At 40.5% G+C, this 72,089-nt stretch overlaps 2 protein-coding genes and 1 long non-coding RNA gene across 4 annotated transcripts; 2 read left to right on the top strand and 1 right to left on the bottom strand.

The window, feature by feature from the left end:
* The first annotated feature begins 1,643 nt into the window (after positions 1–1,643).
* On the top strand, positions 1,644–5,936 carry LOC116060739. Of its 2 annotated transcripts, none has more exons than XR_004107567.2 (3): positions 1,644–1,765; positions 2,830–2,943; positions 4,721–5,936. It is a non-coding gene; the product is annotated as an uncharacterized LOC116060739 (long non-coding RNA). The 2 variants fall into 2 exon arrangements; XR_004107569.2 differs by having other exon boundaries at positions 1,653–1,903.
* An 18,825-nt stretch (positions 5,937–24,761) lies between these two features.
* LOC116059904 (uncharacterized protein C1orf232) lies at positions 24,762–29,944 on the top strand. Its single transcript, XM_031313175.2, has 4 exons — positions 24,762–25,155; positions 26,920–26,997; positions 27,258–27,364; positions 28,140–29,944. Exons 1-4 carry the CDS (start codon positions 25,075–25,077, stop codon positions 28,498–28,500), a joined length of 627 nt encoding a protein of 208 aa, XP_031169035.1. The 5' UTR covers positions 24,762–25,074; the 3' UTR covers positions 28,501–29,944.
* A 20,377-nt stretch (positions 29,945–50,321) lies between these two features.
* si:ch211-107n13.1 (uncharacterized protein LOC798535 homolog) lies at positions 50,322–68,060 on the bottom strand. Its single transcript, XM_031314494.2, has 2 exons — positions 67,840–68,060; positions 50,322–54,284 (listed from the first exon to the last, which is right to left on the bottom strand). Exon 2 carries the CDS (start codon positions 53,593–53,595, stop codon positions 52,228–52,230), a length of 1,368 nt encoding a protein of 455 aa, XP_031170354.1. The 5' UTR covers positions 53,596–54,284; positions 67,840–68,060; the 3' UTR covers positions 50,322–52,227.
* Between the last annotated feature and the right edge of the window lie 4,029 nt (positions 68,061–72,089).

Consider the following 72,089-nt stretch of genomic DNA (forward strand, 5'->3'; position numbering starts at 1 on the left):
CGATACCAGTAAAATACCACGATCCTCGATACCACGGTAAAAAACCTTGTTCCCATGTACTTAAACATACACTTGTTTTTTCAGTGTCAGTTTATTTTAATGACGCAACAGACATCATGAAGCCTACATGAGAGAGACGTGCAGCTGACATTATCATATGCCAATTCTGTAGACATCACCCAACCCTACTATATGCTGACTGTCTATTCGTATATATATATATATATATATATATATATATATATATATATATATATATATTATATATATATATATATATATATATATATATATATATATATATATATATATATATATATATATATATATATATATATATATATATTATAATAACTTGTCAACACTAACGGAGAAATTCAGGTGAAATATTTGACTCAGTCTTCTTTACTTAAAGGTGCTGTAGGTAGGATTGTGAAGATCCAGGACTTAGCAAAAAAATTTTAACATCGACAACTTCTCAGTCCCTCCCCCCTTTCCGTTAAAGCCCAAAACAGTCTCCTAAGCCCCTCCCCCCCCACAAGGGAGAATGAATGCGTGTGCATGAGCAGTGATTCACATGTAGTTAGACACGGCCCTGATTGGTGCATCTGAACAGGGAGCTGTGGATTTTTGCAAATCGCACTACAGGCTGTAGGTGGTGCCAGAGAAGCTGGATTTCTTTTTTTTAAATTGCCTGCTTCATGTAGTTCTACTCAAACATAGGGTCAGTTTCAGCAAATATGACAGAAAGTTAGTTTTATAAGTCTGACATACTGCACCTTAAGTTTACTAAGTATAAAAGCTATTTATATCAGCTTATAGTAGACTTGCTTATGTCATATTCCAAGCTTCGACTTAATCTCTTAATCATGTAAAGACCTTACCTCGTTATGTTTTTTTGATTACTAAACAATAAAATTATAATCTCTAGATATCTCCCCGTTGATGATCAGATGTCAATTTTGGAGCTAATGTTTTGACTTTGAGCCAAATTATTGTATTTGTTCAAGGTGTGAGCGCTTCCCTGTAAGATTCCCAAATATCCTGCTAACACCTATCAGCAGCACCTAAACAAAGAACCAAATCGATGTTATTCAAAACTCTGGAAACTCAAATTGCGTGATTGTAAACATTGGCTTGTCTTAGTCTTTTAAAGATCCATGGAGAGTAACTGCAACTATTTGTTCAGTGAAATGGAAACAGATAATATGACACACAGTCATTGGAGCATAATGAATTAAAACACAAATAAAATGATTCTAAAAGAGGAACTTTATTGTCCCATGTTTCTAAGCTGTTGTCAGGTTCATAGTGGGCAGTCCTGAGGTCTGTGGCATTTAATTTCTGTTCCAGTTTGAGATTAAATGACCCATCAGGCTGGTTATGTAACCCTACACTTTGACATGCATGCTGCTGTAAGAACACACTGTCATGCTGTATGTTGTTTGCATTATTCCTATTTAGCTTGAGTTGACTATATGAGCAAATCATATCTGACAGTTCACAAAGGGGTATTCTAGTTTTGGAAGGAGGCAGGAAGGGGTGTGTTGGTAAAGCAACCCGCTGAGAGTAATGCTTTTCGACAACGTGTATGTGTTTGAAAGTGGGCGTGTGCTAAAGGGGAGCCCGCAGATCTGGTTGGGTGAGAGCGGGGCTGTATAAAAAGGTGGAGCACAGCGGAGAAGCTCTCAGTAGTTCAAGTTCATCACTTTGAATGGCATCTGTTAGGATTTTTAGCTCGGCTGGAAAGTAGAAGGTCCTGCTGGTCAGTTTCTGGCTTCTTTTTTTGCCATCAGAGGGTCTCTGCAAGGTGAGGAATACCAGCCTGTTTGGTTTTACGAATAAGACCCAACTTTTCTCATAAGGAGCCACTTTGAAAGCTTGGATTACTTCTCTTTTTCTGGTAAGGGTTGTAACTCCAACCAGGTTGGCACATTAATCCTTCACGTTTTACCTGATCCTCAATCCTCCTCCTCACGTTCCCCTTAAACCTTGATCACAAATGCGGTTATGAATCCCAGCTGAAAGTGACTTCCCTGGTTGTTAATGAACCTAAAACCTAGGAGGTTGTCTTTTTATAATGCACCTCATCTGCTTCATGTGGTCTTTCTGGGATGCCTTTTTTGAGATGACCCTTATCCCCATCCTTGCACCAGTGAAGGCGATCCAGTTTGTACAGCTTGAAAATGTTAAATCTTGGCTTCTTTTTCCATACGCTTTTTCCTTAACATCTGATGTCCAGCAATACTAAAACACCACTTTCTTCACTGATTATGTACATGGGATTGTCCATGTGTGAATGACTGAAATTGTCCTTTTCATTGCTGTGTCTGTTTATGGCGCAGCATGAATAGAGGCTCTGTTGCTTTTGTTCCAACATGATAATTTAATAGCTGAGGGGTTTAAGGGGCATTCCTGGTGGAAATAATGCCAAGTAGGTCAGATCTAAGATAATTATATAAGCACTTATATATTGGGTTTCGCTGCATGCCGATCATATTGTGTTTGTGCCATGGCTGCAGGCGAGAGACGTTCCTTCCTCATGCATGGATCAGATGGTTTCCTATATTTGCACGTCAATGGCAATGTTCTCTTCCTCATTTGGCCGCAATACTCAAACTCCATTCAAAGTTTGGCAAAGAAAATTGATTGTATCTGATGCTTCTATAGAAGTTAGTAACGCCTGAATACTAGATTTACATTTTTACATTTTGGAGACGCAACTCCCAGTCACTTCTGGTGGATATTTTAATTTTCCAGCTGTGTGGTTAGCATTTTTCTGTCAGATTGCTGCGCAGTTACTTCATGAATTCTCCGTTTTCTTTGCAGGTCTTTAGAGGCCACCCCAGCCCTTCCCTCCATTTCGACCCACCTCACACCACATTAACAGACATGATCATCAGACTGGGCAGGCTGACACCTGGATACTTCCGCCTCCTCCAGGTATGGGCAGCTTCAGCACCGTATGATGAAGGATGAGATATACTGTATGTAGTACTATTTGATGTGTTTCTGATGAGTAAAATTAATTGACAGCTTCATACTGGCACATTATCTCTAATCTCCACCAAGCCATCTGTAGGAGTAATGTGGGGTTTAAAGTCTCGCTCAAGAGTTTCACTGGCCTCAGTTTCACGTTTTTGCAAATTGTACTTTAGCTGTCAACGTGTCAGTCTGTCTTTATCTTTTTGCCTGTATATTGTAGGCATTAACACTGGTTCTAATCTGAGCTGCGTTCATACAAGGGGCCCACTGCTGTTTTGTGACCCACAATTCGCTTTCATCGCCAGTATAATTAGGGGTGACACTAATCATTGTGATATCATTTCCTCTCCATTTCTTTTGTTCCCTTCTGCTGTCATCGTAATCAGTGTCATCAGTAGACCCTCCATATGTCACGAGTCCATTGTGAAAAGCCTTTGTTCACTTATTAACAGTAATTCACAGACAAAGGCTGTCCACTCATATGGCTTTACAGTGACTCAAAAGCTTAACAGACCGGAAAATAGTGACTTGCTCTTACATAAGATTTGACACATTGGCAGGACAGTACATTTTTTCTTTGATATTGCTGAGTAGTTATAGTGAGGATTCTAATACTTGACAGTGGATTCAAATTTCACACAGAGACGAATGGCTCTTTGCTTTGACAAAAATTTTAACATATGCTTCGACTTTGTATACCCTTATAAATTTGCGCTTCACTGCAACATTTCCTCAGACAATCAAATTTACACAATTGCTAACTGAGCAAAGACTGACACATTGGCGCAACAATACTGTAGCTTTTTGCAGTTGATTTTTAAAATTTTGTATACAAGGAAAGGTAGCCGTTCACCCAATATTTCCACATCCAGTTCCACTTTGTATGTTGTACATTTGCGTTACACATAGTGCTCTTCACGGTCATACCTCCGGACAAAATCAGATCTAGACTTAGGTGATAATAATTTGCTAAACTTCTGCAAAATAGTGTTCAAAAAAGTATGAATAAGTTTGCTGGAAATGTTTCCTTATTGATGGCAATATCTATAAAATAAACCCATATTCATTAACTCATCAAAGTGCTCAAAACGTTTTTTTGTTTTTTTTTGTTTTTTTTTTGTAATGGTCTACAAACTTGCCATTGGCTCTGAAAACATTAACACTAGAGTTTTTGCTAATGCTAAATGCTGTGTGTGTTATGTCTTTAAGTAAAGGGGGTATTTTGGAGTGTAGGCAGCTGTCTCAGATGGTCGAGCTTTTGAAATGCTGACATTCCTATCTCTCTGCTCCTGGCCCTACACGGGTCATAGGGGCCAAGGAGGAGCTGTACATTTAAACACACACAGTAGGGCATGATCCATGTAGGCATTCTATACAATACAAGCTGTTTGACCTGGGTGCATGATTTGCTCCTTGTACTCATATGTACATTGTGCACAGAACATTGTGTTCCCTCTGTGCTAAAGTCTAGCCCCTCCTTAAATGTTTAATAACTCTACTTGCCAAAGGTTTGGTCACATGGCAGAGGGCTGTGGAAGTAAAGTTGCAGATGTTTGGCATTTTAAGGGAGACGCCTCTCAGGGCACCAAATATTGGAATGTTTGCTCTTTTTTTACAGGTTTGGCTGATCAGACTTTAGCATCTTTGTTGACAAGGAACCCATTTTTCAAGGCTCATTGTTTCCACTGTTGGCTGACCTCTGACCTTTTTGTCCTGTTTGTTTTTGTCTCTGCAGAGGCAAGTAGCCGGTGAGGTGCAGACGCAGCCACAAGACCGTGCCGTCAACCAGATAGCCATGATGCTGGCCATCATGGGCCTGAGTTTGTCCTACTACAGTGCCAAACAGATGACTGAGAAGGTCCAGTCCCAGCCTGCACCCTGAAGGGACTTGACTACTCCGATCGTGGAGCTAATGGATGAACCAATGAGAAGTGAAGGAGGTGGAGGACGGTGGGGGGGGGGGGGGATATATGCAGAGACACAGCAGTGTCTTCCAAGACCGCACTTTTTTTCACCTCAGTCATATTCACACTTGGACACTGAATTTCTGGGATCCCTCACTCACTATGCGCACAGACCTCAGGGCTGCTGCTAAGTGTTTTCTATACTTTCTGTTGTCGGGACCTTGAGGGGGTTATGGGGATGGCTCACATGGGGTCGTGGAAAAGACCAAAACCAGAACCAGCTGACCGCCAACTGGGTCTGACCATTAGTCGTTACAAAGGTACATGCTTACAGGATGCTGTCAGTACTGTTCTGAGCTACAAAAAACGGGGGGGGGGGCGGCGACTTTATACTGTGAATTTTGCCAGTGCTCAAAGCCTGTCCATGTAGGGTTAACAAATATGAACAGTAATGCCTCTAAGGGAAAGGCTGACTGTAATTGAGATGTATCTTGTAACAAAGTGATGGCAGTCCCAGAACATGGTTAAAGGGGATGAAAAGTTAGCAAAACTCTTAGGTTTTCTGTATTTTTTTTTTTTTCCTTCACAAGAGAACCTTGCAGAGGCTTGTGAACAGATTAGCAGCTGTATAAACAAACTGTCAATATACTTGTGAAATGTATCTGTCAGTTCAGAGATTCAGTGAATATTTGCGCTAAAGTGCAGAAACCTTTTTAAATGCTATAGATCTGCAAAGGAACTTCTGACTACCTTTTTTGTTTTATGGTGTTTTTTTTCCCCCCCCCCCCTATGATTTCACTGTTTTAACATAAATACATGAAGTCCTGTTAATAAGATGTGTGATGACCTTAATAAGCACCCTGGTTAATAAACCTTCCTGCCCTGCAATATCTACTACATGTTAATGCAAACATTTACCTTTACTGAACATTGCATGGGTGTGCAGACTTTTAATCGAAGCAAAATTAATGAGTGTCTTGTTTTTATTGATGAATGAATGTATTACTTTGTAATGATTTAATAAAACTGTGAATATTTTGAACGAGATGGACAGTGGATTTAGTGATATTGAACGCTAACCATTAATCAAAGTTGCTTGAGTTTAAATGGTTCCTTGGTTGGCACCAGAGGCTGCAGAGCTACAGTATTTCCTGTGTCTGAGAATCTGTGGTGTGATCTGCACGCAACAGGAAGTTAAGATTTTTCTTTTTTTAAATCACCTGCTAGTGTGCCTTCTCTGTACACGCAAGCCCAAATGTAGTGACTTTGCGAAACTGTGGTTGTGTAGAGATGGCTTTGTTTGAGTGCCGAAGTAGGAAGCTCATGCAATAATGGCATGTGAGGAATGAAGATCAAGAAGGTGTAAGGAAAACATACTTATGTAATCTAAGATATCTGTGAGTATGTTGTCTTCTATACTAGAGCTTGGAGGAAAACTTATAATTTAGGTAAAAGGTCTGTTCAAAGGGACAATTGACTGTTTATTGGTGCAATCAAAATGCTCCACATAATATAGACCGTTTTAAGCAAGTAATGAGATGATAAAGTTCTAAAACTCAAGCAAATGGGATGTTGGAATCACGGATCATTTCAGTTGGTTAGCTTGTGACTATGCCTTAATGTGATGTCTCTGTATGGGAAATTATGTATTTCTGGCGAGATCTGTCCTCCACATTAAGAGTTGATTAAGTGGCAGCGATTGTTGTCACCTTTTTAAAGAGTATTTATGCAACATTCTTCAATTTTTATACATGTATATTTTCTCAGTAACATAGGGTACATTAGTAAGTGTGAGTAACAAGAAGAAAAGACAGGTTTTAGAGAGATTGGTAACTGCTTTTCTGCACGTCCTCCCTTTCTTTTGCAGGGCATGGAGTTTACAAAGTGCGCATGTCGGTTTCCTGTCTGATGTGATGCCCTGTGACAGGCTCAGACCTCGTTGGGCGCCACGTGCCCCACTGCTCACGCCATTAGCTCCTCCCCTCCCCATCGCACATCACTGGGCAAAAATCTCACTTTGCCGTCTCAGTGATGCTAGGCTCAGAACACAACCCTTAACGAAAGGCGCCCATTGGCTAACCAGTGATGCGTCACCAAAATCAGCCTGGTTTTGAGCCACACAGACAAAAGGATGGAGATAAGGTCATTTGTGGGTGAGGAGGATTTTTCTTTTGGGATGGAAGTGGGGGCTCCATTCCCTTTTTGTTTTATTTAGTTTTAACATTTATCCAATTCTCACAAAGAGGCTTACGATTGCACTCACAGGTGGCCTTAACAGTCAAAAAAAAACCAAGTGAAGTTCTGTAAATGAGATGGTTTGGTAGATGTTTGTGAAGGCCTTTAGGAAGATTTGTAAAAACAATTATTCAGTGGAATTTGGAGCAGCAGGTGTGAACAAGAGACAGAAACACGACTGACGCTCATTCTCAGATGCCTGTCGCCTTAATTTTCACAATCTCTCAGAAGAACAAATATAAGATGCTCAGCTTGTGTGTACTGTACATAATAAATCTATGTATATGAGTGTGTTTCTCCTGTATGTATATTAAGTTAGATAAGACTTATTTTTGACATGCTGTATAATAAAGAACTATTGTAAACTCCATTAGAAGCATTTTGGCACTTTAGCTTTATTTTCTGTCAGAATACTGTATGTACCCCTTTTCATTGGGGATGAAGTGTTTGAGCCTCACAAGGCATTCCCTCCCACCTGTGAACATATTTCATTTTATTTTGTTCAATAAAGACATTAAGATGTAATATTTGCTCTGCGTATCACTATGAACTATTGTCTTGTCATAAGATACTCATGAAAAGTCACACAAATTAGTTCATAGTCACCTTATTCATATATTCAGGGCCGGGTTAAGAAATCTTGTGGCTATGAGCATTTGAGGCCCCTTTTTGGTCAGTTTAAAACTGGAATGTTTTATCACTATGTGTTTGCAACCACATAAGGACAAGTTAGATTATGACCATTTGACAAGAACAAGGGCATTAGAGAAGCAAATGGAAACACCAGAAAGGTTATTTTGATGCTAGCTGACAGACCAACCCACCCAGTCTCAACCACAACTGTGGCATTAGCGAGGGAGCTAATTTTGCTAGTTGCACCTCAGGGCTCTCCACAGGCTGCTTCATTGTTGTTTTCATTAGCACGTGGAAGTTGGCCTTTAGGGATTTCTTGATCTTAATGGCAAGTATCAATTGTGAGACCCCAAAAACAGAATCGCAGGAAATGCTCACAGGATGCGTCTAAGGAAGGGTTAGAAGAACTAGTTTGTATGACGTGTTGCCGTTTATATATGGGGATAATGGGGCGCATTTTCAGATAGTCTCTCGGGATGAGATTCATAGTGTTGCACCTTGTTGTTCACACGAAAAGTGACAGAAATAGTTGTGTTTAAAGTTTAAACCCTGGCTGTTTTCTCAACTCAAGACAGCTGACCAATTACAGAATGAAGTGTGTGTGAATTGCAGTTAACGGTTGTGGAAAGTTACAAAATTGGTCAGACGCAATCCTTCCCAACTTTGACATTAGAAAGGGGGAGAAGGTTTCTGAAGCAGCTCAGATGAAGGATACTGGCAGCTTCACACAGCCCTGTATAGCCTGTATAGCCTACTGTATATTGAATGTGTATCTTGGTGGAGCTCGTGCAGAGACAAATTGTTTATGCACGTAAAATAGAGTATAAATATATATATATATATATATAAATTAATCTGACAATTGTAAAGTTGTAGTTTATAGGTTTGCTATAGCTGTTGGTGCTTCTTTATCTGGCAAGGTCAGTGATGTAGGAGGCCATGTTCTGTCTCCTAATCTCACTTAGTTTTTTTTTTTTTTATATCTCCCTATGGCTCCCTTTTCGTTAGGATTTGCTGAAAAGCAGCTTATCTCTGGATTCGAAAGGCTGTTTGTTTCTCTATTTATGGACTCAAAGGTCTTTTCCCACTGGGTTTATGATCATTTTTGCTTTATGACTGTTGCTAATGGATGTCATCCATTTAGAGCAAACAGAAAAAGGAAAGTGTGCAGCGATATATATCCAACAAAACTGTAGAATTATATTTCAATACGTAGATTTCCCACTGTGACTACTTGCCTTAATACCGTGCAACACACTGGCAACATGCTAAACTAAAATGATGATAAACATTGTTAGCATTGTCATTGTGAGCATGTTAGCATACTGTTCAAATAAGGTAAAGTCCGCACAACAGATAAATGCTCCGAAAAAATATTTAATAGTGCAGAATCAGGCACACAACGTTTCGGCCCAAAATGTGGCCTTCCTCAGGTGGGCCGAAACGTTGTGTGCCTGATTCTGCACTATTAAATATTTATTCGGAGCATTAAACTGTTGTGCGGACTTTACCTTATTTGAACATTTACTTTTTTGTCCTGCCCCAGCAACTACATGGATGTGCACAACATTGTCTTTTTTTTTTAACTTGTTAGCATACTGGCATTAGCATTTAGCTCAACCTCATAGAGTGGCTAACATGGCTGTAGACTTCAAGTCTGGTGTTTTTTCAAATCTTACAACCATTCATGTTCTGTCACACAATCTCAACCTACCATCTGTTCATATTACCCGATGCCACCAGGAAACACATGGAGGGAATCATTTGCAGAACATGTTGCAAAACTTAAATGGAAATCTCTGGAGGAAGAAGTTGTCACTTAGTAAACCACAAAAAAATTGTCTTGCAAGTAAGTGCCTGCTGCACTGGAATGAAAAAAATATACAACAATGTAGTTTATATATATCGATACCACATTTCATTTCAGAGCAAACGTTTTACGTGTTGGATGTCATCCTTCCGCCTCGCCGGTATAAGGGATGAAAAATTGGAAGCAGTAGCTTACTAGATCAGAACAAAAAAATAATAACTACACACAATAAATAAAAAAAGATGATGGTTTTATTATTAATAAAGTCTGCTTCCGGTATGTAAAAGCAAGCATCTGAGCAACTCTGTCATGAACCAAGTTTCGAAATGTAAATTGTCCTACAATACGTTTCAGAAGTGAGACAGTTTCAGTATTTTTAATGTAATTCAGAGTATTTTAGGAATTCTGCTCTTTTTTGAGTAAAATAGTTACCTCCAACAAGTGGTTTAGTGGTGGAAAAACTGTCCCGCTGTAGCCTATTGTATGAGTCAAAACTGTCTCAGTATTTTCTGCATTCATTATCCCTTTTTAAAATCCTTCACTCAGTTTAGACCACTTTTTTTGACAATGAAAGCCTGAGAATGTTGTTTCAACACCCCACATGTTTTGATGGGCACATTTTTTTGCTGAGCCGCCGTATGAGAGGAGCAGGGACAGTGAGCTGCTGATTTCCTGTCTATATTGTTGGGGAATGCTTGTGTGAATACCAGCGGCTATAAAAGCCAGAGCTGGGAATAGACTGGGGTTTTGGGGGAATTATAGACTGAGTCGCTCAGTGTCTTATTTCTGTCATGAGCGGATAGAGATAGTGTTCTGAAATGGTCTCCCTGGACAAACCGATTTTCAGTCATCAGGATCCATGCCATGGTCTGTTTGAGAGCTTTAACGTGTTGCATTTAATGTATTTATGTGAACAAAAGTGTGTGGGGGAGTTGTCGTTCCTCTTATATACTCCTTTTTTAAAACCTCTATTCAGTTTAGTCTTTTTTCCCTTTCCATTTTACCTCTCCAGTATAACAGTGCACCTGCACTCTGACCCTAATATTTGTCACTCTGTAGGTGTTGTTGAGGGCCTTGTTTAGGAATAGATCACCTTTACCAGCTATATATCATCATCAGACCTTGACATATATCAAGTGACGTATACATTCAGGCTATGTGGCCTACTTTTCAGCTGTGAACATGATCCTATATATGTTGTGACATGACACAGTACTCACTTGCGCTCATCTGCACAGGCACTTTCAATTGTGTACCATTTGACTTTAATCAATCTTTAGAAAATGAAATAAGTTTGTTACAGATGTGACCAGTTCATGTTTCTTGGGTCAAAACTAGAACTAACTAAAATATATTAGTTATATATGTTATATATATATATATATATATATATATATATATTTCTTATCACTATAGCACACTTAATGAAGTAGCACCTTATCTGGGAATCACTCTGTGGCTAAGGTACACTAAGATACTAAAGGGCTCCTGCAAGCTGTCTACTTAATCACTGAGATAATTATCCTGATATTTAATTATAGGAGTAATTACCTGCTTATGTAGCATTGGATGTGTATCACAAGCTGTCAGAAACATGCAAGAAACCTTGTCTGTTTGACAGCCATGCATTCAGGGTGGAGCCATGCATTCAGGGTGGGAGCTGCTCAGTGCAGCTACAGTGTTGCACTATTGGTCATGAAGTTGCCTTATTGGAGAAATTATGGGTTCAGAATCAGCTATAATAGCCAAGTAAGTGTGAACACATACAGGGAATTTGACTCTGGCTTTTTGTTGCTCTCAATGTACATACGCAGAAATAGAAATGTGGCTAAAAACAAGGACAACTAAGCTTAAAAAGGTAAACTCAACATTTGACTTGTATGTATGTATGGTAGAAGTTTGTATATAAAATAATGCATATATACATATAAACATACATATGCATACACATACATATATACAAACACACACATGTAAACAAAAAGCTCTATGAGGATTGTAAACAGTAATACAATATGGCAATACAACAAATGGTGCTGGAATAAAGTAAGAATTATTGTTGTGACATGATATTTACACAATGTCTAAATGTAAGACATGGTTAAATGCCTTGCTCAATGGCATGGGGAAGTTATTTCTCACTAATTCTCACTCTGCCCAGATCTTTCCCAGTAGGTTGAGGAATTTGAACCAGTGATCATGTACACATATGTAATACAGTAAACATTGTTACTTATTGTAATCTTTAATAAGTTTTGGGGCTCCAGACTCCATGTAAATGTTCACTGATTTCCTAGAGTCACATATTGCTGGGCTTGTAACTTCAGAGTGAGGGTAAACAAAGATTTAAGCTCTGCATTAAATACACAACACTACTAATTTATTTTGTCCTTGTCTGCATGTTGACCTGCTTATACCTGCATCTTTATAGGCTTTTATACTGTATATTTGTTTGCATGCTAGAGTGTTCATTTAGTGTTCATAGCAAATTCAAAAACAAGCTGTAACTTGGCATACATTAAACAAATTAGTATTGTTTGCTGCTCGCACATGTTCCTCGAGTCCGAATGAAACACCCACTGCTCTGTTTACTACCCTCTCTATCTACAACCCTTTCCCTATTTCCTTTTCTGTCACTGCTGTATCCATAACTCGTCTGGCACCTGATACAGTTGCCCTTACATCAGTAGCTGTTCCAGAGCTTCACACCAATGACAGCTATAAAGAGAATTCAGAGTTAAATGATAGCTATAACCTTCTGATTCTCTCATTTCATCCCTCTGTCCCCACAAATTCCCTCATCTAATCTTCCCCTGGCAGCAGCCGCTTTTTCCCTCTTTGCTGATACAAATGAGTTACGCGCAGGTTAATTTTGGAGGGAACATTTGAAAACAGGTGTGCATGGATATTTGAGACTCGCGGCACATGGTGCACCACATGGATGCTGATCGCAAACTGTGAGACTGCATCCAGTTGGAACCGCCAGGACTCTCAGCACCAGGAAATTTACAGCCACCGCACTCTTGTAACATTTGTTTTGGACCAAAGTGGCTGTTTAGTGGTCAAAAGAAATGTCTGTTGATTGCTCTATTAAGATCAAAGCTTGAGGATTGGTGAGGATGAGAGGAGGCAGTTATAGCCTCTATGCTCTATCATGGCAGCATCAGTTGGTGCTATAAAGTTGGATGCGAGGTTGTGATTGAACGTTGCTTAGGTCATTTGGCTTTGGTTGCATAACGTGGTTCACAGTCATGCCCACTCGTACACTAAGATGCATATATGACATTGAGCGTGCTCATGTCTGTATTAACACACACACACACACACACACACACACACACACACACACATGCATGTACAGTAGATTACAGTAAGTTCTCTGGTTCTCCGATATTCTGGGTCTTTGATTTGTGCTGTCACTGATCATGCTCAGTGTGGGTTTCTTATGTAACGCTGCTCTGACGATCAACTGTCAGAGAGTCAAATTCAACATCACAAGGCCTGTATTGATTATAAAAGATAATTTCTTTCTATGATTTTATACATGTTTATTTTTTATGATCTCTAAAAGCAGCCGATCTGTGGCAATATGTTTTGCTTTGATCAAAACCAAAAACCTTCCTTTGGTAACTTTTTAGTGCGTGACCAATGAAATGTACCTGTATGTGTTGACTGTACATGTGTAGACGTGTACATCTGTGTATATAAAGCCATGTGAATGTCTGGGTCTATCACATCTGTACCACATTTCTCTGTGAGCCTGCATGTGTGTTTTCTTCTTGGTCATTGGCTTTAAAATTCCTGTTGAGTGAAACAGTGGGCCTGCTGTTGGGGAACTGCCTCCAGCATTGTGATAAAAACCTGCTTGTAACAGCTTCACAGCCGGTTTGAACAGGTTCAATCCTGAAAAGAAAAAATCAGTGCAAGTGCACAGAGGAGCACACAACCACATATACAGTTTAAAGAAAGTGTTGGGATTTGAAGGGGCAACTCCTTAAAGATCCTAAAGTGTCCTCAGGGTACCTTGGGACTGTGTACACAAACACATGCAACCACACAAAAGCACCTAAACACACATGTGAATGCAAAAACGCCCATTTACCCACCCAGATGCAAGAACTGCATCGCAACAGCAGAACTATCGTAGCATGCAGACATTGACACCACACCTGTGCTGCTTTCTGTTCTCGGCTATAGTTGGGTTTACAATCCTGGAAAGCAAGACGGCAGTCCTTTTCTAATTATTATTTACAGTCATAACTGAGAGCTTTTGTATCACAACAAGATTACGAGTCTAGAGCACAGTAGTGCTTTGAGCTAAATGTTACTGTCAGCAGGCTAACATACTTACAATGACAATGCTAACATGCTTATATTTAGCAGGTATAATGTTTACCACGTTCACCATCTTAGCATGTTAGCATACTATCTTTTGCACTAAACACAAAGCATAGCTGAGGTTGATGGGAATGTCATTAGTTTAGCAAGTATTTGGTCATCACCAAAATATTGGACACATTTTGAGCTGATAATAGTGCCACAGGAAAAGTCATCAGTAAAGTTATTACACATAATCTTGTGGGGAACATGAACTTGTCAACCAAATTGCATGGCAATCCATCAATAGCTGTAGACATTTCAGAACCAGAAAAGTGAACCTCAGAGGAAAAGTCATGGGGTCACCCAAGGATAACAAAAACTTGATTAATGCTGATGAATAGACTGTGTTGATCTAGATAGATAGATAAATACTTCTATGTTCATCCCAAGGGAAAATTTAGACATCCAGTAGCTTAGACAACCATAACACAACAAACACACATACATACATATATCTCACATACATAAAAATCACTCACAGAAATGTAAAGAGTTAACAATTTGTGAAGTGATTACAAAGGTCTGGTATGGACTGACCATGTGATGCAATGACCATGATAAGGTGCTATGGAGTGTGTGCAATGGTGGTAGTGCAGGGATTGAACAGTGCAATGGCTTATTATTAAATATTAACTATGACTATGAAAAGACAAGAATGTAAGCATAATAGAATTGCTTGACAAACAAGAAAATAAATAATATACTTTAAGAACAATATATAGCTATGTTATAAGATGTAGATGTTATGACCACAGTCCAGATTGTGTAGGAGGGCTAATATAGCCTATAAGACAGTCAGGTGTACAGCAGACAAAGTGATATAATGGTAGGGGCTGAGAGAGACAGGCTCATGCTAAAAAGTCAATTTCTCCCCTCCCCCTTTGTGTGGTATTGAAGAGTCGGATGGCCCTGGGGACAAAGGACCTCCTCAACCTCTCTGTTGAGCATGACAGTGACAGAAGTCTGCCACTGAACAGCTCCTCTGTTTAATGAACGTGCTGTGTAGTGGGTGGCAGTCATTGTCCATGATCGCCAGCATCCTACTCATGGTCCGTTTCTCTGCAGTTGCTGTGAGTGACTCCAGCTCAATGCCAACAACAGAGCAAGCTTTCCTTACAGCCTGTTCAGTAGCCCAGCGTCTCTCTTCTTAATGCTGCCTCCCCAGCACACCACAGCATAAAACAGGACACACTTGCCACAGCCTGACGAACTGTGGTCTCTCAGTCAGGTAGTCTGTTATCCAGGATACCAGGTGAGCATCAACCCCCATCTGCACAAGCTTGTCTCTCAGTCTGACAAGCTGAATGGTGTTAAAGGAACACACCGACTTATTGGGACTTTAGCTTATTCACCGTAACCCCCAGAGTTAGACAAGTCGATACATACCCTTCTCATCTCCGTGTGTGTTGTAACTCTGTCTGACGCCCCCAGCGCTAGCTTAGCCTAGCACAGATCCTGGAGATAACCGGTTCCAACTAGCCTACTGCTCCGAATAAGTGACAAAATAACGCCAACATGTTCCTATTTACATGTTGTGATTTGTATAGTCACAGCGTGTACAAATAACAAGGTCATATGAGACACAGCCATCTTCTAACCGTATACATACTGGGAACTATATTCTCAGAAAGGCGAAGCACTGCTACTTCTGCTACTTGGGCGGAGTGATTTGCTAGCAGCACCTGAAGCCCTGTGGTGAGGAGCAGAGAGTTCGCCTGGAGTTCACTCAGAGTTGGAGTAATAGAGTCAACAATTACTAGATAGTAAAAGCATAGTGACCTTGTTATTTTTACACCCTGTGACTATACAAATCACAACATGTAAATAGGAACATGTTGGCGTTATTTTGTCACTTTCGGAGCAGTAGGCTAGTTGGAGCCCGTTACCTCCAGGATCTGTGCTAGGCTTAGCTAGCGCTGGGGGCGTCAGACAGAGTTACAACACGCACGGAGATGAGAAGGGTATGTATCGACTTGTCTACCTGGGGGTTACGGTGAATAAGCTAAAGTCCCAATAAGTCGGTGTGTTCCTTTAAAGGCGCTAGAGAAATCAAAGAACATGATTCTCACAGCACTTTTCCCCTTGTCCAGATGACATTGCACTCTGTGCAGTAGGTATATGATGGCATCCTCCACTCCCACCTTCTCCTGGTATGCAAACTGGAGCCGGTCGAGTGAGTGGCTGACTTGGGGTCTGAGGATGTGAAGCAGCAGTCGCTCCATTGTCTTCATCATGTGTTATGTTAAAGCGACTGGCCTTAAGTAATTTAGCTCACTGGGATGTGGCTTCTTAGGAACTGGGATGAGACATGATGTCTTCCACAGTGCTGGTACCTTCCCCAGTCGGAGGCTCAGGTTGAAGACATGCTGCAGAGGCTCCCCCAGTTCCACAGCACAGGCTTTGAGCAGTCTGGGACACACTCGGTCTGGGCCGGCTGCTTTCCTTGGGCAAAGTCTACTCAGCTCTCCTCTAACCTGATATGCCGTGATGATGGGAGGAAGGGGGGTCCCTTTGTTGAGTATTGGGGGGAGGGGTGCATCTCTGAATGTTGGCTGTAGGCTGAAGTGCATGGAACCCCACTGTCTGTGGTAGCAGCATGGGGGAGGGGTACATCAGCAATTGATTGTGGAGGTGAGCATGAGGGTAGGGGGGCATGCGGTGAACAGATCGGAGTAGGTGGGGGGGTGCGGTGTGGGGGTCAGGCAGGCCATTGCAGTAGGAGCAATGCAATCAAACCTGTTGTAGAACTGGTTGAGCTGGGTTGCCCTCACCACATCCCCCTGCTACTCTTCTTCTTGCAGCTTGTGATAGTTTTCATGCCCTCCTAGACCTCCTTCATGCTGTTCTCCTGCAGCTTCTGCTCTACCTTCCTTCTGTATTCCTCCTCTGCCTCTTTCAGCTTGACCTCCAGTTCCCCTGTACGCGCCTCAGCTTCGTCTGGTCCCCCTCTTTAAACGCCCTTTTTTTTGTTGAGGAGGTCCTTGACATCGCTGGTGATCCAAGGCTTATTATTTGGAAAGCAGCGTACAGTTCTTGTGGGAACTTCAATGTCCATACAGAAATTCAGGTAGTCAGTAGTGCAGTGTGTGCTTCACAGTTCCTGGTGTAATGCTGGCATGTACATACTGTACGTACACAAAATGGCAGCTTGGTTGATGTTGAGTTTGGATTGCCATGGATAATAATAAAATGAGCAGTTTTCCATTAAAACAATCATGTTGTCATAGCGTTCTTAGGAAAATCCTACAAAAGATGCACTGGTACCTCAGATCCTGCAGATGTGTTAAAAAAAAAAGAGTACAAACAGTACTGTCCCCGGATGTAGGTGTACGGGAAAGTTGTGACTAATAACCTTTAGAGTTCTTACGTAAAGCCAGAGTCTGAAGCCAAGTTTCTGATGGAAACATAACAACAGCAAAATCCTGTTTTGAGAAGTAAAAGGAATCGTGTATGGGCATTTTAGTGTGCGTTACGCAACAGTTGGCACAATAAGAAGCAACGGTGCCAAAACTCACATGTCTGAAACATGAGTAGAACAGAGGGATGGGCGATGTGTTTGTGCAACCTGCACGGCCTTGCATGACATAAGAGTTTGCTTTTAAACATGCATTTGTGTACACAAAGAGACAAATAAACACAGTCACATGCATGTGCACGTGTGTTCGCACACACATGCATATACACTAATACAGATGTAGGGTAAGCGACATTTTTCTAGAAGTCATGTGTTTATTATTTCTTTCACAGGTGACTGACTTATTTATATTTATTTTCCATCACAATTAAGGTGATTTACACACAATGAGTCAAATATGGTTTTACACAAATCCACATATGATGTTATTATGGGGGCAGCGGTAGCTCAGTCCGTAGGGACTTGGCTTGGGAACCGGAGGGTCACAGGTTCCCCGTACAGATCAAGTAGGGACTGTGGACTGGTAGCTGGAGAGGTGCCAGTTCACCCTCTTGGGCACTGCTGAAGTGCCTTTGAGCAAGGCGCTGAACCCCCAGCTGTTCAGGGTGCCTGTAATGGGACATCTCTTCATTTGGGCCAGTGTGAAATTATATCTTTACATGTATTCCCCCCCCCGCCCCCCCTGGTATCTCTTCTTCTTCTGGATTAGTTTATGGAGAAAAAAATGTGACTCCAGATGAGAAGTGTTTTAGCACATCTGTGTTGATTTATCCAGTGTACATTTTTGAGTTGGAGTATTATTTGTTGTTTAAAATTGATGCAGATCACCACACCTTAACAACAAACCATGTGACATCCCATTTACATTGTAGGACTTGTTTTTATTTGCATAAACAAACAAATGGTCCAACTTTCACTTGAATCCTCATAACATTTTTACAAATAAATAAAATGTGTTGTTTATAAAGGGACATTTTGAGGATAAATATTGGTGGTTTCACTTGGGTTGACACAGATTATGATCCTGGTCCTAATCCCACAGAGGGGAATATTTCCCCAATACGTCACCTCTTTGTGAACATTCACTGGATCAGATAAATGCTTAATACTGAAAGTAAACAACAGTAACCTGGGAAAGAAAACTAAGTCTTAGAGATCAAAACATGATAAATAGGTCACACAAGAAGAATTATTTTTACCTATTATTGTTATGATATCTAAATTTAGATTTTTTTCTTTACTTTACTACTTACTTTTACTTTTGTCTAATCCCTGTTTATTTATTGTGAATTATTTGAAAGTTTTATCTCTTCAGATTTATAAACAGTTGAAAATGATGAAACAATCTGACAGGATTAAAGGAGAAAATCAATTTGTAATTTAGCAGCTCATAGATGTATTCAAACTGTAAAGAAGGGTCGCAGGCAGGCTCTCTCGTGTCTGTCCATTAAATATGAAGCTACAGCCAGCATTCAATTTAAGTAGCTTAGCATAAATGCTAGAAATAGTACAAGTTCACTAATTAACAAATCCTATTTAGTTTGTTTAAATCAGACAAAAACAGACAAGTTGTTTTACTGGGGGTTAAGTGAATGTCTTGGCCAGGAGCCAAGTTACCTTTTTATATATATATATATATATATATCAATTTTTTATTATTTTTATATTTTTAAACATACAGAACGGCTAGTGTGGTTCAGCCAGCTAGCCAAACTTTCTTCTGTCTCCCAAGCAGAGTCGTCATTAAGTAACAAAACAATCGGGTCAGTAGGAAGTCGACATCCTATCACATCAGATATTATTGATGTTGTTTTATTCCAGAACTCATGCACCTGTTCACACTCCCAGACCATGTGCAGGAAAGTTCCAGTTTGTTCAGGTTGACAGAACGTGCAATAGGGAGTGGGAATGACTTTAGAGATGTATCTCTTCTGAGGAGTCCAATATGTCCTATGAAATATGTTGAAGTGGATCTGGTGGTGATTTGGATTCTTGAAACAATGGAAAATGTTGTCCCAAACCGTCTCCCAATTAATTGCGTTCCCTTCAGGGATCAGCTCTCGCTCCCATTTTGAGCCAAGTTACCTTTGAAAAAAGTAAGGCTAACTGACAAAACAGGTATAGAGTTAGCTAAGAAACAGGTAGCCTGGCTCTGTCCAAAGGTAACAAAATGTGCCTGGCCAAGAATCACAACTTGTCAACAAAGTTCAGCAGGCCTTTTACTTAATCAACACTCACTGGGTTTGAAGAGCAACCAGTTTTCATATTCCCATGTCTTAACATTCAGGTCTATTTTGGATTGGCAACATTTTGTTGGTGAGCATTTACACATGTATCAGCTTCGTAAAGTGCATGCACGCACGCATGCAGCTAACATTTCTTCGTCCAATCCAAGTCGCCACAGGAGTTCGAACAACATGCTTTTAAATGGAAGGGCCTTATGAGGACACCAGTGGACGTGAGTGGTTGGTTGGGTGGGTGCATGGGGTTACAAAGGACAAGCACAGATGTGAGTTGATCCTCGACTGCAAATTAGCAATGAGTGTGATGTGTGATGTGTCTACACTGAGTAAATGTTTTTTAACTACTTGTATCTGCATTTTATACTTATACTTTATACTTTGTACTCCTCTACATTGCAGAGGCAAATATTGAACTTACTTACTTCTTTACTTACTTGAAATGCAGTATTTGTTCCACAGTGTATTGCTACTTTTAGGTAAGCTAAGGATCTTAGTGCCATTAACAGGTTTCCTTTAAGAATGTACTTCCAAGTTTTTATGTAGGATTTAGCATAGTCTATATCCTTGACGTTACAATTCCGAGATTGCTCCGGTAACGTGTCTGTTTAACACTTACTGTAACTGAAAATGGGTTTATCTAATGATATTCCTCTGTTTACATTCCTGACCGGTCTATATTGATTGGAAAACCAGCCTGCCAGGTGAGAGGTCAGCAAACACTGACATCATCTCCCCTTCACCCACATCCCCCACGTAGTACTCCCCGCTGCTTGCTTGTACAAAAGAGGTTACATGGATTTGCTTCACCCGTCTTCCCTTTTATCCACAGGATTAGTTTTTGCTAAACCAAAGTCTTTATTATTTCTGTCGGCATTGATTTACTCTGGCATGGCGAAGGAAAAAAAAACGCTCATGTGCTTTTACATTCAATGACCTAATATAGTTTGAGAGATAATGCTGGCGCTCCTCAGAGGAGGCCCAGCAGTTGTTTATCTTATCTTTCACATGACTTTGAACAGGCTTGCATGTTGTTGACACTGTGGCACCTGAGCATGTATATTATAAACAGATGCATTTGCACACTGTGTTCTGTACATTTTGTTCCATATCTCTGAAGCACAACACTGGAGCACAGGATTGTTTTACTGTCACCCCCTAGTGGTCAAAAAAGGAAGGCAAGGCTTATAACGCAACAAAAAAGCATGCATTGCATGCATATGATGCACATGCTATATGGACTCAGGGCACCCGCAGACATAAGCATGGACTTTATCATTTGGTTCATGTTAATGGTGGAAAGGAAGGAAGTGTTTGTTCAGCTCCACACAAGTCACCACCGAAAAAAATTCCCTTTTGGTTGCCATGAAATTATCCCCAGATTAGCTTCATTTTTGTGTCACTCCTGCCAGTTTCTGGAGTGCCATTTTGACCCCCTGTGTATGGGAACAAGCAAAAAGGTAATAATGGAGATAGGCTATCAAGGAAACATTCAAAATTACATGTACAGATAATATCAAGACATAGACTGCTTTGCAAAAGCCATTGACCCTCATTTACAGAGAACTTTGCAGTGGAAGAATTCAAACAAAGACACATCTTTGCTGGATACTTTAAAATAAAAATGAAACAGCCAGCTGGCCACCAGAAGACAAATTGTACAACTACTGCAATAAAAATGATAATTAGCTTTGATGAACGTTGTCAAGAAACTTCACATTAAATCAAATCAAAACTGCCGTGCAATGAGGTTTATATGATCACCATTGAAGCACTAAAAGCCCATTGTTTCTTCTTTATAGCTTTACATTTTCTTTAAAGACGATCTGTTTGCTACAGTGGCGCTTTTGCTCATGGTGCATTTGTTGATAGTAATTATGACACATTTCCCTCACTACTTTATATCAGCATTCGCAGATTGTTATGTAATAATAAAGTCAAGTTACTAATCACAGCACATTGGAATTATTAGAAATGAAAAAACATCCAAAACCAGATGTTCAACACTGTAAAGGACTCTTGAGCCACCTTGTGGTAATCTAAGACTAAGACATGTAAGAGTAATGTTTCTCTTCAGTATTTGCTTTTTATCTGGAAAACATCCAGTCAGTAATTAATAAGCAAATACCAATGAAAGTAAAAGTTAAAGGTAACTGAAACAGGATACATAAAATAAGAAGATATATGGAGAATTCACTGTCTTTATTTAAACACTGGCTTAGTGAGGTCACAATGCATCATGCTGTTGTCTCTATCACATCCTGATCACGTGAGGCACTATTAGCAGAGATTTAAAAATAGATCAAATTAATGAATTGAGCACAGTGGGAATAATAAAATAAACAGCCTCAAGGTTAGAGAAGGCACTGTGTAATCAGAAAACAACTGTTTTGAATGCTGGGGAATCTGAGTAGGGTCCGTTTGGCTATTAATTAATGAGGATGATGTGAAGAAAATTAAACAGAATATCTGTCTCTTGCTCCAATGTTGTAGTTCTACTCTCTGATACTCTCTGATTAAGTGGGCAGAAACATAACAACAGTTATGCAACAGCAATATCTATACTGAGCTTGAAGGTTCATTCTTAATAATAATAATAATATTATATACTTTATTAATCCAGCAAGGGAAATTAGTATGTTTTCACTCTGTTGTTATTATACACATTACACACAGGCCTGAATTACACACACATGCTCAGTACCTATACATGCACTAATGGAGAGATGTCAGAGTGAGGGGGCTGCCCACAGAAAGGCGCCACGAGCAGTTGGGGTTTCACTGCCTTGCTCAAGAGTACCTTGGCAGTGCCCAGGAGGTGAACTGGCACCTCTCCAGCTACCAATTGACTACCATACTTCAGTCCATATGGGGACTTGAACCAGCAACCCTCCGGTTCCCAACCCAACTCCCTACTGACTGAGCTACTGCCACCCTCTTGACCTTGAAAACAGCAGTTTGACAAAAAGTCCCACTATTTTGAGGTATTTGTACTTGTACACATTAAGCTCTTAATAAATATGAACATCTTTGAAAATGATGCATAGTAATAGATTAAACTAGTTTCCACTGTATATAAAATAATTAAAATGAGCTCCACCTCGGCCAGCAACAACGTTAGCATATGTTAATACATGTTATTGCATCAATAATAATAACATTACAATACAAAATACACAATGATATACCACTCTCTCATTCAGCATACAAAGAAGTTTTGATTCGTTAAGTACATTTTATTGCTATTTTATCTTAAAACTTTAACTTAAGAAGATCTTAATACTGCTTCCGCCACTGTCTGCAGGTCAAATAAAAGATGAAATCATAATATGCAAATACATCTATGTACTTTATTTAACGTATGAGTGAGACGTCCTTAACTTTTAACTATTATCTTTTTGATGCAATAGTCCTGTATGACATAATGCTCTTAAACTTCACTATCGTGCATGTTTACTTTAGTGATAAAATCCTACACATCTTCTATTATTTAACGGTTGTTGAATAGATAATCCTTTTTGCATTTATAACTAGACGTATGCAGGTTATTAAAGAGGCGTTAAAGAAGCTGCCTTTACAATCCACTGCTTTGGTGCGGCGTGTTAACTCTTTCCACTCTGAAACTTGAGCTGCTCCGGCCACAACCAAACTGGCTGCTCTTCAAATAACAGACATCCATCAGTCTGTGTGCATAGACGTGTCGTCCATAGAATTGCATTCATTATTCATGCTGATCTTATGTATCTGCCCAACCTTACAGCTTCATTACTGTCCAACTGTATGGTAATCCAAACCAGGAACAGGAGAGCTATAGGGCAAATTAGATCACATTTAACAGATTAATCAAGATTATCATCAAGGCTACTGTGTATAGCTTTACATACATGTATGTCAAGTGCTACATTGCAATTGTTATATTCAATGTAGAGTTTTTGCAATGCCTTAATCAGGACTGCAATTAAAGAGATAATTGAGACATGTCGAGTTAACATTAAGTTTCTTTTGCAAATGATCAAATCCACGTGTATTTCTGTACTCGGCTGTATTGTTGAGACTGGCTGGTGAAACCCAATCAGTCATCAAAGCTTTATACATCTCTCTTTATCTACACGACACTCGACGACAACCGTCTCAGGTTGCCAAGCGACCAGTCACAAAAAAAACCTTTGCGGTGTCCCTGAAACTGATTGGTGTTTGACTGATATCCTGCTGCAACCAGTGAGAGCAGAGGAGGAGGACTTGCAAGGAAGTGGCCAGGTAACAGGTTGCATGGTGAGATCAATACATCCATGGGTGAGATGGTATAAACTTGTGTTTCCATAAATAAACTGAAGGTATGAACGTGTGTGGGTAGAGCCAATTCATAGGGAATAACAGATCAGAATACAAGTAACGCATGTTTCTAAAAAATGGTCTTCCTGCATTGTAATTTGCCATCACCATACATTAGGAAGAGTTAAGGATGGAAAGGGAAGGTTTTATCTTCAGTTATGAGAAAACATGAACTTGCTCAAGCCGCTGAGCTGCTGCAGCATAAAAATCATCCACGTAAGCCATCTGAGCATAAACATGACAATACTGGTTCCCTAACAGCTGTGTGTGTGTGTGTGTGTGTTCTTGTTTAACTAGATTTGTGGAGTCCAAAAACCGGGAATACAGTATACTTGTGGGGTCCGGACAGCTTTGTGGGGTCAAAATGTTGGACCCCACAACTTTAAAGGGCTGTTTGAGGATTAAGACTTAGTTGTAGGATTAGGGTTAGAATTAGGTTATGGTTAGGGTGAGGGTAAGGGTTAAGGTTAGGCATTTAGTTGTGATGGTTAAGATTAGGGTAAGGGGCTAGGGAATGCATTATATACTCAATAACGGGTCCCCACAAAGATAGTGAAATGCACTATGTGTGTGTGTGTGTGTGTGTGTGTGTGTGTGTGTGTGTGTGTGTGTGTGTGTGTGCATCAGAGTTAAAGGAGCCAGTCTACCAACACTGAAATATGCATGAGGAAATCTACACCTGTTTCCAGGTAACCAAGGCAGGGATTCTGAACCGTGACGCTGAATTTTGTGTGTGTGTGTGTGTGTGTGTGTGTGTGTGTGTGTGTGTATGTGTTTGTGTGTGTGTATGTGTGTGTGTGTGTGTGTGTACACCTGCGTATGGCGCATGCACGAACATCACAGCATCCTAGCTTTACCTGTTCAGACACTCTGTTGGGACGAAAGCAGCTGTCAACTCCGTTGACTTGATGAGAGAGACATAATCTGAGCAGGAGAAACGCTATGAAACTGTGCGGGCCTCGGAACTGAACTGGTTCCCTGTGCTACTGAACTACCGACAACTTTTACGCATGGAAACAGGTCAAAGTTGGTCCAACTGAGACAAGCTGGAAGCGGAGACTTGGTGGAGGGTGGACCACAGAGGCATAAAGAGGTCTTCACAGGTCGTGCCCTGAGTTTTGAGTATCTATTTGTGCAAGTATGAATCCAGTGTGGAAAGTTTATAAGAGCAAAGTGCTGAAGACCATTAACCCTGAGTATGAGGAGGACACTGCTGAAGAGGTACAGAATTTACAACTTTCTCCATCTTACTCATTCATTCATATGCATATATTAAAGTGTCAAAAAGTTGCCGTGGTTGTTGGCATTGAAGTCAAAAAGTCACCAGGTTTTGTTTCCAGATCATTTTTTATTCATCACAGGGTCAGATGAGCCTGCTAGGCTGTTTTGTTTTCTGTGCAAAGGGAACTTTAAGACAGAAGTTAGGCATACATTACCTACAATACTTCCTTTTGCATATTTTGGCAACTTTGACTGCCAACTGAATTATTAACTGATACAAACTGTTTGTAATTTATTATTAGCATGCAGATCTTCTGTTTCCAGTGTCAAATATGAAATCCAGCAGATGTATTCACTGCACCAATAAAGCAGCTTGTAACTGAAATACTGTACGTTACGGCAACATTAGAAGGCATGAAATCAGTTTCATTTTTACACATTTTATTACTGTACTTAAGTACAATTCTGAGGTAGTATTTCCATTTTATGCTACTTTGTACCACTGCTCCACTACATTTCCGAGGGACATAATGTACGTTTTCCTCCACTACTTTTATCCAAACAGTAACACTATAGTTACTACTTTTCAGATTAAGATTTTATGTTTATAAATTTAATAAACATAACACATTGTTGAAAATGAAACAAGTGGTTCTCCAATCTTTTTGGCTGGTAACACCTTACTCACATTTCCTCTTGTAACTTTCAATACATTTGAATAATTGTTCGAGGCCAAAGTAGTAAGAGGTAAAAGTATGCAATATTTCAATATTAGAAAGCAAAATAGAAAATTCCAATAAACTAACACATATTTGTGTAGCAGATTATTGTTTTTCTTCTTTTCTGCACCTTTAATCATCTCACTATGCCCCAGATTTATTTTTGCAAGCCTTACGTTGAGAACCACTGGATTAAAGTTATTACTACCAAACTGTATACACTGTAAGATATTTAAACTAGCTGCACCTCCACCAGCTACAGCAGTAAAATGCTGCTTACACAGTCATTTTCTATAAGTGTGAATTTGAACAAAAGACTTTTTACTTGTAATGGAGTATTTTACATTGTTGTACTTGTACTTTGATTTCAGTATTTGACTACTTTTTCCACCACTGGTTTTCATGGCACCTGTACTCCATCCAGAGTTTGCTACCAACAAAACAGACACAGTGTTGTGCTGACCAAGATCTCTGGAAGACTCAGAAATTTGATCCTGCATGGGAGCTGAACAAACGGATTAGTTGGCATTCCACTGACTGACTGACATGAGTGGACGAGACAGATAGTCAGGGCCTCTGGGTGTACTCAGACCAGCCACCTTCAATTCTCTCGCAGTGCCAGGGACCGCGGGGAACACTGTGTGTGTTTGGAGAGATAGTTTCCTTTTGGAGCGGTGTGCAGAGCTGCTATTTGAATCGACAATGCTCCGTGGCACTTGCAAAATAAAAGTCGATTTAAGTGTATCACTATGACCTCATGTCAAAACATACACTGATGTGGAAATACTTTTGTAGAACAATCAAACAATTTCCAAAACTGCTTTTACTTCAGGCTCCAGCAGTCCATGTCTTCTATAGTCTCGATGAACATTTCTTGATGTGTGCTTTAAGGTCTTGTTCTGGGTTTTCTACAGGTTGTAGTATCGACATTATGCACTAGATGGCGACCAAGGTGCACAAATCCTGTGCATCTGTATTACTGTAACATCAAGGCATTGCTGTTTGGTCATCCATTTTGTCTTGCTTTTTGCTGCTGCTGCTGCAGGTCACAGAGGTGGAGGATGATATGAGTCCTGTGCAGGAGGATGAGGGACCCAACGCTGTAACCCAGCTGGCCAGGAAAGTATGTAATTTCATATATAAAAAAATATGTTAACCCTAGAAAACACATACAGTTTATAATGTGGTCATACAACTGTTAAATGTACGCCACATCTTCAGTGTTGTGTCAGTAATGAAGAATATTATAAGAGGTTGTAAAATGAATAAAGAAGGTCTTTCTCTACACGTATCAGAAGACCATTGTTCGACGGATCCTCTGAAACCACCTAAGTGTATACCTACTTTGACCTTTGACCCCTGTGTGTGGTTGGTTGTGTTCAGATGCAGGGGGCCGGGACTAAAAGCTGGAACAGGCTATCATCTCTCTTCAACAAAGACGATGAACACCAGCTTCTAGAGGAGACTGAAAGCCCGCCAGTCCCCGACCAGTGAGTGGAAATCTTTCTCTTTTGTTATCTGTTACCTTGTACCATCTGTGGGGTTTGTATCGAAAAAATTGGGCTGCTTCGTGGAACTGTTTTTTTTTAATAGTTTCTGTGTGTGATATGTATTCAGAGTTTAATGAAGTCCAAATAATGTTGTAGATTTAGTTAAAAATCAGTAGCAGAATGTAACTCTGACAAACTGAATGACAAAAACGAGGTCTGATCAAAATATGACATAAATTGCAAGCTTTGATTTGGTGAAATTCTGGGCTAAATTTTGATTGAAAAGTCAAAGTTTAATAGACTTCTAGGTTAGATATGACTGTTGCCTTAACAGCATTTACTGTAAACTATGTTGTTAGTAGACATTTTGGGAAGTATCCGCTTATTCGCTCTCCTCTCGTCAGTTAGATAAGAAAATTGACACCAATCTGTACGTGGAAGTGATATTGAGTTTCTCGTTTAACTCTCTGAAAGAAAGCGGATAAGTGTATTTCCCAAAATGTCAAAAAAGCAGTCAACCCTTATTTTTAACCAGTTTTTCCGCCAACTTATGCTTGTTTTTTTCTGTCTTCAGAGCAGTTCAGCCTCTAAGAAATGTTTGTTTGATGTAAACTGCAATCTATTTAGTATCAGCCAGTAGAACTAATAAGTAGTGCACTAAAATCTAAAATCAGAAAACCTAACACATAGTTGACAATGGTGAATTCCAAGCCAAAACACCCACTTATATTTGACGGACTCCCAAATTGAACCCTTACTTTCTCTGAATCTTCAGTCCACTTGCAGTAAAGCCAGAGGAGCCTCCACGACCCACTAAGCGCACAGCATTCTGGGATAGCTTCGCGGCCAACTGGGCTGCCAAGAAGCAGGCGGAAGCTGCGGCCGCTGCTGCTGCAGCGAACGAGGCAGCAGCAGGTCAGGGTGAGGAGGGGGTGACAGAGACCGGAGAGGAGGAGAGCCAGGATGGGCAGATCCCTCAGGGAGAGGAGAGTGAAGGAGGAGGAGGAGGAGGAGAAGGACGGAGCAGCAACAGCTTCTCCAAATACGTCTCGCTGGGAGGAGGGAGTGAGGACACATCCTTCAAGTGGAACTTTGTCACCAGCAAGCTGGCAGAGCTGAAGTCCAAGAACAACTAGCTGCTCATGATGAAGAAATCGGGAGAATATAAACAATATGATGAAGGGGTTAGATGTAGGATTGTGGAGGAGGTTTATGAGGAGGCTATATTTTACACAGGATGTCCTATAACTGAATTGTACAGCTATTGTAGAAGTCCCTTTTTATCTGAATTATTCAACTCATGCATTGTCTCCCATAAATTTAGTTTTAAAACCATATTACAATGAACAAAAGAGTTACATAAACCAATTTTTTTTTACCTTTACTTACCCTATTTTAGGTATAGTCTTGAAAAAAAAAAAATTAACTTTAAAGTGCGAGGAGGGGTTATAATATGAATCATGGCATATTTCAAACCTGAAAATTAAATATCCCTTGTTCCTGGGAGACAAAAAGTTAGGTCCTGGAGATACTCTGCAATATACCAATACTTACTTCTACTATACCATTACAGAATAAAATGAGTTTACTTTACAAAGTGGACTTCTAAAACTGCTTGTACTAAAAGAGAGTTACGCTAATTAATGAAATTCTTTATTATTTCAAAGAGGCGAGGTGGGAGTAAGATGCGTATCTGCCTAAAGAGCTAACTGCTGTCTCTTTACCAGCGGGAGACGCAGCATGTAGCCGACAGTGTAACAAGTGATCAGAAGTAAATACAGCAGATTTATTACTTTATCTGATGTTGAACCTGGTGCATAGGCTGCACAACATGCTCAATGGTGTTTTAAGCCCCCAACGTCTCCTTCCAGGCATCGCTGCAACCGTTGACTTCAAGGCACCTAACCCTAACCTTAACCCTAACCTTAAATTTAACCATAACCATTACCTAATCCTAGTGCGTTGGGGGCTTAAAACACCGATAAACGCACAACACAGCCCACTTTTTTTGTGGGTTGTGTGGCGATATCTACCTTCCCAACGTGCTTTTTAAACCACAAAGAGGTGCCTTCATACCTGTCAGCAAACTTGATCTAATCTGTAACCGGATTAAGAGATTAAAGGTAATGATAGCTAGATTAGTTGAGGATTATCTCACTTAACCTGCGCAGAGGGCAGGGGATTTCAGTAATGAGATTTGGCAGTGCGACATAACTATTACATAATATAAGCATTTATTTAAACCACTTTTTCTCTCCTCAGACATCAGGAAGGGGAACTGTGCTGCACAATTATATGAAATGTGTGAAATATGAATGTGTGTGTGTGTGTGTGTGTGTGTGTGGTGAGATCATGTCAGGTGCACTGACATGATGACTTAACTGACTTTCATTTTCTGATTGTGACTGAGACTGTGCAAAGTGTGAGTTTTTAACATTCCTAATCTTGTGACATGAAAAAAGGAGGCTTTAAATATTATTTTATCTCAGATTTTGGTTTTCGTCTCGTTGTACGTTTTATTTTGCTGTTTTGTTTTTAACAGTATGCTATAATAAAGACTACTGCACTTAACATTCTGACAAAGCATGAATGAGCAAACGTAATTTTCTTTCTTTTGCCAAAGAGGAAGAACATTTTAATCAATCCTTTTCTAAACTTGGAAGAAAAAAGTGTTTTTATGTTTTTCTTTTCATCAAGACAGAACCAAACCATTTGATGCACCTACAATACAAATGTAGTGGTAAGTTTTTTTAGAGGAGAGGTGAGAGACTGAGACATTTTTTGCAGCTTTACAACTAATGCAAAGCAGACTGAAGCTGAAACAAGGCCTAAATAGTAAATTAAAACTAAAGTGAAACCATCCATTCAGCCAAGAATTCCAGACAGACGTACTTACAATCAAGGGCATAACTTTGGGTTCAACATTGGGAGGGATGTGATCTCCACTTTAGAGCACAATTGAAATTTAATGTCAAACACTTCATTTTCTGCATTCTGGTGAATTTTTCAGCAAAAAATTGTTCCTTTTTTGCATCACTTTATGGCACAAATGTCTTTATTTATCTAATGGGGGAATGCACTGGCCAGTTTTGATTATTGTAAATTACGCCTATTACAATAATGAATCCCAGTAACAGTGATACAGACTAATGGGCCATGCAGTTTAAAGCCTGATCACTTAATGATTCTGACCTATAATCTGTTTTACAAGATTCATCTCCTCTCCGCCACGTGTTATGTTCTTCCATACACTAGAGAGAGTTGACTCTGGTTAATGGTTTTTCTCAAATTATCAAGAAAACTTTAAAGAGCGCAACAATTATTGACAGACAGCCAACCAGCCACCCTAAACAAATGTGAGGGACTAGTTTTCATGTCCAGAGAGTTGCTCAAACGTCAGGGCCTAGAAAAACAAGTACGAGTTACAAGGAGTAAACAGTGTTTCACATTTTCTAATTATTTGATTTTTCTTTTCTTTTTTTCCCAACAAAGGTATATCTCATTTTAAAATTAAAAACATCTTTGAAATTTATCAGAAAAAAATACAGGGGCATGTAACACATCCCGTATTTTCACTTGTCTTCGGTTTTTTCGTCAGTACATCCCCAGAGCCTCTGATAGACATACTGTATAGGTTGCACCTGTGCTGATTGACTCTTCAGGCTATCAAGGAGGAGAGGTGGAGAGGAGCGTGAAACCAGATCCCTGTAAACACCAACGACAAGTCCTTTTTGTTCTTTTGAAGTTACTTTATTTTCATTTGAAGTTGGAAGCCCTATGTTTAGGTTTTGTTCTGGGTTACTTTAGTTTAGGATTGTTTTGGAGCAAAATGGACCCTTGATTTTTTGAGTTTGCTCTGGGCCTCCATTTCCCTGTTGTCCGGGGTGGCTCTTTAATACAAAAACTAAACAAAATGTGTGACAAAATCAACAGAAACACCAGAGCATGATTTTAATCTGTATCCAGTCTGTTGTTCCTCTAACCAGCAGAGGGCTTCCTTTACCTTCTGACTGTAAAAACATTTGTCTCCTCTATTCTTCTATCTTGTTTTAAAGCCCGTTTCTGGATCACATTACATTCTAAAGCCACCCTTTATAATTCACTGTCAATAATACTCGGATCTCTCTTTTTTCCTTCTTTATTTCCTGTTTTTCCCCTGCTCTACACCAATTTCCTCTCTTACTGTGCCACGTTTCCTCAGATACAACACTGTTTCCTTTTCAATTCAGGGGCCTTTGTTGACATTTCCATTTTTGAATTTGACAGTGCGACCTAATAAAAGGTGATGATTACGTGAGCAAGTGCACCCAAAGCATGAGTTCATGCTTTTATAGCTGACCAGCCTCCATTATTTCCATGTGCTTCCAGTGTCAGTCAGATTTCAGGGCTGACATTGTGGATCCTGTGAAGCTCACTGAGTCTCAGTAGTTTTGTCCTGAGTTCCACAGTTGTCAGTCTCAGTTTGAGTCAGAGCGGATCTTCCCCCCACTCACAACTCAGGGACATGTTCAGATTTTTTTGGATATATTTATGTAACTCACCCAGTTTCTCTGTCAGAGACCATGTGAAAACAAGCCCGGGAGGTACATTTATTCCACAAAAGCTGATTTTCATCATGAGAATGGCTTGTTTGGGGGAAAGCGGATGAATGCTGCTGACACGCTGCGTGTGTGCAGTGCTGAGGTCCATGTAGCAGTTTTATCACAAAATGGGGTTTGTAGAGCATGATAGCATCAGAAACGGAACAGTTATGGGTGGCAGTTTGTGCAGGGGGAGACTGTGGTGTATGAGAAGTCTGTCGTGGCTTGAGTCACATTTAAAATCTCAGGGGGCTCTGAAATAATGAGCTGTTTTTATTATCAATGGGGAAAATATTTTGTCTCATAAGCTGAGATAAAAATAACGAAATACAAGTACTCATCTCAGCAGCTTTTCACATACTTGTACTACATTATATTGTACTACATATTGTATTACGTTACATAGGCTTTTCTGTGGGTTCATCATAAAATTAGTCATTTGATTATTGTTAATAAGAAAATATCAATAAGTGAAGCTCATACAGTTATGCTGTTGTGGGGCAATTACAACAGATAATCAAGTTTGCCCTCAAGTGGCAATAAATGACAGTTTTCTGGATGGAGATGAACACTAATATGTAATGGTTATGATCAGGATGCCTAGTAATAACTTCCTAACCTAATCAACAATGGTTTTTTTTTTTTAATTAAGTTATAAAGTGTTTAGTTTTTAAGTTATAAATTACACAGCATTTTATCAAATATTTTACTGTCGCTCGCTACTGCAAAAAAAAAAATGAATTGACAAATGGAAGCGAATGTGTTTAGCCACATTCCGCATAGAAATGAATGAGATGTGAATTTCGATATGACTGCGCCATCACTCTCTTGATACATTTCATTCATCAGATGCAAAACACTTCCCCTCCAACACACACACACTCGCACGCACGCACGCACGCACGCACGCACACACACACACACACACACACACACACACACACACACACACACACACACACACACACAGGAGCAATTTTAGGATTCAGTGTCAAGAACATTTTGATATGTGTCAGGAGGAGCCGGGGATCAATTAACCAACCCTTTGTACCTTTTCCACTCTTGTTGATCAGAATGAAGGTCCTTAATAAATCCAACTCGATCATGCACACATGCTCACACACCCAAAGGTGTCAGTTATCATTTGTCTTCTCAAACAGGTGTGTGCGTCACCCTGTCTCTCTGATCCAGTGGCCTTTGCCCTTCAGCTCACTTTTGGCTCTCAGTGTTGCACAAACATTTCCCCACGCCCCTTCTACACAGAAAACCATTCACACTACTTTCGTTTTTTCCTGCTGATGAACATCGATGACTAAAGTGCTTTACACCTTGCCCTGGGCTCTGTTCCACACACTGTAATTAGTTCAAACAAAAGCAGCCCGCAACGCTGTGTGAGCCTGCGTTAATTGTTGCACATAGCCCACAATGCTTTTCTTTCTCTCTGCTGGCTCATCTTGACAGGCGATGGTTAGAGAAGATAACAAGTTTAATCTGTTTATATCCATGATTGTCTTTTGTGGTGGGATTACATTTGTGATTATGATGATATACGACAATAACACAGTAATTATGGTGATAGGTTAATGCTACAAAGGTGGAGTGGCTCTGATTAGACTTTTCTATCACATACTTCAAGTTCAAAGCTGAAATACACAAGAAAATTAAAATTAGATTTGTATCATACATAGATGCTTTCTTTATCCTTTGAAGCAAATTTTGGTTATCCACACAACATCACGTGAGGTCAGTAGGACCATTTTAGAGGCATAGTGCAGAAAGATGAATTTGGGTCAAACTACCATGTGATTATGTTGTAAGTTGAAGTTGTATTTCCAGCGTCTGTCCCTTTGTGACTCCTCTTGGCCAACTCGAGTCGTAAATTATGCAGCCAAAGTGACCAGACTGTGCCAGCTTTGGGGAAGTTTCTCTTCAAGAATACAGCTCAAGGTCTCAAAGTTGTTAAGCTTATAAAATAGCATCAGTCAGTGAGAGACATAAAAATGTAGCCCTGAGGTGTCGTCTTTTCGTTGGCCCCTCAGCTTGTTTTGTCTGTAAAATCTGAGATCAGAAGAGAGTCGGGGTCGGGCAGAAGATTTACAGGTGAAGGTATGGAAAACAGGAAAGGTAATATTTGACTTCACAGACACACGTTTCTTACATAAAAGCCCTCAAAGACAAACAGACATGTCTGGTAGCACTCAGGTATGACGACAGCGTCTCAACAGACACGGTGACTCATACACTTACAGCAGCTGTCCCATCTGGAAAACCAACCTACGGGTGCAAAGTTGTACACACAAACACACTGTAGTCTGATGATTTCTAACCTACAACTGCCACACCTGCTTGAGGCAAGAATGTGGAAACTAGTCTGTGGAAAGCATGCACACACAAAAACATATAAAGTGCAAGCTGGAAATACTAGTGAGTGACCCCCTGCAGCACATTTACTTTAAATTGAAATATCTATGAGGGTGGAAAGACATGACTTTTAAAAAATTCTTCTTTATACATAGCCTCCCGGGGTTTTTTTTTAAATTATTTTTTGGCATTTCCACCTTTAATGGATAGGACAGCTAGACATGATAGGGGAAGACATGTAGGAAAAATTTCACAGGTCGGACTCTAACCCTGGACCTTCTGCGTCGAGGTATACACCTCTATATGTGTGCGCCTGCTCTACCAACTGAGCTAACCTGGCTAGATAACCTCCAGTTTTGAGACAATGCACCAGGACAATTATTCTAGAAATACAAACAAATTTTGTGTTTCACCTGCTGAGGACCAGGCTAAAGGGAAATATCCTCAAAACACACAAGAAGTGAGGATGGCAGCAGTACAGGGCTAGTAGAGCATCACCATGAAACAAAAAAGGTACATTACATTCATACATATACATTTTGTTCCCCTAAAATCGAGGGAGTATGCATAAAAAAGGCCACAATTCCTACACTTTTCATCTGATGTGGATATAAACACCCTCAAATGAGAGTCATTTCAAACGGAATAATTATTTCTAGTAGATTGAATAATGCGTCCAGAGGCTGCTAATCTCTTCTCTAATGGTTCTTCTTGTTTACAGTAATTATACTAATGTCCCAAAAGTAATGTGGTCATATTTAACTGACTGGAGGTTTCATAAACTACAGTCACTGCACAGAGGTCATAATTTCAGGCAGAGAAGTGTGAGAGATTAGCTGTAACTTTGCACCAGACGACAATCTGACAGTTTTATCAGCTAAAAGCAGGAGATCACCCAAACAAACATGTAGCCAAAGCAGTCGTCAGTGTTAATCTCCAGTGTTTGCAGTATGTCTGTAGAGATAAGAAGGAGGCAACTCTCTATTGGGTTATTATGACCTCTGTCTTGCACCCTTTAGCCTTGTTAATCATCAACAGATAATGTGTGGATCCCTGTGAACGTGTTGTTTGGTTTTGATTTAATTTAATGAAATACTTAATATTAAGAAACAGGATGATTAAAAAATGTTCCAAAGTTACAAAGCTTAAAATTGTTCATATAATGATGCATTTGGATTTGTTTTGAAATGGGGTTGTATGAGATATTATCCATAGCCAGTGTATTACCCACAGTAGACGGCGGTCGGCGCGCCCCCAGTTTGGAGAAGCAGGTAAGAGTACCAGCACGGCAACTAAAGGCTTGCTTATACTCCAGAACGGACGCGTACAAGCACAGCTGCAGACCCCACGAGTGCATAGTTGGGAGATCGAACTACACTATCACTTGTAGTGGAGTGGCAAAGAAATGGCTGTACGTGGACGTCCGCACTGAGTCTACGTGTATACCCTCTGATGATGACATTTACGTCACGCGGACCCTCGCACGCCAACAGTATAATTTCGGATTTAGCAATTTACTCTAGATGGGGAGTGCAGCAAAATGTTTTTGCCCACCTAAAAAAAAGAAATCACTTTAATTTTAGAGGAGGGGAACTGAACCCATTCACCCGCTTCGTTTCATCAGATATGAGGGCCGTACTCTACCTCCTAGTCCAGAGCGTTAAAAAGTGATGCCAAAGCGTCGTGACCACGCTAACAGCGACCGTTACCATATGAATAGATGATAACAGCCTTTTGAACCTACTAGTAGGTGTACCAGGCCCCTTCTAAACCATACCTATGAGGCTGATAACAACTGATAATGCCCATTAAATGGAGTGATAAGATTCAAAATGGGAGAGCCATTATCTATGCTCTCTTCAAAGCCACCAGAATCCTTTGACAAAAACAGTAATTTTACCTCGCAGAACACAGGAGATGCTAGTCTACCACTGCCTCAATCAGTTAGTTTGCTTGTTTTATTGAGTGATTTTGGTCTTCTAAAGGGTTAAGCTGGATTCACCATAGTCACACTAAAACACAAACGGATTAACCGATCGAGGCGGCGGTAGACCAGCAACTCCCATGTTCTGCCAGGGTAAAATGACTCTTTTCGACGGCCTCAGTTCCCCGTTGAAAAGGGCTGTTTGACGTTTTTCTTTTTTTTTTCAAGTGGCTAAAATATGTTTTGCTGCTGCCCACCGTCCACAGCAGCAGATTGTTCTGCTGCCGTGCCTGGCCTCTTGCTTCTCCAAACTGGGGGCATGCAGACCACCATCTACTGTAGCTAATATACTGACTATGGATACTACCTCATACAACCCCACATCAAAACTATTCCTTTAATTATGAATGTATCATTTTAAAGAAAAAATTTGGATTAACTCCAATGACATCTAAGAGAACTCACCACAAAATATGAATAAATCTTTCAGGTGCCTGGGTAGCTCACCTGGTAGAGTGCATGCCCATATAATGAGGCTTAGTCCTCAACGCAGCAGCTGCAGGTTCAACTTCAACCTGCGGCTCTTTGCTGCATCTCATTCCCCCTCTCTCTCCCCTTTCAAGTCTAAGCTGTCATGTCAGAAATAAAGGCCTAAAATATAATTTAGCTTTGTTTTGTTGTTGTTTTGCTTTTGAAAAGGAAGAGTGGTGGTAATTATGTAATTGGCATGGCTATGTATAGCCTCTCAGAAAGGTTTTATAGTGTTTTAGAGGACAATAGAGGCAGGGAGGTGAATTATTCAAAGACCATCAATCCTCAGTCCCTCACCTCGCGTTAAGGAGGTTCTCACAGGACGTTTCATCCCTCTAATCTACAGGCTCAATCTCAGTTTTGTAATCTCGCGGCTCTTTTGGAACGGATTTGGGACCCCCTTTGAAAAGAAAACCTGCCCCCTCTTTTCCCAGCAGAGGGGTAATCTCTCGGCTAAGCCACCCCCTTTGGCCACACCACGACCCACCAAAAACCCAAATACACACAGGCACGCAAACACAGAGAAACACACACACACACACACACACACACACACACACACACACACACACACACGCACGCACGCACGCACGCACACACACACACACACACACACACACACACACACACACACACACACACACACACACACACACACACACACACACACACACACACTGCCACCCATCATCTATCTCCAACTCTGTTGAAATCTGATCACCCATCTCCAAATGTAGGTCTGTCTCTGTCTGCTGTAAATAGATGGATTTTTCTACAGCTATTGACACTCTAACAAGAGCTCAGGGCTTAACGGATTGTCCTATGACCACAAGTCAATACATTTTCAGTCAATATGTGTGTGTTTCTTTTTCAGTTTATGTTTGTAATTTATGTGTAGGTTGTATTGATTGTATTGACAGGGGCCACCAACCAAGAGAAGCGCTGAGCCTGTAGAACATGAGCCATGGTATTTCAATACATGACATAGAAAATATAACTGAGCAGCTGAGATGTTTCTGACTCCGACATTATAGTTTGTAGAGTTATTTTTAAGGCAGTGATATGCCAGAGGGTTACAGTTCTTCATCAATCATACTGCTTTTCAGAGCTGGATTGTCAGGCTGCTGCTATAGACCACTGGTTGTGCTGGTTGCTTAGACAATAAAAGTGCTGGTGTGCGTGTGATATCTTTACGTTGTATATTTGGGTATTGTGGTTGCTGGAATGCTAATTGATTCTTTAGCCTTCCACACAGTCCCTGTCAGGCTCAAGTTACTGTTGCTACAGCTGTTTAGGGTCGTTGTTCTTTGCTTTTGCTCCCGACCTGCAGCTACAACCTCTAAGCTTAAACACACACACACAGAAACACACATATACACACACAGAGCACACCGTAAGAACCCACCGACTCCAGCAAGACACTGCAAAGGCGTTTAGAAAATGTATTTGAAAAAAAGGATTTTTGTTTTAGCAGGATGATGGAGATAAAAACTTGTCTCATGTACTGTATTAATACTTTAATGAGTTTTAAAATCTATAAAAAGTACTAAGTTTATGAAGATTCTACTGTAATCCAGTAGGATGTCATAGTAGCCTACTAGAAGTATACGTACTAAGTCAAAGTTAACTGGGTTTGCTTTTTTATTCTTGAAGATGGTTTACCATCTAAGATACTTCATTGGTTTTGGTGCACAGCAATTCCTAAAGCCTTCGTGTGCTTAAAACAAAGTGCTTGTCATATTGTCTTACAGTGTCAATTTTAACTTTTTAACAATTTTTTAACCAAATCAGACAATATATGCAATCCAATATCCAATAATGAAGCCCACTTCATGCAGCGATTGGCTGGATGTGCAGAGGTGTTAAAGGAATAGCTTTACAGTTTGGAAAATACGTTCTTTGCTTTTTCATTATTGCAGATAGTTAGGTATAAATCTTCTCATCTAACCACCAGCAAGATAATAAATAAGCGTATTTTCCAACATGTCAAACTATTCCTTTAAGCCTAATTCCTTACTATTCCTTCCTTATTACCGTTTGTACAATTAATTGCGTCGAGACAAAGACACGTAAAAGACGAAGTTTTTGAAAACAGACTATTGCAGATCTATTTAGTTTTAAGCATAGTGAACCCTTTATTATGTTTGTTAAGGATTAAGTTATGTTTTGAAGGTTCTCAGTCATCCAGGTCATGGTAGTTCTCTGTGATAAGCAAAGGCAACTGGACTTGCTAGAAGTTCTTGAAGACATTTTGCTTTTAATTTCAAGAAATGTAAAGAAAAGAATAAGAAATAATATTTGTTGGGTTTTTCCACAACACAGCCCTCATACACCACAGACTGATCATGCATCCATGCCCAGCAAATTGACCCTAGAGAAAACAGTGGCCCGTAACATAACTAGCCAAGTCGGAAATTACACATTGATGCACAGCTGGAGATTTCACTGCTCCTGTTTCTCATCATGTATGATCAGTGCAGGCATGGAGACATGCAGGGTTGGGAGCGTAACAGAGCACACATCTATTCACAGCTATACAAGCCTATATGGCTCTTCTTACACCCTTCTCTTCCTCTGCTCCTGTAGGGGCCATGCATACCCCCATCCAGCCTGTCAACAAGATGTCATTAAAGCCCCTCCGTCTCTCCTTCGGCTGATCATTCTTTTGCTTTTCCCTCCCAACACAAATTCCTCCGTTCCTTCTCATGCTGCTTCTCTTCATCGTCCTTCTGTCCATCTCTATTTCTGACATGGGAATCTGTGGTGTCACAGCCTGTCTGGCTGTAGAGGTGGTGGGGTGAGGAGATGCGGAGGAGTACACAGTGTTACTTGATAAGGAGTGGATGGAGGCTGTCAGGAGGTAGAGCTATTGTGAGACAAGGCTATTGTGGGGAGTTGGCATTTATGAGGACTTATTTGTGTGGACATAAACCCACTAAATAAAGTATGGTTAAAAAATAATGTTACAACTGTTCTTTTACATTATTTCATTTTGTAAGACCATGCACAAGCAATTTCTTGGAAAGACAAAACATAATCAAAAGGAGTTAAAGTCTGATGGCAGTTGAACTCAAAACAAACACACGCACATTTACATAATTCAAATATTCTGCAGTTTGTTACATAATGGAGCTGCATTCCTCACTGGACTTTGCACAGTAATTCAGACTCTTGGCAATAAGTCATGAGAGCTCATGCTGATGGACTGAGGAATGTAATTAGAGGAAACAGACTGTATTAGACCACATTAGACTTCACTGGGGCAACAGGCAGTTCCCATGTAATTTGTTGACCGATAATTTGTTTTCAAGTTTCTTACCTGTGGATAGTCACCTTTGGATATAATTACTTCAGTAAGTTAATTCTTGCATTTTATATTCCTTACTTAGACAGATGTTGTAGATTGTTGCTGGTAACTTTGATAAAATGTAATACAAGTCTATTGCTTTGCTTCTAATGGAGAACATGCTTGTAACAATCTTTTTTCCAGTGTTTTTTTTTTTTCCCAACAGCAGAGGATACACAATATGCCACTCTTACTTTTGTTTTTCCACACTTTCCTTGCTTTCAATACTACTTATGTAATACTGCAAGTGATACTGTTAGTGTAAAAGTAAATAATAAAAAATGACAATGTTTTTGGATATTCCAGTGCAGATAACCAAGAACCAGAATTATGGTTATAATTGAGTGACTGAGAGTAACTGTATGCAGAGATACCAAATCAAACTATCCACATAATAACAGAAAAAAACAAGAATTTAAAAGCTAACAAAAATAACTAAAGCTAATGTGATACCCCCAACATCCCTAATGATTGACAGGTGTTCTCCTAAACAATACAATTAGATCCCACAGAGGATGATATGTCAGGTGGGGATCCTCTGTGGTTTTTGTGGGCTGTCATTGGCCGAATCCTCAGGGGAGGTCCTGCCCAGCGTGGCGCCATGGTGATGGGCCTTCCCTCGTCCTGGTAACCAGACTGGGGTTAAATTAGGAAAGGCTAACCCCAGAACTGTGGTGGAGACGAGGGCGAGGTCAAACGCTCTGGTCTGCTTTGATGATGGTGGAGGTTGGAGAGAGCAGCAGACAGACGCTCTTCATCTGGAGCCTGACGGACCCTCAGAGGACACATCAAGTGCTGCTGCTTACTAAAGTTGCTCCTGCTGTGTATATATGTCAGAATGTGACTTTAGGCAGCTTTTCATTTTGTTCCCAACGTTGCATGTTTTGGTTAATTGCCCAGTTTGAGTTTTAGCAGTGTGTATTTTTCATTTGTTTTTTTTAGTAGATGTGATGCATGTTTTGGCAGTTGTTATTTGCATGGCTTTGTGTAGTGTTTTGACAGTTTTTGTTTGCATGGTTTTGTGGATTTGCTGTGTTTTTCTAATTGTTTGTTGGACTGGGAATTAGGATTATGAGAAGCAGCTGTGATTGCCTGGACCACACCCTCCCACAGCTCATGATTGGCCACAGGATCTAATGATGTGCTTGTTAAATGTGGACGCGAAACAGGGGCAGGGGGAGGAAAAAGGAGGACAAAGAAGGAGAATCCCTGATGTGACCAGCCGAAGGAGAGTTGTTTTATGTTTTTTTGTTATTTTTTATTGCTATGCAGAAGACCGGTTTGATTTTAAATAAATTATTGAAGAAACCATCCTGTGGAACTTTTTTAACAGTGGAAACGCCTTGTTTTGCTGGTAGCATAGGACCTCACACAACCGTGTGACATATACATGTGGAGTCAGATCAAGCCAATTAATGTGCATGTAGCTGAGAGGGACACATACATATCACCATTCATTATTGTGTGTCTTGTGCAAACAGTTTGCAGCATTTCTTTCCTTAACCCCTTCACTCTGCCACATCTTGATCCCCGCTCTGTAAGATGCATGTAGTAAATTGTTCCCTGCATCAACAACTTGGCAACTGACTGTTCAAAAAAACATCTCCGCCAAACAACAATTCCTAGCTTAGCAATCGAAGGCACCACCAGCCTGTCAAGCTATGGATTTCACCTCATCTTCATCTTCTTTTAATCGCCTTTTTAGAACCAAAACACAACAAAAAGCAAAAGGAATGTGTTATACACTGTTTGTGTGCCTACAGAAGTAACATAGCATTACTTCCAAAGCTAAGCACCAAATCGTTGGCTAATTACATTAGCAGCGAGTGTACGCTAACGTTAGCTTGGCCTGCTATTTATTGGATTTGCAGAAACTCCAACCAAGAGAATATAGTGTTAAGTTTCCCAAACACACACACACACACACACAGTCCTCATCCTAAAAGCTTTCTCTATCATATAAGTGAAAATACAAACAACACAGCTAAAGCCCAACCTTTTTGCTTTTCCACTATGTTGAATATGCATCCAAACAGGGTTTTATTAGAGCAAAATAATATTTTAACTACATTCTTATGCAATACTGTAATACTGTAGCTACTATAATACGGCGGTTAACTAGCTCTACACTGCAATACAAGAACAAATATGCTACTCGTCTGTCTAAAGTGTGGTTTTTCTCTGGAGGAGCTTTATCAAGTCTTGGAAAATTACTTTAGTGACATGACTTGGGTAGCTTAACTTGGAAACAACTTGGGGGATGTAGAGCTTGAAAGATGTAGGTATTTTACAATAGATGCTATCAAGTTGCTTGGGAGATGTAGGATATTATAACAAACTATTGCAGCTTCCTCTGAAATCCATGCAAAAAATCGATGGTGTTGACCCGAAGCATACTGCACTGCCTGTTTAAGGATTTTACCGTCACTGAAGGCTTGTGTGAGGAGGAGGAGGAGGCGAAGGAGGAGGGAGACTATTTGAAGTTGCAGATGATTTGTCTTTTTAAACATATATTTTCCCAAACAAATTTAACTGTTTGTGGAACACATCAAAGCTGCCATATAAAAAAGAAAACGTCCTGTCATTGGTTGTACCCAGGCCATATTGTGAACATATGGCCCCAGGAGACACTTTTACCCTGTTTGGTGAAAACATCAAGACCTGAAAGTGAAAGAGAGTAAACGGAAACCATAGGGGTGCAATAAAGTGACCAATAAAGACACTGTATCGAGGAGTTTGGGTTATGAACTCTGTGGCCTCGTGGGAGTCGAATATCAGAGTCGGAGAAATATAGATGAATGTTTTCATGGATACAGACGGGGAGCGAGGGCCAGCTGTCGACCTGATGTTTTCTTGTTCCCACATGACTGGGAATAGATCTGACTATGTGATTAGGCAGCTTTCTCACTACCCAGTGGCCTAAAATGCTTTCACAGTGAAGAACACACTGCAGAATGTTACTGTAAAAGATGAATGTTAGATGAAGATGCAAAACATATTGAAATTATAATCATTTCGAACAAGAGTAGAAAATACAAAATTTTGAAAATCTGCACACACCCATGTTTTTGGACTCTGTTAGGGTGGCATGTCGGGGTGGTAATCATAGAGTCTGTCTGCTCTGTAAGTTCTCAAGTTTAAATCCTGAATAGTTATTTGCCCTTCAACAGCTGTTTTAGCAAGACTCTTGCCTGCTTACAGTATTTGCAGCTAAATGCACCATATGCATGTAAATCAACTGATAATTTGCAGGGAATATACTTTATAATAAAATTGGAAAAAAGTAACATTTTCATTGTTTTATGTGGAATCAAGATTTTCGAAAAAAGTTCAGACATGCTCTGAGAGTCACCCCATATTCAAACTGGCTCATTGTTGAAAATACTAATATAATTTAATGAATAATCTAATAATTTCTCACAATTAATGTCCGTAATGACTGGTGGGATACCATAGCACTTCAGATCAAATTAAATGTAGAGCATTGCTAAAATACTGGTTTGCAACCAAAAGAAAATTTACTTTGATCACTGCTGGCCGCCTTGTTCAACCATCATCATCATCTAACTGGCCAAATATGTCATGTGGCTGACTGTGGATTTTTGATTTACCTCCTTAGTTTTATTATAAACCTGTTTACTTCTTGCTATGAGAAACATCTGCTCTCAGGATATCTGCTCTCGACAGGACTTTCAAACTTTTCCAACTAGCATGGAAGACCTTTGATTTAAATTAATAAACCCGTAACTAAGAGTATGCTGGTATTCACAATGCCATGTTTGACAACAGGAACAACAAATCTGACTTATTTTGTCGTACACTGCCAAAACATTTATTCCTATAGTCTTTTGAATAGTGACTAGCATTTTTTATCAGCAAACTGGCATTTTTTTTCATAAACAGCAGAAAACCTAATAACAACCATCTTCAAGATGATGCTGCATGTAAGTCTCATACTACAGTACGTCTCTGACTTCTCTAACATTCTTCAAGACACAACTAAAACCATTCACCACAAGATCTTTGCTAATTTGTTTGTTAGATTCTTCTCATTCTTCCTCGCCAAATGGGAAGGATGGGGTTACACTGTCGCATATTGTTTAAATTTACTTTACAGTGAGAATTTTCTTTCTTTCTTATAGCAAAACGGGCAGTAAACCCTGCTAATCTGCACTCCTAGCAGGTGAAAACAAACACTGAGGATTATTTGCAGCTAGTATTTGGCCCAGCTCTGCTGAACTCCCGACCACATAACCTTAATCCCGGCTATCCACAACACTGGACCTGTCACAACAAAGAACGTTAATTTCTTTCGTTCCTGTCACAACAAGTAGGCTACAAGTCTCAAGTTAGAGTGTTAGAGTCATTGGGTTTTATGTTCATGATAAGGCAGAACACTTTCCCATTCACATTTCTTCTGCTGTATCAGTGACAGCACTATAATTACAGTGATGTTAACTTTTGCTCGCATCGTTAGTAGATTTTCACAGCTGGCATGAATAAATGTGTATTACAGAGATGGACATTGTGTTTCAGTCACTCACTATAAAAAAAATTATATTCCAGAAAAAAAAGGTGCTGCATTGTTAAAGCTATAGTGCGTAGTTTCTGCCGCCCCCATGAGGAATTCGAAGTAATGACAACAAAACTGACGCCGCATCCACATGATAAAAGCCTTCCATGACCCCCCCTCCCTCCTCCACGCAGTTGCTAGTAGCCAAGGAGGACACGGAGGATTAAAAAAACATGATGGACTCTTCAGAAGAGGTAATTATCTTCACTCGAGTTTCTGCACGGGAAAGTCACTGGACGACACAATCTTCTGAACATAGCCATACTGAGAAATACAGAGAGAGTTGTGTGGAGCTGATAGTCTTAATTAGCTTTGTAGCAACTCATTTGGCAATGGCTTGAATGTAACAGATGTTCATTAATATCAAAAAGTTACGCACTAAAGCTTTAATACATGCATAGCGACTTCAGTTTGAGTATTCTTACTCAAGAAACCAAAACAATTGTTAAAATTGCCCCACTGCACTGATATTACTAGAGCATGCAAACACACTACATGATTATGGGTAGTCGTATAGTGAATACAGTATTTACAGCTTTTCTGGTTCAAACTTCAGAGATTTTCAATATTAAAAGACACAAAAGAGTCTGAACAACGTCTCTCAGATATATATTATATTGTGATCTATTTACGATATGTACACATAATGAACATATTAATAGATAGATAACAAGGAAGTTACTTGTTAAGTAATGCAGCCTGATGAAGATTAGTTGGCTAACTGGAAGTATTCTACCAGTGCTGATTCAGTGAGAGGCAGCGTTGTCTTTTGATCACTTGGTGTGGAAAACTTCAGGAATAAAAGCATAGTCTTTCCATTGGTGTATTCATACTAACGTGGATTCTTTCACACCGCAGCAATTGTTAAAGTAAATTATTTAACCTATTTTACATCTAAACCAGGGATCTGTCAATAGCATACACTTCCTGAAAGAATTTATATATATATATATATATATAATATTTAAAATATTTTTCAATATTCTGTTTTGGTTTAGCCCAGCTGCAGTCAATCCCTGCCCTTGTTCTACAATGAGGGTCAACTGACCTGACTACTCACTGAGAAAAAAAAACATAAAACTCTTGTCGTTACTCCTTTTCGTGTAAGTTTCAGTTGGGGTTGAACCAGAGTGCCTCCGGCAGTCCCGCCGTTGTTCTGCAGTAGTCTTTCCTGACGTCAGACGGTTATTTGATGAGTGTCTGTGGCTCCTGGTCAGGTTTCCCACAGGCCCTGAGGCTCAGCCCATCTCCCTGACCCCCTGGGAAGCTGAGGTCACGCATGAGAGAAGGGGAATGAAAAGGGCCACTCCTCTGATTTATGACCTGACGCAGCTATAGGATACCTTCAGCTCAGGGATGGTTTTTGTTACGGAGGTGGGGGCACACCAAAGCAGATTCCCCCAGCACCTCCTGCCAACGTTGGTTTAAGATTTCAGCCATTTAGAGGGAGCAGCTTGGCATTCAGAGTCAAGGGGCAGTAGCTGAAATTGTTCTCTAGTGCAGGGGTCTTCAACATTTTTTTAGGCCTAGGACTCCTTAGCTGAAAGGGAGACCGAGCAAAGACCTCCTACTACAAATATTGTATACAAATTGAGTTGCATATTATACTGGGACAGATATATGGATATAATATTATATTATTATTATTTAAACATTATGTTTTAATGTTAAACATACGTGTGGAAGGCAAAGTAAGTCCTTAAGCTTTAAGGTGAACTTTTTATCTGTGGATGGCTACTATAATGGCTAAGTGTGTCATCAATGTTGTGTTTTTTTGTATGAATAGGCCGATTCATCTTTGCTTATAATATGTCGGATACATGTCAGACATGTTTTAATTTAAAAAACAAACCAACTTTCAAATAATATACATCAAACAATATTTTGGCGACCCCCCCTGCAGTAACTCTGAGGACCCTCTACACGCAGGCACACAGGACAGCTATTGTTTTCTTCTGCCTTGGGAAAGACCGAAAGAGGGAAAGGGAAGTGTGGTAAAGGGATGGAGCAATTGTGTGTTTGTGTGTTAATGTGTGCAGTTAAACTGTATGTGTTGCTGTTAGAGACTTAAAGACTTTAAGGCTATCTGAAGAAACATACCAGCTCGCAAATTTTATTCAGTGTCTGCATAAAAGAGCCCCGGGAATGTGTTAGAGAATTGTATCCCTAAATGTACTTTGGGAAAGTCGTCCCGAAAATAAAAATCATATATTTTTTAAGTCTTTCCTCTAGCTGATTAAGTCATCTTCAGAAATGGAGCTGCTTCATGCACAGTGAATAGTGGATCAACTTTTAGCCGTACGGCACCCGTTTTGACTTTTTTCAATGTGGAGAACTTTTGTAATTCATGTCTGTAAGCCAGAGGAATAAATGAAGCTCGTAATAGTTTGACATGTTTGGAAGTGCGCTTATTCGCTTTCTTTCTGACAGATGACAAGATTGATACCACTCTCATGTGTGTGTGGTAAATATGTTGGATACGGGCCCGCTCGGACGGACGACGGCACGGAACACACCGAACAGACTCGAGTCACTGACCTCGCCAGACTGTCCGACGGCCGATTATCGGCTCTGTGTGTCCGGGCCTTTAGGGACACTCCCCCACTGAAGTACAAGGCACTGCTTGTTGTTTTAATACACATAGACAATTTTGGTTTCTAACAGATTACCAGATTATTATTATTATTATTATTATTATTATTATTATTATCTTCAGATACAGATCCCCACTGCTTCTACAAAGTCCCCCATGCTCGTAGCTTTTTGATGTATCTAGCACATCACTGATGAAACTGTGCCTTTGTAATAGCTGCTAATTAGCTTTCGTGTTTTATTCTTGTACTGGCAGATCACACAGACCTTTGTGCTAGTTTTGTGTGTTCAGCCTCTCTGTGCCTGAGTCATGAACCCAGCTTCTCTCAAGCGTAGACATCCACAGTCTGCTGAAGCTGCTGGCGCAGAAGAACTAGGCCAGATTTGACACACTTCACAACCCATGCTAAACCTGACACACATTATTGCTTCTCAGAGCACAGAGGAAAAATTCTCAACTACAAATGCATCACAGTTTGAGGCCACTCAGACACAAAGTGATAGTATTTGACCCAAGTTGTTATCAGACAGCTGGACTGGAGGTTTTTATCCCAAAAGAAGCTCATGTTCTGCCTACCTATGTGATGTGACACTGAAACAATCTTGTTGTGACAGTTGCCAGAAGCGTTCAAGCCCACAGTGAGTTAACTCCAGACAAAGAGGGAATCACATTTTCAATTTTTTTGCCCTAGAAATAAGTCTGTTATGCTTTTGTGGCAGTAAGGAAACTAAATGAACAAAGTAAACCCACAACTGCTTGTGTGAATTACAAACATTCATTAGTTACATTTGTGGGTTATTAAATTGCTAAGAATAGTTAAGTTTCAAGAGATGCTTTATTGAGTTAAAACTCCAAACCAGTTTGTGAAGTCATAACTGGGTCAGAATGTTGCTGGACAGGATTTGCTATTGGGCAAGAGTGTAAAGCAGGAGGTCTTTGGACCCCCTGTGGGGATTTTTTAATGTGAGTGGAAAACCACATCAGCAGCATCAAAGCCCGGAGTGGTGGATCCCTGCCAGTTTACCATCCACTTTTCAAACCAGGCATTTTCTGCTAGCTAACCAAAATTCTGAAACAGGTACACTAGCTCGACTTTTCCCCAGAAAGCTCAAAACCAAACCAAACTAAACTAAACTACATCAACCCTGTAATAATAAAATCTGAATCGTACTCTACAGTACCAGCTGCTGTCTGTTTATTTCCAGGCAGATTGAGAAAGAAAGGCCAAACCCAAAACATGACCATATGTTTAAACCTTGTCCTATGAACCCAAAACAGGATGTCACAGCAGGCCCTCCGGTCAGAGTAACTGACATAGACACAGGCACACAGGACAGCTATTGTTTTCTTCTGCCTTGGGAAAGACCGAAAGAGGGAAAGGGAAGTGTGGTAAAGGGATGGAGCAATTGTGTGTTTGTGTGTTAATGTGTGCAGTTACACTGTATGTGTTGCTGTTAGACACTTAACGACTTTAGGCTATCTGAAGAAACAACATTTTATTCAGTGTCTGCATGAAAGAGCCCCGGGAACGTGTCAGAGAATTGTATCCCTAAATGTCCTTTGGGAAAGTCGTCCCAAAAATAAAAATCATATATTTTTTAAGTCTTTCCTCTAGCTGATGAAGTCATCATCAGAAATGGAACTGCTTCATGCACAGTGAATAGTGGATCAACTTTTAGCCGTACAGCACCCATTTTGACATTATTGAGATGTGGAGACATTTTGTAATTCATGTCTGTAAGCCAGAGGAATAAATGAAGCTCGTAATAGTTTGACATGTTTGGAAGTGCGCTTATTCGCTTTCTTTCTGACAGATGACAAGATTGATACCACTCTTGTGTGTGTATGGTAAATATGTTTGAGCCAAGTTAGCAATTAGCTTTAGCTTAAAGACCATAAAGACCTGTGAGTTAATCTGTACAAAAACGACGATTGATCTGACAATTTATGCTGCCTTGTCAAAAAAATGATACCTCATGTGTTTTCATGTATTTCCGTCAGCATTATGACACATTTATTTATATTTTGATAAACAGTAGCAGTTGTAGATAAGCTTATTGCCTACTGGCTGTTAGATGTTAGAGTAGAGGATGTCTTCTAAGCTAAGTTTCAGCAAAAAAAAGTGAATACTCATATTTCCCAAAAGGTTAAACTTTTCTTAAAACAAAAATTCAAAGTTAGTCCCCAATTTACCAACAATGAATGGACTAACTTCACCTGATATTTTCACTAAAAGATTCAAGCTCTGAGACTTAGGGGGAGACTTAGAAAGAATAGAAAGAATACTTTTTTCCTCTTGAGTTTTAAAACACATCATGAGCTGGTGCATGTGGAAACCAACGCTGACTCAGGTCTTAGAAGGGGAGAAGAGAAAGAGTGTCAGGAGGAGTCTGCAGACAGGGTGGAGGGTCGCCTCTCGGACGGCGTAGACATAGCATCACGCCACACAGAGGCCTCCTTGTCTATAAACACAACCTGTTGCAACTCACTCAAGAGCATACCATGCAGGGAATGCTGAAAGGATTAGCGCGTAGCCACTTGAGATAATGTGCAAAATGAGACGTGATGTGGTGAAGGGAGGCAACAAAGAGTCAAGGACGAGACGGCATCACAACGCTGACTCAGTCGACCATTACCTTCTAAGAAGATTAGAGAACACCTCAGTCACAGCTTGTTCTGTATGTCTTAACATTTACTGCTCTATTTGTCTAATTTAATGTTATATATGATAAATACTTCATTGAATAGTGCATGATAAAAGAATGTTAAAGTGTCATTTATGCAGAAAATTGTGTTTTGGCAATATGTGCTATAACTGGTTCACTGAAATTTCACCCAAAAACACAACAAAGAAATTACCATCACACGTTATTTCATTTTTTGTGTTTATTTGCTGTGTACATCATACACAAACCTCTTTGGAATAAAAACTAAATCTCTTCTTTATATCAAATAAAAAAAGAGATTCAGAATTTAATGGAGCCATTTTGTAAACATGCAACCAAATGTTTTTTTTTTACAGGGAGATATAAAACCAAAAAAAGTCCAGGTTGAAGGGGTTTTTAGGAGCCATGCTGATGATACATACAGAAAATTAAACATGTCAAAGCTGAAACTAATTGTGTTAATTTATCACATGAACAAATATATTGTGCCCTTGGGTTCAATAATTCTCAGCCCAGAACGCCTCTCAGTCTAACCTCCGCATACCTCGGCAGACCCCCAGTTCATATTTCAGTGGAATCCTACAGGCCAAGCAATGGAATTGACCTTTCATGGAGATAAAGTGAGAATCACTGAAGGATGGATGAAGTGAGGTAGGATCTCTGGTTATCAGAGAAAGGAGGGCGGCTTCAGCCTCCACTGCTTGTTTTGATGGGAGACGGGCTGACTGAGCCAGCTGGGAAGGTTGAACGTCCGTAAACTGCCAGATGGTGAAAGTGACATCCTAAAACATTTTGCAGTAAAGGTTTGACAACTTGAGCTCCTTTACTTTTGGAGGTGAATATATTATTATCTTATAAAATTGTCTTCATTTTTTTAAAATTCTTTTGTGAGATTTAAATTCTCCTTGTGCTTATATTTGCTTGCAAAAGTCCAGTTTCGCTCTGACAGGAATCTCTCCCTGTTGCTCATCTTGCAACCATATAGCTTACACAGCTATGAGCACTGAACATGCATAACGCAGTAGCTGTGGTAATCAATGAATGTGTCACAAGTGATTATTGGACAGTGTTTATACTGTGTGAAAGTCATCTTTAGAATTTAGAAAATTAGATGAAAAGGATGGAAATTACTGGCCAGGCATGGCTCTTTGTCTACCATTTGAATGGTCCTTTGAATCCATTTCAGTGTTTTTAACGTTATATTAGATGAATCTCTGTAAAGAGTCAAAGCTATATGTCTATCTTTCATTTCCTCTCTCTCTGTCCAGTTCAGTGCATTAACAACCCCACAGGGGTGCCTCGCATGTTTGTTCCAACGCCTGCGTTTATGAAGTAAAAAAAAAAGCAACACACAAACTAAACTGGGACAGATCCGAATGAGGTACTCACGGTTTACTTCACACTCACACAACAGTTTTCCAGTTTAGAAAAAAACATAGCTTAGTGGTTTTCCATTTTAATTTAGTCATTACAGGAGAGTGTTGGTGTCAAGGACACTAAACTGTGTCCACTGCGTCATGACAAACATACACATATGTGCCTTGTGAGGGGTCACAGGGGCTGATTTCAGATCAGTTCAGTCAACAACTGAAAATAAGCTACAAATGGAGAGGACAGCAACGTCCACTCCACACACAGCCACACACATACTCACAGATACCGAATAGTTCCATTCATCAGTAAGATCTGTCTATACCCACACAATACGTCCTTGAGATCCATAAATACAATATATCAATTTGACCAGAGATAACTAGTAGCAGTTGAAGAAACAGTCTCTTTGGAGTCGGGGAGAGCAAGGGACTAAAGGTAATCATGTGCCATGGAGTGTTAACCCTACGTCCAGACATTTGCGTCTGAAACAAAAGTCAACTGTCAGTGACATTAATTTGAAATTGAAAGAAAAATCTAATTTTTCTAGCTGCTTTGACTTGCATTGCTGCTTGCAGCTCAAAAAGAGAAACAAGTCCCATTTTTTCCTTCTATGATGCATTGCGTCAATGCTGCTAGCTAATCACACTGGCACATGCCCATACTGAATGTTGTTTTTGAGATTCAAGTAAATTTCATTCATGATTCAATGCTTTGACTTTTGGTTTGTAGTGCATCTCAACAACAAAGGGTAAAGGTCTGCAGAACCAAATACTCCACCAGGTGATTTCACTGAATAGTTACTTCTCTCTCTGTAAGGATGTACGCATCAGAAAAGAAACCAGGGAACCCTTGTTACGTTAGAAAGAACACCTCAGACACTTAGCACTCCATAACGCATGGTTCCTTGTCCCTATATTAAACAGTAGACTCTTTGGGTCCCTCTCGAGCAGCGTTCTTACACCCGTAAAGCCACTTGATGACACGAGCGTTCCTCTCAATGATTGACACACCATTGGGAAGCTGCTCAGCCAGCTCCTCCTGAAACAGCCCGTCTCCCGAGTGCTGGGAGAACTCGCTGGGCTCTGAGCCACCGCAGCCATCCCCTGAGCCTCCGCAGCCGTCCCCGCCTACACTGCGGAGGGCCAATGAGAGTGTGTCTATGGAGCTGGCACCAGAGAGGAAATTCTCTCGACCCAGACGCTCTATCATGTCCACATCCAGCCCGCAGAAGTCAAAGAAATGCTCCTGCTCTGATAACGCTGAGCAGCGCAGACGCAGGTCTGACTTTGAGCGCCGCAACTCCCCAAAATGCCTTCTGGGTACTGGTGGGGGTGATGCACGCTTCCATGGGTCATTCTCATCATCATAGTTACTTGAGCGGTTGCCATTGGTAGTACCATCACTAGTACCATTTGTAAATCCATTCTTAGTCTGTTCAAGCACACAGCTAAAGCCAGGGCTGGGGATAGACCCTGAACTGCGTTCTTGGTCAGTTTTGCTGGACCTCCTGCTCCCTGGTCCTCCATCTGTAGTGTCTTTGTCATTGGTCCAAGACATGCGGGAGTCTCCATCCCGTGATGGCGCTTTCTCTTCACCGATCACCATCTTCTGAATTCTGCCTTCACCTCCACTACTCTTCTCCCTCATGGAGCCCTGGAAAAGGCGGCGGACAAAACTGTAGCCCTTCACCTCCGTGTTATCGTTCTCTCCCGCTGCTGCGCTGCTGGGGCTCTTGCACTCTTTCTTCTGCCTATAAATAACGAGGGAGTCCGGCCTCATCATGCGTTTGCCTGTGCTCCTTCTGAGTACAGGGGCACTGTGTGGTGCTACCAAGGCGTTGATGCCAGGAGTCCTGGGGTTTGGAAGCAGAACATTTTTCATATTGCTCCTGTTATGCGCCTCAACGTCAACAGAAGTCCGTCTGTTCTCCTTCCTGGAGTCATCGTTTTCATTCTCATCTCTTGAGGTGAAGGAGCCAGACAGTGTAGAGAAGGGGGTGTTGGATGAATGGCGTGGGGGAAGATGAGGCGTCAGGCTACCGGGGATGGATATAGCTCGCCGGGGCTGCGGTGGTGGGGTAGCACAGGGCACCAGCACAGGTTCTTGTTTGGTGTTGATCACCTGCTGACTCTTAACATATTTGGCTTTGTCCGCCTCAAGCCTCTCCACAGCGCTGATTGAGCGGCCGTGGCCTCCACCATCTATCTGCCTGCGCAGGTAGTCTGGACCCTTGTTGAGGAGCCTCAGAGGAGAGGGGGATCCAGCTGGCGTTAGGGGCTTCATATTGATTTACTGAGCTGGGAGAGACATCAAAACTGCAGCCCCCTTAATGACTGACCTAGTTTGTGTTTGTAAAAGTTTCTAAGTGTAGAAAACTGTGACAGCTCTACTTCCTGTTCTCACAGTAAGTGAATCTTCCTTCAGGGGTAATAGATAGGTAGCAATTCAGGAGACCACAGAGTCCAAATATGTTTTAACGTTTTCTATAGATAGCTTACAGTCTCTTTTTTGGGCAATGTTAGAGACCAGACAAATTGATATCTCTATCCAGTATTTACACAGGCATTTGGATAGGCAGGCAGGGCACAGGGAAGTCCTTTTTTGTCAGCCAAAAGCACTCCCAAAAGAGACGCTCCCTGCCCACACCGCAGCAGAAATAGCAGGCAGGGGTGCACTTTGAAAGGGTTACGTTTTCCTCCCACACGGTTTCTTCTCTTTTTCTTTCTCCCAACAACACCATTCACTGTTGATCTTTTCAGTGACGGGTGCCTTGAGAAATGAGATATAATGGCCTCAAATATTTGTTTTGTGCAGTCTGTCTGAGGGACGCCAGGGTCAAGACTTTTATTGTTTGGCGCCCGTCGTGGTTGAGGAGACCTGAGGGTGGCCGGCACCGAGGCACTTGGTTCGTTGATGGAGAGATGGGGCAGATGAAGATCTCGTCCTTGTCCTCACCTCACCTGCGTGGACTCCTGGGAGACACAGAGAGAGAAGGAGTGGGTTTAGTTGGAAGTGTTATTCTCTAGGGCAATCAACAGAGACCAGATGGCAGGAAGGACGGCGGTCCCTAAAGCTCAGCTCAGATTGTGCTTATTTAAAGCTGGAGGGAGTTAGGCAGCAATGCAGAGCTGACATATGTACACATTTAATGACCCTCTACCTTACATATTAAATACAGTAAGCATACTACTTTTAGATAATGAGTCAATGAGTAGACAGGGTAAACAGGTAAGGGTTACATTAACATGTTGCAGCTGAACCAGTAAAATTTTAGAAGAGGGACGAACCACTCTGTCACTTATGTGGTACGAGTAATTTCATAAATGTAAACACAGATATCACATATAAGAATTAACAAGCACAAGCGGGTAATGTTTCCTATGCATGCATTTCTTTTTCTTTTTTTCACTGATTTGTGTCTGGCCTACTGCAGTAATTTTTATTTTTTGTATTATCGATGTTTGTTGTCCTGACAGTATTGCTGCATCCTGTAAGTGTTGGATGAAAGATAAATGGATGGAACAATGTCTGTTGTCCAGGCTCACGATGAGGTGTCTGCCTCCAGACGTTTTCTGCACAGGAAGTTTTACTGAATTTTTTTCCCTGAAGAGTTGTTCCAGGTTTGCTTTAATTAGCAGCAAATACAACATCCTGTATAACTGATCATTGAGAAAACCTGGCAAGCAGAGAGAGGCTGAGTGATTGTTTTAGTTTTAAAAGGACAGCATTTTTTTTAAATCAGAGTTGCATATTCAACTTATTTTTCTATAATGTAGCACTGCCACAAGCAAACTGTCTTGGCACCAATTCTTCTGTCTGTCATAGCCATTGTATTGACATACCAGGACAAGTAACTCATGGGGTGGAAATATGGAGAGAAAAAAAAAACTAAATTGACAGATCAGTTTAGATGTTTTAAACAAACATCTCTGCTGAAAACTAGACTGAGTTTGTTGTCATTTAAACATCCCAAAGTGCTGCGCAAGTAAACCAATACACTTCAAAAATAACAACTCTTTCATAGCCACAGTTAAACAGCTTCTTCATCGAATTAACAAGCCACTAAAAAAGTTACATGACACCTTAAACCAAATATAAGGCCTGACTCCGTGCAATGGACTGCCACATTTTGTATTTATGATGTGTTCTGTGAAGAGAGACGTTTTATATCTTTTAAAGTCTTGATGCTATGAGAGGATTTGGGAGGGGGGAGGAGGCTGCACGTGTCTATAATGGGATAGGCTCTACCCAAGGAGTATTTATAGCATGAAAACAACCCAGCACAGTTATCATGTATCTATGTATGTGTGCATGTATGTGCATGTGGTCATGGGTATATTTGTCTGCTCTAGTTCTGCACCTGAGCTTTTAAGCATGTGTGTGTGTGTGTGTGTGTGTGTGTGTGTGTGTGTGTGTGTGTGTGTGTGTGTGTGTGTGTGTGTGTGTGTGTGTCAGCACGAGGCAATAAAAGGGTTCCCTGTAAATGAAAGATGGCCATATGCATAGCCTTTCTCTTATTCTGCACCTTTTTCATGTGCCAAAGTACAAAGTACAAAGTAAGGAGTTTTCCACGTGCAAACTGTGAAGACAAAGAACACGTCTTTGAAACTTAAAACTGTTATAAATACTCTGAGGCACAAGCGGAGCCTGTTTTTCATTCACATCCCTTCAAAATGAATTAAGAGTCCATCTGGATGTGCTGTGCTGGAGAACAGGAGGGTATTGTGCTTATTGTTCCCTCAGGTCTGCCTCAAGTGTTATCAAATGCTATTTTAACTTTTTTATCCAGCTTACATTTATAAAGTTTTTCTGATTTGTAAGATAGTAAAATAATTAGTGTGACAGAATGACACGCAACAAAGGTCATACGCTACATTCAGACCCACAACATGACTGAATGCACTTTAGCCCAGGGACACTAAAATCAATAAGCAACACTAAATAATAAAAGCTGTTTTTCTCTCAAAGGAAAACAAATAATTTAGCTGCAATTAAAGAAATATTAATTTCCAAACAAAACAATAAAAAAAAAAAATTCTACTGGGTTCAGTTCGACTTTGAGTATTGCCCTCTAGTCTACTCCTACTAAATACTAAACTACTATTGACACATTAGAAGGTGACATTTCACGTTCACGTAACTCTACCTGGTTCAGTCTGCACACCCCTCACAGAGAAGCTTGAGCCTGCTAAATGTCAGGCCACCATAAATTCACAAAGGAAGGGGGGGCAACTAGATGTTTTTTTCCAGATGTCGGGCTGTCAGAGCTCAGGAAAGTCAGCCATTGTTTAGGTAGAGTTCCGGGAAAATGTCTCGCAACAGGTGTGGAAGGGAAAGAAAGGGCATGAAACAAGAAAAAAATGGGTAGAAAATGAGGAGGTAGTGGGACTAGAGGTTACAGTGTGTAACTGGGGTTTGGGTATTTATTAGATACCTTTCTTCTGGAACAATCTGTTCCCCATCTGTGTTCAAAATGGAAAAGGTGCAGGCTATGGCTATTGAAGCATTAAAGGGGATTATCACCACAGGAGCCTAAACAAAGTCATTAATCCTGTTGGCTTTCCATTGAGGGGGATGGGTTTAAAGTATTCAAAATGATATGATGAATACATAGGAAATAACTACGGATACAGCCACTGGAAATCCTTACTGACCCAACAGTCATAACCTTGAAATCCACAACAATATGGTCAATATTTGTCCTACTTCTAATGTATTTCTTTGGTTCTAATCTTAATGGTGTGTGCATTCATTGAATCTGACATTACAAACTTTAAGGAAACCAGCCTTTTTCAGAGGTTATCTCATGCTCCAAGTGCTGTCTCAGGCATCATATGGCTAAATCTGAGTCACAATGCTAACTGATGCTTTTTGGGACACAATGTCTTGATGAGAAATGGTGCTAAAATCTGTATAGCCTACGACTGATATAAGTGTGTTTTCTTCTAAACATTAATTAATAAAACAGAGGAAGTTGTAACATCAGGGAGAAGAAATGTGTATTATGAAAAGGTTACGTTTGACACAAACACACACACACAAACACACACACACACACACACACACACACACACACACACACACACAGAGTGAACAAGTGACTCAAATGGGATTTGCTGGAGAACAATAGCCACCATTAGCTCAATTGACCATAATGAGCCAGATTAGTACCCAGCACCTTCTCCTGTGATCTCAAGGTTTGTGAAAAGCGTGAGATGGCTGTAGAATATTTCTCGTCTCTCACTGTAGGTTGTCATTAACCTCTACACCCTTCCCTTCTTTTTCATCTCTATAGTGAACACCCCCCCACCTTCTCCTTCCTAATGCTACCTAACCGTGTGTCTTTCATTCCCTCGTTCCCACTCTTCATCTCCTATGCCACAGGGCTTCCTTACCCTCTCATTTTCCTCCCTACTCTATCACTCTCTTCCTGTATACACCATGTGTCTCTCTGTGTCTGATTGTAATTTTCAAAAGCTTTTGCCAAGCAAGATGTCTAATGTATGAGAATTGATTTTGCTATTTAAGTAGTAACTTACATTTTTATATGGAACAGTGGTTCCCAAGGGGTTGCAAGAGGGGTCCCAATATGATTATTATAAATTAATTTTCTTTTCGCTGCTTATTTCTTGAGTAATACTGAAGTGCTACCTCTTATGAACTATTCAAATGAAACAATCTGAGAAGAGAAATCCCATTTTGGTTAAACTGATCCCAGTTCAGAGACTTAAGCAACCCATGACAAGGGGTCAGGAGTAGGCATTGCTCACCTATAAAGGGTCATAAACCAAAATGTTTGGGAACCAGTGGTCTAAAGTCTTATTGATCTTTCAAAAGAAACATCCTCTGACATACATAAACGTTTCCATTTTATTTTTTACAATACAAAAGTGATCTGAATACAATGTTGCCTTTGTTTTCTTCTTGTAAACATACATGTGCAACAGCTAGAAAGAGAAAAGTGGCAAGCTTGTCCAAGTGTCGGTCTCAGAGAGTTACATAAAATGTCAACTGCAGAGCCCCCCAATTCTGAAGTTGGAAAGATATAGGGCCGAAGGTTTCAGACAATGTACGATTCTGGTCCATTTACTAAACTAAATATGTATTACATAGGCTCTATGTGAGCCTTATTACAGGAAGTGTTCAAGGTCAGTCTCTGGCTATTGTACATAACATTTAATGGATGTACAACATGACCAACTGTCTGTCTGCCCTGTATCTTCCTTTCTTGCCTCCCCTGTGTCCTCCCTGTGAAGCGAATGGCCCAGCCTGCCGGGGAGGCTTAGCCAGGCGCCCCCATGCAGCTAAAGAGGAACCAGATGTTTTGTGTCATGCTACGTAAAGATGCTCGAACAGCCCTGACAGAGACCTGTCATGGGAAGGGGCTGTGTACTTCAATTTTCCTTTTAATCAACAGCATTGTTTGTGCTACTTGCATTTGACCCTTGAGCACACAAAGCAGATCATGTTTAAGTTTTTGATTATACTGTCACATTGCCATATTTGACAGTGAAAAAGTGCAGTTCTGCTTATTTTTCTGATGTGAAAGCGGTGCCCCAGAAAGAAGCTAAACACCAAAGATTCCAGGAAGTGTTTGTTTGCCCCACGAGAGCACACAGAAGAATAACTTCATCTGGGCTCGCTGGGCAAAGACAAACCAGCTGGCCCCAGATCAGAAGATTAGAGGAAGTTAAAGGAAGTGAATTATGTATTCAGTGAGGTAAACACAACATAGGAGGTTAATACATTCACAAGGACCACCTTTGAAGCTCTTGGGAATGAATTCGGCACGCTTACCTGTCAAATTAATCTTTGGACAGATGAGAGGCATCTGCTGCCGACAAGGAACCAACTGGCCACCGCTAACGTCTTTCCTCTCTTTATCTGTCCTCTTGCAAATCCCACTTTCTTTATACTAACATCTGGCACCACTCTTAAGGATGACACAGACTAATGATCATCACTAATTGACTGAAATGTCTGAATGTTCAAATGTTAACCAAAGCTCTTTATGTCATGACAAAGCATCTATGCACATTGATTCTCAACAGTGTGAGTATAAAGCTCCTGCATGGCCACTAATGAGCCACAATTCAGGAGTTTGTCCGGTACGGTTGTCAACCATCACTATGGACCCAGACCTCAAGAAGTCTGTAATGGGGCAGGACAAAGAAAAGGAGGTGTCTTCTTCAATTATCCAAATGGCGAGACATTTCTTTGCATTATTAATGGACCAAAACAATGGTCCTCCTCCAGATCTACAGATAGGTCTTGACCTGGTTGCTCTGCCTCATTAGTCAGGGAGGGAAAGGGACAAATAACAACATGGGGACAGTAAAATGTAAGAGATGGAGCCGCAGGACACATATCGTCCCTTCAAAGACAAAGCCTGGTAGCCAGTTGTAAATCCTATCACCATTGTGAAGCCTTGAGCACCATTAGCCGCTTGATCTACGGTGAGAGGCTAGGGGTTTGCTCCACATTCATGCGGAGCAGCAGTAGGCCACCTGGGACGACTTAAGGGACCCCCGACCTGAATAGGCCTCCTCCCAAACCGTAAAATGGACAAGATGGGCTCTTAACTCACTGCTGCAGCTCTTTTGTCATTCAAAGCAAATCATTGCAGAGACAGATGAGCTCTGGAGCCACAAACCAAAGAAGCTAGGCCAGTGTAGACCTTGAGATGACCATGATAAGATATGTACCACTCAGCGAAATGCTGGGTGTCTGTGTGGATGTTCTACTCACAATAACCAAAAACCTTTAAATGTAACAGCTAATAAGTAAACAACGCAAGTCAGGCCAATTGGCTAAGAGGGCTAATAATCAGCTAAAAACCTTATTAGCCTATTAGTGGGTTAGAAATTGTTTTGCCTAAGTAAAAAAAAAAAAGTGAAAACACAGATGCCTACAAAAATTTGAGAGCACATTCTACTCACAACAATAAAAAAAAAAAAAAAAAAAAAAAATGTTTTTAGCATAACAGCTTTTTAGCATTAGCTTTTTAGACAACTGGTTTGTAAAATGGCTCATAATCAGCTAATAAGATAATTTGTTTTTTAGCTGATTTGTTATTTGAGAGTTATTGAAAATAAGTTCAAAAACTCTTAAGCGTTACATAAGAGTCTGGTAACCTTTGATGGACATTAGCCTATACACTACAGTACATTATAGATCAATTAAAAAAAAAATCCCCATCTTAATCGAAAGTGAAAATAATTGTTAGTTGGCTGTATTCCACTAATCTGATGTAATGATTAAAACAATAAGATTTCAGTGACTGATTTAACCTGTGACGTGGTCAATTCATAACAGTCATTATACCGTAAGTCAGGTTTTTATCAGCACTGTAACACCCATGCAGGTCTAACAAAGATAACGTCTGCTGAGATATCATGTTCACATTCATTTTTGCACTTATCATCCGACTGGGCAAGTTCCTTTTTCTTCTCAGCTAAGGGTCCAGGAAGAGTGCTGATACTGTTGATAATTAAACAGCTCTGACCTATAAAGTTTTATGAGTCACTGTTTACTTTTTCAGCAACAGAAAAAGAACTGTGCTCAAGCTCTGCCTTCAGCTCAGTTTGACATAAGTGATACGAAAGTCTCTCAGATGATCTCTACACGAGGGGCACTGTGTCAGGAAACCGAATAAACCACACTGTAACACAGAGACACCTGAACCTGCGTCCCAGTCCAGGAATGTGAAGCCCGGGTGCGATCTCTCACTGTCGATGAGTGAACTATTGACGGGTGAATACATGCGCTTACAAGGAGATGACGTATACCTGGATCCTCATGTAAGAACTGTACAGAAAAGGTATTATTATTGAAGCCAAACACCCAGAGAGACATTGGTGGGAGATAACTTGTATGTCTCCACTTGTATGACTGCACTCATCGGTGGAGAATGGATCTATTAAACAATGAAAAACGTGTCCTAAAAAAGCAGCTCATTTCAGCTCATTCAAACGTTTCTATAACTCAGGTGCACATATCACATACACAATACTGTCACTTCTGGATGAGCCTGCCTGACTACTCACACATATGAATGATGCAAGAATTATGTTTTGATAGAGCTTACTCGACCGACAGAAAATGTTTTGATAAGAATTGTTGAAGTAACTTTTTTTTGTGTGCCAAAAGTTCACAGGTTTCTGACGTATGAATTGTTTTCTTAGTCCTCTTATGGTTGCTGTTAGTCGGACAATTTAACCAATTTGAAGACGTCAGCATGGGCTCAGTTCTTGCTAGTTTCTGACATTTTATAGACCAAACAGTTAATCAAGAAAATAATTCTTGGATTAATCATTGTAGCCCTACATGGCAGTTCAGTGTGGCTTTTGAAATTTTAGACCTGATGGTCCTCAACGATGGTGAACGATGGTCAGGACATTTTCTCCTTAGTTTCACAGCTGTTACTTTTTTTTAATTGATGTATTTATATGCCTAAATAAAGCTACTAGGACAGTACTCCAATTTGATTGTATTGCCGCACAACGTTGTGTGGCAATACATTCTATCAAATTGGAGTGCTGTCCTAGTAGCTTTATTTATGATTATTCACTTTAAGGATCCAGCACCCAGCCGTCAAAGCGTATTAAGTATCTACGTGAGTCCAGTCCTATTTTGTATTTATATACCCAAATAATTTCTGAACCCATGCATGTCACTTAATCTGTAGTTCCAACTGTGGCTACGGCAAAAACAACCTAGTGCTGTTCCTTGGGCTTCATAGAAGACAATACTAGTACAACAATTAGAGTTTTTCAGTTAAATCGATAAACTAAATCCTTGGTTGAGGGTAGCCAACGTGTGTAGTGTGTCATATGAATGTTTGTGTGGGAGAAGACAGTAATAAGAGAGAGTGTGTGTAGGAGAGAGCTAAGTGTCCAGATCTGGGCTACATCAAGTAGACATCCCAACTCTAAACAGCATTGTTTTGTAAATTATGACCACCGCCGCTGCTGCTCCCTCCACATGCCAGCCTGGCTTATGTGACCAGCAGTACAAACTCGATGACTTACTGTGTGTGTGCAGCACAGCCCTGGACTGGGAATGCACTTTGCAACTCAGGGTAACACAGATCTCCCCTAAAAAAGCCTGTCCTGAGGCTGTTTATACAGCACAGTGCATAGGCAGAGATCTAGGCACATCCCTCAATCTCCCAGAGTCTTAAATTATGAAGGCCTGTTCCCACACCGTGCACCCTCATTAAGCTCTCAGCTGGTGAGACTGCTCTGAAAGACAGCACTGTCTGGCCAGCTGCCAGATGTTTTATTTCACCAAGTCGGCACATTTTTTACTCTGCCAGGCATATGTCTGCTTCAACAAAGTGATAAAAGACGCTTCAATGGATGGTAGCTGTTAGACTTACAAAGAGCAAGTAAAATGTCAAAACATGGTAAGTGGTGGTAAATCATACACCTGTTTACCTGCATTTGTGATGAGTGAAACCTCCTAAAAACCATAGCAATAAAAAACCACACTACTGTGATGGATAAAAGAAGCACATATACATAGAGAGCTTGGAAACCCACTATGTCTAGGTTAGAATGATGAATGAGACGATTTGGGTGATGCTCATTACTTGGAAAGCAGAACTCAATACAGAACTCCCAGAGCGACTAAAAAGAAAGGAAATTAGTGTAACCTCAGTGTAACCCCTCCCGTTTTTTCACACAGACACACCAGGTTGCCAAAAGGACATCCACACAACATTTGCAGAATTATTTCAAACACATGTTGCTGATGTTAGCAGTAAAATGTTAACACCGACTTGTGAGGATTTGTGACAGGGCTGTTTGGGGTTGGTTAGAGCTTAAAGATGCTCCAGCTGTGCTGTGTCCCCAAATACTGGGTCATCTGTGACTGTAGTGTCAACCCCCCCCCCTACTGTGTAACTACATACTCTTCACCACTTTAAATGTGCCAGCATTGATTTGCTATCTGCACAGCTGAACACTGTTAAACAAGGTTCATTTAGTACAACTCCTGATGAAATAAAATGCCGTCTTTTTCATATGGAATAAGAAAACGATCATCCAGTCCTGTTTTTTTGCTGGCTGGCATTAAAGTAAAGCATTAAAGACATGGCCTCAAAACTTTAGTATTTCTTTATGACAATAAATAGGAATGACTAATGAACTACAATCAAAGTTTAAGCTTGGAAAAAAACACCTTTCGTTAATATTTATAAAAAGTCAAAAACTCTAACTAATCTGCTTCATCAGTAATGTGTAGGTGAGGTTTGATTCAATTTGATTGGCCGTGCTGAAATCAATACCACAACTGTCATCATACTTTGTTTTAACTGTTGCTGAATCCTGATTGGTGCAGAAATAGAAATATGTGACCTATTTTTCCAAGTGATTCCTATCCTCTTCATAGAGAAAAGCAAGAACAAAAACATAAATACAAAATTGTCTCGTGTAAAATAACCTAAACATTTGCTAAGATATTTTATTTTCCTACCCCATCCCTTATTGTGAAAAGCTGATTCCCACCGTGCTTTTTTAAGGGCCTTAACTCCAACGCTAATCTCTTGCAACAAAAACTTTCCAACTACAAGAAAAGAATTCCCAAAAATCTGTTACACAAAGACCCTCGACTGAGCTCTTCTGTTTATCCTCGCTGCCATCTACGCTTAGCTGTTAACCTCCGCTGAACCTGCCAGCTGTCCTCTCTCATTACCGACCAACCGACCAACCTGCTTCTCGGCAAACAGACCCCCGAGTGCCACAGAGAGAGACCCCGCCGTTCCTCCCCCTTCTCCTCATACCTTCGTCTCCTCCCTCGCCTCCTGTCAGAATCAGAAAACATCTGGAGTAGACGGAAGAGTTTGAGTGGAGCTGCGTCGATGGACCCCCTCTTGTGTCGGAGGGAATGTCCAGGCCTGTGTCATCTTCCTCACGGTTGAGCGGACACAGCGCTGCAACGGTTGAGTGTGATGGGATGTGGCAGAGCTACAGAGGCGCCCGGTCGGACTGTGAACAATTACGGGGATGTGAGAGTAACGGAGAGAAGGGCTGCTCTCACAGCTGTCACCCACACACAGGGGACTGTCAGGAGATGGAGATCTGTCAGATCATGTTTCATGATTTCGTTGCCCACAATAAATTATGAATTGAGTTATGAGCCCATAGAGATGGGAGTGATGTAAAAGCAGACTTCAGGCCTCAAGGAATGACGAGACTGATTATGATAATGATCATATCAGTTCCAAAGTTAGATACAAACATTTGGTGCTAATTTTCATTTCTGCTCACAAGCTAAAATATATTCAAAGGCATTTCTCGAGAGTGCGGCATCATAAATCTTTAAAGGGATCAGCCAACAAGTAAGAGTCTCACTCCAAAAATCTATATCCATTTTGAAAAATATGTCTTTGCTCATCAAATTATCACTTCAATGAATATGAATCCGCACTCGGTGTTAACAAAACAGAAGAAATACTAGCTTGGTACATACAGTAGATGGTAGGTTATACTTCTAGTTTCAGCCAGCAATACTTTGTAATAGTGGGTATTACTTTATCATAGGGTGTTTGCCAGAATATGTTGTTCTTCTGCTGGATGTAACTGAGAAGCTGTGACTTTTTTTTGACAAGTTCCTTTTTTTTTCAAACAGTTCTTCCTGAAAATGTCAGCGAGGAAGTTCCCAGAGACAGTCTCTACAATGACCCAAATACGGTGACAAGGAGCAATAAAGCTAAATTATAAGCCCCACTGTTTGTGTGTTAGTGTTTGAAGTCTCACACTGTTGTGGACCTCAAATGTCTAAAACCAGCTGCTGTTCAGCAACACACACACAAACACAGTGCCAGGGGCAAGATGATGTCATTAGCAGGGTACATTTTCTTCTCTAATTAGAAACTCCAGCTTCCGCCATAACTTGGGGGTCTCTACATGTAACCATGCAACAAAACGGGGATTAAACAGAACAAATGTTTGACATCCCTCTTATTAAATGCGATGTTTTCAATACTGAGCTCTGCAGGAAAGCAAAACCATGCCTTGAATGTGACTGTGGTACAGCGGAACTTTGAGTGATAAGAAACACATGAGTGGCCCATTGTGAACTAAAACCACAAAATATCTTGCGGCTTCCGCTTGTCCTCCGCAGTCAGCATTGATGTGGCTCAAACCAATCAGATTATACACTTGTAGAGCCTCAAAAAACAGTGTCAAGTAAAAACATTTTTGTTTTTCGGGGGTGAAAATTGGAAAATAAAAGAGAAATCCTGGTATGCCTCTGTATCCCATAAAGTATTCCTGTCTTTAACCTGTGCTAGGTCATGAACAGGTCAGTGATATGGTGGCGGCTACAGTGTGTTGAGTGCATAAAGTTTAGTGTCTCAGAAGTCATAAAGTCAACATGATTCTCCAGGCTTTCTAAAGTGTTGTACCACCAACACCATCATCATCAATATCATCGCTGGTGCTATGAGCCAAGCAGGAAGGCAAAGACCTAAATTACGTTTCATTTAGTCATGTTAATGATGTCAGGCCTCCTGTCAACACCCCAGACGGAGAATGCAACGAGCAGCTCTGTGCTTTTGTGCCCCTGGGCTCTCTGCTCTGTAACGGGAGGAAGTATTCTCGTCTGCTCCGCTGGGATCAGCATCAAACACAGATGCAGCCGAATTACAGCTGGAAAATTAGCAAATTGCCACATGAATCCGGAGAGAAATAGGGGGTTGGAACTGTTTACGACCGCTCCACACAGTCATTTTGCAGGTAGGAATTCAATCGGAGAGATGTTTGTATGCTGTGCTCAAACATGCGCAACATGAAGGATTGGTGTCGGCTGTAGGTGTTTATGATCTATGACTCATCATAGCTTTCAGGCAGGGATGCAAACTGGGATAGATTTGTGGGCTTAAACTTTCAAGAAAAACAAGAGTTGAATCATGGAAAGATATGGAGATAATGGGCATGAATCTACCTTCTTGTAATTTATTTTACGTCATGCTCAAGTGCCTTGAAGGTGATCACACCCAAAACTATAAGTAAAGCAATCTTATATAAGTTTATCTTTTCAGCCAACATGGAATTTTTAACCACTGTATTCTCTCATGCAGGGGACTGCAAGATCCCCTCCTCCCTCTGGAAAGTAATAGTAAAGCTTCATCACTGCCAGTTCATGATCCGCATCAAAAAGCATGAATTATCCGTCCTGCGGCTACACACAGGCCAAACCAACACATGCTCACCTATGAATCTCAGGGTGAACGTGTTTACAGGACATGTGTGGTCTGTTTAGTCTGGCTCCTAAAAGTTGTTTATGCTCCTGACCCCACACTGATCAAACCAACCCAGGATGCATGAAACCTATCAGTAGAGAGTTAGGGGAGGAGGGGGTTGGGAGAGGAAGAGGTGGGTCAAGGTGGAGTTGACCCCGAGGGCACGTGATTGTCTCTTTTGAGGAGACAGCCTCTACAGTCTTTTCAGTTTTAGAGTGGGTGGGTTGCATAATGACCCCTCAGGTCCCCAACTTACTTTTGTTCCTTTGTAAGTTCTCAGGTAACACTGTCTTAGGCTTCATAATGTTTTTATTAGTGTTATAACTGATTACAAAAACGATGTATTTGTCATAAATGAACTGATTGGTAGGAAAATGCCTAATTTAATTCAACATTACAAGACTTTTCTTCCCTGATTAGATGCCTGAAAGCCAGAGCCTAATTTCTGCCGTTCCCCTGATTTCATCCAGCTGTAAATATTTAGAGCAGAGTTAAGATGGGATAAACCTGCTGCCCCAGGTTAACGGTACCCGCTTTAATCAGAGCACACTGGTCAGTCATTTCTCCATTCCATGCAGCTATTATTGACTAGACTTCAAGGCTGGACTTAGATCCACATATAGGTTTACATGGCAGATGATGAATTGCTGCACTTGTCAACTTCTCAGAAGAAGAAAAAACAGTTTTGGGGTCGATCCATAAACCTGGTGTGTTGTTTATGGATAACCCAGCTACAAGAAGTCTGACATTCATCACAGACACACTGCCACGGAGCATTTGCATTTAAGGGCATTGGTCATAAACACACCATAAATATCATGAAGCATGACTCTTAAGAAGACAAACTAAAGTAATCCTGTGGTCAATTTTCAAAGAGCAGACACGCGTAGCCTTTTATTTCTTGGGGTAAAGATTTATCCAATTTTGGATTAAGTCATATTTAAGAATAGTAATATAGTTATTTTATACAAAAAGTGCCACAGACAATCAGTAGCCTACCAGAGCATTATATGGTCTTTTTTTTTTTGTTACCAGGCTATTAATGCGCGACCAACCCATGCCAATCTTTCACTAATGTTAAGCTGTAAAATAGTGCTGCCACATCACGAGAGCAGCCCGAAGGAAAAGTGGAAAATAATCACGCAAGATCACAGATCCGATGAATCAATTTATCCCCGAATCCACCCTGATCGGCCCCCGAAAAACTTCACAAATGAATCTCGACTGACACATCTACATCTACTTGTATTTTAAAAAAAGAAAGTCAGCTTCTCTCTTACCTTGTTCGCCCAGTTTATCCACTCTTATTGTCTTTCAAATCCCGAAAAGGTGCGGAGATCCTCTCTGTGACAGACGGCGTGATTCAGCGCGGCTCTGCGCTCTGAGCTCTGCGCTCTGCGGGGACTGCTGGCACACTGACGGACCGCTGCATGGCAATGGGCAACAGCACGATAAAGAGGGAGTCCCTACAGCGGAGGGGGGTGGGCAGGTATGAGGCTGTGTAAACTGACTCCTGTGCAGCCTGTAGGGATCTGAGTGGACGGGTACAGTACGGGGCGCTAAAGTGACAAATATAACATTGCAACAACATACAACAATTTTCATAACTTCCTAAACATTGTTATAGTAGAAGTGGTAGAAGTTTAATCAAATCAAGTGATATCAGTGGCAAGGGTGACCAGTGCCTCCCCCCCCCACCCCCACCCCCCACCCCCCATGGCCCTACTGACTGTGGAAAATAGTTTTAGACATTTGTAACCCCCCTTTATCCCCAGAGAGGGGATGTTATTCATGTGCACTAATTACATAAAATGTAGGTTAAAACTGAATGAGTATTCTTGTGTTTATTGTTATATGTGTATCATTAGTCTTTTTGTAGAACCAAACCTATGGAGGTTTGGTGGTATGTAACACTTGTGCTAAATATATTTGGTACCCCTAAAATCGCATGGTCCCTCCATTTCAAATGGTCTAGAACCTCCACTGAGTGGCCCATAGTAGCCTAGTAGCCTATATATTTCTAATAGAGCATACTAAGTCCCACCTAATGGCTCTATTAATAGTTAATAAGTTATTAATGTGTTGTAGATCAATAGGCTAATCATATAGATCAATATTTTTTTTTTACTTTGATGTTAGTACTTGTGTTTAAAACTCAGTGTTTGCACTCTTGTTGTACCTTGTTTATTCATGTACTGCTGCTGTGACCCCTCCAATGCCACCACTTTGGAAAAAGCTGGAGAACACCTGAAGCAAAATCTGTTAATTCATTTATTATATTCTGTTTACTAAATGAATTAATTGCTCAGCCTACTGAGTAGTTTGAAAGTAGTTGAATCCATGCTGATTGGTTGTAGCCTACTTTCTAACTACCGTCAATCCGGCGTTTGTTTGATTGATTGATTGTGCTTTAATCAGTATTGTTCTCCTGTTGTTGATTCATGAATCTTAACAGTGCAATTCACACATTATCTTAGCGGACTTTTAGCTTTAATAGCCTCACAATTAACACATATCACACATGATCTGAGCAGCTTTAGCCCCTTTGATGTTGTAAGAGTCACACATTAGATTAAATAACACCAGAAAATGTTCCTTATGTAATAGAGCTGGAAAGCATTACATTCATGACTAATTTAAATGTAATTTTTTTAGTTTTTTTATTTCTGGCCCTCTACTTATTGCTACCTTTCTGAATGAAATGTACTTGTTGATTAGCTGTTGGCAATTAGTGATTAAGTAGCAGCATGCTGTTTTACTCAATACGTGACAGTTAAAAAGTGAATTTTTGCAGCTGTGTGTTGCTCGTTCTCAGCTATCATCCTCTCTCCTTCTGTGTTTTCTCTGCTCACCCTCCTCCATCCACCTCCCTTCGTCATAAAACACAGCTCAACACAACATGGCTCAGAGAGGTCGGGAGGGGGAGGGGGTGAGAAAGAGAGATAAAGAAGTGATCCACGCATTTCACACACACCTGTTTCTCATTCTAAAGCTCATCACTCTCGACAGGGTAGACAGGCGAGTGAGGAAGCACAGCACACGCAGATCCACTGGAAACATTTTACAGAGAATATAAACACGCTCCAAAACAGAGCCATCCTAAGGCTCACATGATCAGTGGTGGAAGAAGTATTCAGATCCTTTACTAAAGTAAAAGTACTAATACCACACTGTCAGAATACTCTGTTACAAGTAAAATTCCTGCATTGAAAATGTTACTTAAGTAAAATCATGTTAGTATCCTCAGGAAAATGTACTTTAAGTATTAAAAGTAGAAAGCAGAAAAATCCTCACATTTTAGAAACTGGAAACGATCAAAACAGTTCTTTCAATCAACAACTAGTTTAATGTATAAGAAAAACATTGTATTTTATAAACGACAAGTGTTTTGCGTACACAAATCTTAATTTGTAATGTAACTAATTAAAGCTGTCAGATTAACGTTGTGGAGTAAAAAGTATAATATTTCCCTCGGAAATGTAGTGAAGTAGAAGTAGAAATTGCCATGAAAAGGAAAGACTCAAGTAAAGTACAAGTACCTCAAATTTGTACTCAAGTACAATACTTGAGTAAATGTACTTAGTTACATTCCACCACTGCACGTGACCCATACATATTCCATATATCACATGCACACTCCTGTCCTTATCGTGCTGTGGCACCCGTGCACAACATTTTACACTTAACGGGCCAAAACTGCTCCTGTCTGTAGCTCACAGGAAAAGGGTTAAACTGGTGTTTCAAGTTAGGAAACATAAAGATTAAAAATAGAAAGCATGCTCAGCAAAGCCGTGAAAGAATACAGGTCAATACACTCCTGTATTATTTGAGGAATGGCATTTCTCAAAATAGAAGTTCCTGTTTCTGTAGTCACGCTACATTTGGGGCACCTCCAGACTGGAGCCATGGCTGCCCTCTGCCACATCTGGGTCACACAATCTGCTGATCCCGTTCCCTGACCTCTGCCCTCACAGCCACGACTCAAGGAAGCCACACTTCCTGCTGAGCAATGTGTGCGAGGTGGCGAGCGACCTCAGCCTTGTTTGACGCCTTTTTTTTTTGCCCCCAAGAGGGCACTTCCTGTGTCGAGAGTTTTATCTCTGCTGCTGCTATGTGGTTGTGAACGGCCGATGTAGCAGGTGGCTAATTCCTAGCATGATTGCTGGTGCCAGTCAGCTGTTTTAGACCCTGTTAACTCGAGGGGTGATAATCCTGTAAAAGCTGTGAAAGATCACGTACTGAGAGGGCGAGGGGACAACCAGGGTCCAAAAGGATCTGTAATGTTTCAACTGTGAGGGATCGGACTGGTAGTAGTTGAGAGAACCCCCCTTCTCCTCGATATGTTAAAGTACACAACAAGAAAATCTCCAGTTCATCAATAATTGTTGTCTATTATCAGAGGTGGAAGAAGTACTCAGATCCTTACTTAAAGGTGCTCTAAGCGATGTCACACGTTTTTTAGGCTACAACATTTTTTTGTCACAGCAAACATCTCACTATCCGCTAGCTGCCTGTCCCCTGAACACACTGTGAAAAAACGCGGTCTCTGTAGACAGCCCAGGCTCCACAAACGGCAACAAAAACAAACTGCGCCAACCTGCACCACGAAACATAACAAACAGTGTTCCAGCCAATAACCGACAAGAATGATATGGGTGTTTGGTTGGGGGGGGGTTAGTGCGCGGAAGGGAGGGGGAGAGGACGGGATGAGGAGGAGGGAGGGGCGAGCTAGCCTCCATTTTGTTTGACAATACTTTGAATGTCAACAAGAAGTAACGTCACCCAACATCGCTTAGAGCACCTTTAAGTAAAAGTACTAATACCACACTGTAAAAATACTCTGTTACAAGTAAAAGTCCTGCATTGATGGAAATGTTACTTAAGTAAAAGTATGTAAGTATCATCAGGAAAATGTACTTAAAGTATTAAAAGTAAAAGTACTCAATGCAGAAAAATCCTCACGTTTTAGAAACTGGAAACGATCAAAACAGTTCTGTCAGTCAAATACGTGTTTAATCTGCTGATCATTTTAGCTGTGCTTGTAGGCCTGTATATTGTTGGGTACTTAATTTATAATAAAACATCGTATTTTTATAAACTACATGTGTTTTGTGTGCAAACATCTTAATTTGTAAAGTAACTAAAGCTGTCAGATTAATGTAGTGGAGTAAAAAGTACAATATTTCCCTCTGAAATGTAGTGGAGTAGAAGTAGAAAGTGGCATGAAAAGAAAAGACTCAAGTAAATTACAAGTACTTCAAATTTGTACTTAAGTACAATACTTGAGTAAATGTACTTAGTTACATTCCACCACTGTCTATTATTGAGTCTGAACTTCTTGTTTTCTCAAAAACAGATTATTATTTCAATCAGTTTCCATTACAAATCAACCTTTTTTTCAAGAATATTCTAATTAGCTTTGGTCAGAGACCTCAATGAATGCCTACATACATTTATATTATACATCAGACTTTATTTCCTATCATTATACATTACATTTTAGCTAAAGCACCTCCAGCAAGTCTATATT

Source organism: Sander lucioperca, chromosome 10 (assembly GCF_008315115.2).
Source record: "Sander lucioperca isolate FBNREF2018 chromosome 10, SLUC_FBN_1.2, whole genome shotgun sequence".
Lineage (NCBI taxonomy): Eukaryota > Metazoa > Chordata > Actinopteri > Perciformes > Percidae > Sander > Sander lucioperca.

Bases quoted from the DNA above. Each gene is read 5' to 3' on its own strand.
- LOC116059904 (XM_031313175.2), top strand. From the start codon at position 25,075: ATGAATCCAGTGTGGAAAGTTTATAAGAGCAAAGTGCTGAAGACCATT. The intron at 26,998-27,257 runs GTATGTAATTTC...GGTTGTGTTCAG, and splicing joins TAACCCAGCTGGCCAGGAAA to ATGCAGGGGGCCGGGACTAA. The intron at 27,365-28,139 runs GTGAGTGGAAAT...CTGAATCTTCAG, and splicing joins AGCCCGCCAGTCCCCGACCA to TCCACTTGCAGTAAAGCCAG.
- si:ch211-107n13.1 (XM_031314494.2), bottom strand. From the start codon at position 53,595: ATGAAGCCCCTAACGCCAGCTGGATCCCCCTCTCCTCTGAGGCTCCTC.